This window comes from Cornus florida, unplaced genomic scaffold, assembly GCF_030987335.1.
Source record: "Cornus florida cultivar Cherokee Brave unplaced genomic scaffold, ASM3098733v1 CherokeeBrave_3.0.0_Hap2_Chr10, whole genome shotgun sequence".
Taxonomy (NCBI): Eukaryota; Viridiplantae; Streptophyta; class Magnoliopsida; order Cornales; family Cornaceae; genus Cornus; species Cornus florida.
Genome location: NW_026775580.1, coordinates 81,325,336 through 81,397,278, shown reverse-complemented (window position 1 = coordinate 81,397,278; position 71,943 = coordinate 81,325,336). Strand labels below are relative to the sequence as shown.

The 71,943-nt window shown below is 34.0% G+C and overlaps 1 protein-coding gene and 2 long non-coding RNA genes across 9 annotated transcripts in view; 1 reads left to right on the top strand and 2 right to left on the bottom strand.

The window, feature by feature from the left end:
* The window catches only part of LOC132279108 (glutamate receptor 2.8-like), a 2,171-nt gene extending 53 nt beyond the window's left edge, over positions 1–2,118 (top strand). The window contains exons 1-3 of the mRNA XM_059781035.1: positions 1–604; positions 753–1,156; positions 1,582–2,118. The exon at positions 1–604 is cut by the window's left edge and continues 53 nt beyond it. Of these exons, the coding sequence (XP_059637018.1) occupies positions 373–604; positions 753–1,156; positions 1,582–1,815 (870 nt within the window). The 5' untranslated portion in view covers positions 1–372 and the 3' untranslated portion in view covers positions 1,816–2,118. The remainder of the gene's footprint in view (positions 605–752; positions 1,157–1,581) is intronic.
* A 15,096-nt stretch (positions 2,119–17,214) lies between these two features.
* Positions 17,215–28,295, bottom strand: LOC132279094 (uncharacterized). Of its 5 annotated transcripts, none has more exons than XR_009471213.1 (6): positions 27,875–28,295; positions 26,937–27,028; positions 22,401–22,511; positions 22,238–22,290; positions 17,796–21,455; positions 17,215–17,709 (listed from the first exon to the last, which is right to left on the bottom strand). It is a non-coding gene; the product is annotated as an uncharacterized LOC132279094 (long non-coding RNA). The 5 variants fall into 5 exon arrangements; XR_009471214.1 differs by lacking the exon at positions 27,875–28,295 and adding an exon at positions 27,323–27,866; XR_009471217.1 differs by lacking the exons at positions 22,238–22,290; positions 22,401–22,511.
* A 5,705-nt stretch (positions 28,296–34,000) lies between these two features.
* Positions 34,001–39,472, bottom strand: LOC132279092 (uncharacterized). Of its 3 annotated transcripts, none has more exons than XR_009471212.1 (4): positions 37,885–39,472; positions 34,704–37,144; positions 34,418–34,581; positions 34,001–34,225 (listed from the first exon to the last, which is right to left on the bottom strand). It is a non-coding gene; the product is annotated as an uncharacterized LOC132279092 (long non-coding RNA). The 3 variants fall into 3 exon arrangements; XR_009471211.1 differs by having other exon boundaries at positions 34,001–34,581; positions 37,885–37,937; positions 38,048–39,472; XR_009471210.1 differs by having other exon boundaries at positions 34,001–34,581.
* Between the last annotated feature and the right edge of the window lie 32,471 nt (positions 39,473–71,943).

Sequence of the window (71,943 nt, the reverse complement as noted above, 5' to 3'; positions counted from 1 at the left end):
TATTACTCGGGTGAAAGCATTACTGGCAGGACTGTACCCATACTCAAAAGAAAGGGGAATTTGCTGACATATATGAATGGGACTAAATTTGACACCTTGTCTTCCACTAAATTAACAGTGTTTCAAACTTCTGATACTCAATCTGAATTTTACTATGAATCAAGAAGTAGGAGAGAAGTTTCAAGGTTAACCAAATGCGGTGGTATTCCTCAGCATGTTCCTGACAGGGTCAGTAACTTAATTTCATGTCTTTCTTCTTCCATTCCAAGGTTTTACCATAATCTGTTTCTGTAACTTTCTTTTTCTTTCTTAATTATTTTATTATTTTTCCTTTTATTTGTTTATTTAATACAGCCCCAATTTAGTGTTTTTATGGTTATGCCAATCCAAGATGTGATGACCACCAAAAACATGTGGATTTTCATGAAGCCATTTAGCTTGGAACTTTGGCTCACAATTTTCATGGCTTCCATTTTTGTTGGAATTTCAATCGGAATTTTGGAGCTTCGTGCAAGCCACAGTAATCCAGAATTCCAAGGTCCTCTTCGTCGGCAACTCAGCATCATGCTTTGGGTTCCAATTTCAATGGTTGTCTTTCCCGAAAGTAAAATCTTCACTACCCTTAATATGTCAGAAGCAATTTTCCTAGTATATCCCAAATTCAGATAAAACGTTTAAAAATATTTAGCAATATATATATATTCATATTACACTTTTATAATTATGGTTACTTTTGTGGTGATAACATACAGGGAGGATGGTGGTTAACAAGTGGTCTAAGTTTGTGTTGTTGGTATGGTTGGTTTTGTCATTCATTCTATTTCAGTGTTACACCGCAAAGTTAACATCAATGTTGATCTCAGTAGATGATGAGCCACAACATTTCTTCAATAAGCTTGAAAGGCCTTACATTGCTGGATATCGTAATGGTTCCTTTGTGAAAGATTTTCTGGTAGAAGAGTTGAAATTCAGTGAGTCCCGTCTCATGGCATATACAACCATTGATGAGTACCAGAAGGCCTTGTCTAAAGGAAGCCGCAACGGAGGTGTTGATGCCATCTTTGATGAGCTTCCCTATGTCAACTTCTTGCTCCTCAAATATGGTTCTAAATACACCAAGGTTGGACCCATAGCCAAGACAAGTGCATTTGGCTTTGTGAGTCTCTCTTTCCCGGCCCTATATCTATGTGTGTGCTTGTGATACACACACACACACACACAGTATTTGAATTCTAGCTTATTGATTTTATCACTGAAATTCAAGTGCATATATAGATCAAATATTTTGAAATTGAATCAAATTGGTGGAAATCTAATCCAAAAAGCCTTTTAACTTTAGTGTATCCAATAATTATTAACGTCTCAGCGCCAGTATTATTCCCTCATTTAGATTATGAGCATTACAAACAAAATGATATTCAAAATCAACCTTAAGTGATTTATTAACCAAAAATTACCAACATTTAAGTGTATCTAAAAATTACAAACAGTTTTACTTAAATTATTTATAGAATGAGTATAAATGATTTATTAATCTCTAGATATATTTGATTTTGTTGCTACACATCCTATTTATTGCAGAAAAAATCTGGATATGATGAACTTCCATCGATTTCTCCACAAAGTCCTAGCCTCAAAGCCCCTAGCTTCATAGGTCTTTTCATCATTACAGGGGTTGCTACTATATTTGGCTTAGTTTGCTCTGAAATATCTAGAAGATTCTCCGGGAGACTCTCGTCTAATAGGCTTGAATCTAGGGTCCTTTCCATAGTTGAAATGAGTGTCGCCGGAGATTCACCAATTGCTGAGAATTAAGAGCATCGTTCTAGCACATCTAACCAGAGCGTGTGGAATGTTTCTATAGCAGAAGAAGAAGAAGAAGAAGAAGAAGAAGAAGAAGAAGATGCGGTAGAAGAAATGGTGCACTTATCCTAGCATGGTGTCCACACTGAAGGTAAGCCGAGTAGCCTGTGTCAAGATCATAAAGATCGATATGACTTGCTTTGGCTGAATTCTCCAATTTTGCCAACTAAATTACTGTGTAGAAAGAACTTCCGATAATTTTGGCATTGTTTGGAGTGTGGTGTGTTTGCCAACTAATACCGTGTAGAAAGCACTCCCTGTAAAATTGAGTTTCTGTTTGTTTTACATAAAAATATTTGCATAGTTGTGATAAATCAGCATGTATGAAAAATAGTAGTAATGACCAACAAACCCCGCGAAGCACAAGTCTTTCAGTATGGGACAATAATTAAATTTTGTGTGAAAAAGACCTATATGACATTGAAAGATAATATTAAATTCTAACACATGAAATTATTGAAGTAGTATAGCAATGGGAGATAAAATAAAATAATAATAAAATTAAATTAAGCTAATTAGGTCATATGCAGCAAAAACCACATCAATAAGGAATTGTGATGTGATTCATGTTGAGACTATTGAGAGTACCATGAGGGAATCGGGAAGATTAAAATCAAGTATGGTGAATATATATATGTATATACATATATGATCCGTTGTGAATTGATTAATATTATGATCTTATATAAAGCAAAATGACAAAAAAATAAAAAAAGAAGAAGTATTAGAAGTGACACAAAGTGCGCCTTTTATGCAAACACTAGGATTAAATTTGCAAACTTCGCTTGCAAAAGTCGCACAAAATCTTCAGACTTTACTTTAGTTGTATTAAAGAGAACGGTTTTGATGTGCCAGTGCATCATGCACTGAGCACATCACAAATGTCTGTGTAATGCACATACTAAAAGAAACGATTGTGGCCGTGTATCAAACACACAAATTATATATTCCTTATTATGAGAGTCAACTCCAACACTATATAATATCGTCAAGACTCCTAACTGATAATATTTAAGTTGTATTTACTGACAAAGCTTATTAAAATTAACGGGTCAGTTGTCTAACGATATCAACCTCTTACTTCTCAAAGGAATGTCATGGTTCAAGTCTCACAAAAGATAAGTGTACGTGAGTACCAATTAAGAAAAACAAAAACAAAGCTCATCAAAGTCAAAAATTAAATTAATTAAATCTTAGACTAAACTCAAATAACTTACGCCCTTGAATTTAATTATGTCAAATGACGATTATCTATTGCTCCAGGAAACTTCCCTGCAATTGAGGCTATGGAAGAAAATTCTTATTACTCGACCATAAAAAATTAAGGAATTCGAAAAAACCTACTCTCCTCCCACTCAGAGTAGCTGTGCCTGTACGTATATATTTATATTCATTTAGATAGTACCATTACATGACTAAATTAATTAAACCGAGACTTTTGAGAAAATAAAAATTAATTAAACCGTGGGTCCTCTCAAGGGTCTTATACCCTTGAATTTATTCGTGTCATTGACGTTGGTAAATTGCTCTAGGAAGTTTCGCTGCAATTGAGGTAATGGAAGTCCTTGTCTAACCAAACAAAAAAATATATATATATGTATATTAAAATAACTTCCACTCACATTTCAAATCACTTTTTCATCTTTGACGCAATTAAAAAGATGTGATAGAATATTTTTACCTTTATTTATCCAAAAAACCTGAAATTATCGAAATGCCTTAATTTATTATGCAGAAAACACATCTTGAAGGTGGTGTGGCCCAAGAAGAAGAAAACACTTGTCCCAAATTTATAAAATATTAAAAAGAGATTAAAAATGAATCAAACCCACTAAAAATGGGTTGATCCATTGCTGCATCTAGGGTTCTTGTTTTCTTACCACTGTCGCAGTGTCACGCATGGTGTTTATGTTGGGAACAGAAGTTATTTTTATTTTTATTTTTGGCACTCACACACACATGTCTTTTGTGAAACTTAAACTCTTAACTTCCCTTTAGGAAGTAAAAGGTTGATATTGCTAAGTCACTGACCGTTGGTGGAACGAAAGTTTTTAAAACTTTATTAGCATTTTTGAAATAAAGATCTTGATTCATGTATAGCAATAAGTTTTATGCATGAAGAGTATGATGATCAATTCAATTTAGGGATAAAAAACTTATATCAAAGTTTGAGTAAACCTTAATCTCTCTAAAGTAAATATTCTCACTTATTGTAGATCCCTTTCCTAGATTCTTTCTTCTTGGATCTTTATCTTTTTTATAATGATCTTATCTTTAGAAATCACCCATAATCCTCCATGAATGACTTTGGAAAGCTAAACTTGTGAGAGATTCCATTAGATGAAAGCACGAACCCTAAAATCTTATAGAGAAAATAATTTTTTTGTCTTCTAAAACTTATTGCACATAGGCGTAACTAAAATATACATGGACCCCATGTATATATAGGCAAAATAAAAATAATAATTAAAGGCAATATATTTTTCTCAATCTTTCAAATTAACATAATATCTCAAATCTAATAGGATTCCAATATCAAGTTGGGCTATAAGTGAGAATCCTTTAGACTTATTATTTTCTTGGTTACAATGAATTAATAATTGGCCCAGTTCATGGACCCAATTCAATCAATTCATAAATTAATTTATATTCCACTAAAAGAAATTAATTGAACTCCAATTAAATAATAAATAACCTCTAAGTCAATGTTACACTTTGACCTTTTTATGCATAATTAGTTATCGGATAAATAAAGTCATCAATCTGAATTCTTAATTAATATATTTATTTTGATACCTTTGATTATTTCCGGCTTGATCACAATAAAATATTTGTTTGACAAAAATAATAATTTAAATAAATAAATATATAATAAATCATTTTGTCTAAAAATACACGAAATCATTCGAATTTACTTTGTAATCAACCATAATCAATACAAAATAAATACAAGTAGCAATGATACAAATATTGAAAATATAATTCTCTAAATATTAATTACATAATTACCCAAAGTGCCGGTTTATGGATTTCGAAAATTCCGCCGAACAAATCAAAACAATTACTAATTAATAAAAGAGTCTATATTTCTCTCATACTTAAGAGTCAAATGCCATGATAGTGATAGGGAGCAATTGCATACGACGGCTCTCGCAATATATCTCAACCTAACGCGGATCCAGTTTAAGTCTTAATTAACAATGAGTTCATCCATAATTACGGATTATAAATTATTTATGATTACTATTTATGTTCATGTATTGATCGCCATCACATACGTATATAAATATCTCTTGTAATCAAGTGGACACTATCAATTCCATAATGAATCGAAATATAATATATTGAATTCACCAATTGTATAAAGTATAAATATTTCAGATATGTTAGGAAAATATGTCAATTTAATCCAATTAAGAATTCGTTATGCCAGAGCATATAAATCCCAACAGCTCAACCTCCTCCAAAAAAAAAATAAATAAATAAATAAATAAATAAGGAAGAGGTGGCTTTGAGTGTGCTCTTATATTGTAATATAATAAAATGGAAAAATTATTACACACACCAAATTTCAAAGGAGGTGAAGCTAAAAAATACTAATCTGACTATATGTAAGTTGCCGGGAACTTGAGGGGAAGTCACTGTTTATTTACCATTTTATAATTAAGGATATGATAAACAAACCATTGGACACTTCTGACCCCTTCAAATGCTGCTGTCATTCACGACGACTTTAACAAATATGTTGTTTTGAGCACTCAATTAATCCAACAGTCTCAAAACTAGTGCTTAAAGTCACCAGCAACTAAATAAACTGCTTTGGAAGAAATATGGAAATGAACACCATCCCCAATGTCAGCTTTATCTTATTTCTTTTATTCTTCTTATTGCAGTTCCAGTTGGAGGTGAAGTTTCCAACTGCTGGAAGTGATAGTGATCACACAAATGGGATTGAAAATTTGAACCCTATGCTTCGTATGTCGCGTGCTCCTTATTTCAACTCCTGTGTGTTTGATAACTCAATTCCTATTGAAAAGGGCATCTCTTATTTCCAGGCCATCCATTCTGATTTCCATATAAGATTCAATGCAATTAAAAGGATTTGTGCAGCACTTCCAGGTAACTGTAATTTTTTTATCTTTTTTTTCTTTAAAGTTTTTTTCCCAGGAAATAAAAGTACTCCAATAAATTTATTGAAGTTAAAAAGAAAGAGAGAGGATGTTTTATTTGTTGAAATACAGTTTTATCTTTTATCAACATTATTATTTTTATTTTCAAAATTATTACTTCGTATTTCAACTTATGATGAAAATCAAATCGCGATCTCTACAGCAAGAGACAACTGATTATACAAATGAAATGTTTATAAGATTTTTGATTTATTAATTATTATTATTACCACCTTACGCTATTCTTAACTAAAGATCTAGTATTGTACTTTATTACAATATTATATGATAAATGTTTCTGTTGTTTATTTAATTTTTATGTTTTTTGCGTGCTTGTAATATACCATAATACCAACTAACTAAATTTGTGATTCAGTTGTCCAAAATTATTTTTGAATGCTATTCAAATTTTTTTTTTAACCCTTTTTTCAATTGTTAGAAGTTTCGTTTTTAACATATCAAAATGACTGGAATATTAAAGAGCCTCTAATAAAATTAGTAGTCAAATTTTTTTTTTTGGTTGAAAATATACAAATATATATATATATATATATATATATATATATATATATTAAAGTGGACAGGAAAAATGGTTAAAAAATCCAATTGTTTATTTAGTGGTGAATTAAAATTGATTTTATTCTAACTTTATTTGAAAATCTTAAAATCCCATGTTTATTGTATATTGCTTTACTTAATTATTTAACTTATTTTGAATTGTATTCATTTTTCCCCGGACCCGATTTTCGAAAAAAATAAGAAATTTATTAGAAGAAAACAAACTAAGCAAGGCTAAAGCTAGTCATTAAAAGACATAACATTTTAGAACAATCAATCAAAGAAACATTCCTAACCAAAAGACTGAAATTCTGTGAAAGAAGAAAGATTGAATCTTCATGTTCTTCTTTAATTATTTCTTAATCGAGTCACAAGAAAAAAAATACTAATTCCTTCTATTGACATATTTAATTAATTGGCAAAGGAGATACATTTGTTGAAGACGAGGTTCTACGTACGGGAACATCTCAGGTGTCAAGTCCAGTTGGGAAGCAAATATGTCCAAGATGCTCAGCTTTCACCAAGAATTTGACTGGGACACTGAAGCCAAACAAAAATGGATTCACCCAATTTGTTGAAGTACACAAACATCCTAATGGATTTCGCTTTGTGAGTCTATCATTCTAGCTCTTTATATATATATATATATATATATCCAAGGGCGGAGGGAGGGGTGGGCGAAGGTGGGCTTCAGCCCACCCCAAAAAAGAAATTTTTTTTTTTAACCATATTACTTTTAGCCCAGCCCAAAAAAAAAGAAAAATTAGTCTACCCAAAATTAACCCAATATAGAATTAGCCCACCCCAATCAGCAACCCTGCATCCGCCCTTGTATATATCAATGTGCATACGCATTTCTTGGGCGGAGAGAAAAGTTTCAACCGGTTTCATTTTATGTTTTCCATTACTTACATGGAAGTTTGGACGTAGCTTTTTTACAATAGTTTTTGAAGAGACTGAAATCTATATACATTTTGCTTTCAAAAGTAAGGAGAAACTAATAGGCCGGACAACACTACTTAGGTATTATGTGTAAGTGTAATAGTCAACTAAAAAATATTCATAATTATTAATTATAATCAAAATAATTTACTTCTTTGTCACGTCAATATTATGATCTAAGTACGAAAAAGAATATTTGATTCTTGTTTATTATTCATTCTTAAAACAGGCATTCTCGAGTAACTCTTCGTTAGTCTCTCTAATTTCGAGGACTATCTTGAATGTCATGGGAAGGAAAGACACTTCAGAAGTTGAAATTTCACGACTTGCTAAAGAAACTACTAAAACCGAGAAGACATGTGCCACTGGGTTTTCCATAGATGTGTTCCATAGATGTTTCAAGGTTAATGAAAATGGAGAACGTGTCGGAACTTACAATGACCTTGTTAAGAATATAATAGAAGTCTCAGTATGATATCTTCTTCTTTTCTTTTCTTTTCTTTTTTTCTTTTTTTACAGTTTCTCTCTCTGCGTATATAATATATTTCTAAACTAGATGCACTGTGTTGATTTATTTATATTTTTTAAAAAAATAAAAACTATTTTGAAGTACTTTGTACTATATTTTCTAAATTCGGGTTGCAATTTAATTATTAAATCTTGTTAGATTCAATTGTATTAGTCTATTTTTGGGATAAAACTGATTGAAATTTTTTATCGTTGAATTCTGTTCTAATTTTATTTAATGGGATTTAATAGGCATTGTTGATTTATAGATCCTTATGATGGTACAATATCATTAGATCATGTATGTTAACATAATATTATAAATAAATAATAAAGGAAAGAAAAATAAACTACATTTTTTAGGTGGGTCAAACTTTTAAGTGTTTGTTTTGGTAAAAAAAACTTATACTACGTTTATTAATATAGTGTGATGATATCATGTCTCGTTGTAAGGGGAAAGTTCATCAGAATAGGACAGGAAGGTAGTTCTATTCATCTATAAATGGCTCGTGGAACCTACCTTAATACCTATTTATAAGAATAACTCTTTGAAAAGTAGAACTTTTTAAGAATTATTTTGAATATTTAAAATATTTGAGAAGATTTTGTTTTACACCAAATACATATAAGAAAATCACTTTCCTCGTCATTAATAGTTTCATTTTGATTGGGGAATTTGAAATGAATGAATCTATGTTCAATTATGTAAGATATATAATTTGATTAATTTGAGAAGATTTCAATATATATATATATATATTTCAGAGAACTATAATGTGAATTTCAAATAAAAAAGTGTAAGAAATTATTTCAAATTCGTTTCAGTAGGGATGAATTAAGTAAAGTTATATGATGATAAAAAAATATTTCTACTATCTCTAACATAACATTACCTTAGACTTTTGGTTAACCGATTTCAGTAGCCAATTTCTTATGTAAACTCAAAACTTTTGATTTCAAATCCATTCGTTCATCTGAATCAATCCTTTAGACTCCACAAAATGCCTGGATGATGTTTTTCGATTTGTCCCAAACAGTTGGATGCTGCAGTGGGAGACATCACCATAAGGGCTGAACGGGCATCACGGACGAGCTTGAGCATCGGGCATTATGCTTTAGCGGGAGACATCACTAAACATGATAAACGCAAAGATGTGTGGCTTTTCCTCAAGCCCTTAAGTTGGGATCTTTGGCTGGCGAGTTTCATGGCTTTGTTTTTTGTTGGAGTTCTAATCGGAACTATAGAAATGCGTTCAAATGTCACCAATCCAGATTTTTCAGGTCCACTCCTTGAGCAACTGGGCATGATGATTTGGTATCCAATTTCAATGCTCGTCCTTCAAGAAAGTAAGTTGTCCTCTATCCTTACTAAACTTTGACTTCTATACTTAAATTTTTAATTGATTGCGTGGAGAGATGAGTCCTATTTGGTTCAATTATGAAAAACAGTTTTGCATACTTTAGCAGGGACTCTAACGGAAGTCCTGTCATCTATTAAATGAAATGTTGAGATCTATGTTTGAGTCCCACCACTTGCATTGATGCTTCTGTCCAATATTTATATAACACAGATTCTTAAATGGTAATATTTTGTTGGTTAAGAAAATATCATTAAATTTTTACAAATTTACAATGGATGTCATCAACTCAAGTGTCTTTTTTTTTTCTTTCTAAGATTCCAAATCTCCACAGTTGGATAATTCAACGCTATATATCTATTTTTGTTCACTTATTGCGTACAAGTAAAACCTGTAGTTGTCGCCAAAGACACTACTTTAGTGGTACTTCTTTACCCTTTCAAAGTAGATGGCAGATGATGCATTTAATTGTTGAAATTTTGCCTTTTATGTATTTCTAAAAAGATGGTTATTTTTCTGTTGATAACAGGGAGGATGGCGGTTAACAAGTGGTCCAAGTTTGTGTTTTGGGTATGGGTGGTTTTATCATTCATTGTATTTCAGTGTTACACTGCAAAGTTAATCTCAATGTTGACAGTAGATGATGAGCCACAACCTTTCTTCAATGAGCTGGAAAGGCCTTACATTGCTGGATACAGTAAAGATTTTCTAGTAGAACAGTTGAAATTCAGTGAGTCCCATCTCAAGGCATATTCAACCATCGATGAGTATCACAGGACAAATGGATTTGGCTTTGTGAGTCTTTCTTTCCCCCTATATTTGTGGTTTGGTGTATATATATATATATATACACACACACACAGTAATGCTACCTATCCTGATATTTTTTTGGAGAGACAATATTATGTGTTCATTTCATTTTATCATGCTGTAACGAATAGATATGTTTGATTTTGTTGCTACGCATGCAAATTATTGTAGAAAATTTCTGGATTTGATGAGCATCCATCAATTTCTTCACGCCTACAAGCCGTTTCTCGGGCTTCGGAATCATACAGCGATCTTGATCAGATTCCTGACGGGGTCAGTTTGATGTCTTTGTCTTCTTCGATTCAAAGGTTTTACTTTACAAAATTAAAATAATCCATTTTTGTAATTTTTTTTTTTCTTGCCTTTTTCCTTCCTTTGTTGACTTAATACAGGCCCAATTAAGAGTTTTTATGGTTGTGCAAATCAAAGATTTCAAGGCCAAAAACATGTGGATTTTCATGGAACCATTTAGCTTGGAGCTTTGGCTCACAATTTTGATGGCTTGCATTTTTGTTGGAATTTCAATCGGAATCTTGGAGCTTCGTGCAAATGACAGTAATCCAGAATTAGAAGGCTCACTTTGTCAGCAACTCAGCATCATGCTTTGGATTCCAATTTCAATGGTCGTCCTTCAGGAGAGTAGGATCTCTTCACTACCCTTAATATGAAACACCTCTATAAACTATATATGTATATTTCACCTGGGTAAGAATCACTCACATTCCTGCTTACTTTTATGAGAAAAAGTACATGTTTGCATGTGCGTATTGTGCTCGGATGGCTGTAATGTGCCTGGTGCAAGGTGCACTGGGCACACCAAATACCTCCTCCCATGTCACTACCCTTCAGTGTGTGTTTTTAATATCAAAATCTTCCAACATGACATAAGCCGCTTTTCACTTTGAGTCAGAATTAGGGAGAAACGGGACAGATGAACATAGTATTTTACTTGCTCAAAACCATTGATGAGTAGTATTTTGCTTTTGTTGTATTTCTGTTTCATGCTTAATCCACTTGAAGAAAGCAAAAAAATAAATATATGGTTATTTTTGTGGTGATGACAGGGAGGATGGTGGTTAACAAATGGTCTAAGTTTGTGTTGCTGGTATGGTTGGTTTTGTCATTCATTGTGTTTCAGTGTTACACGGCAAAGTTAACCACAATGTTGACAGTAGATGAACCACAACCTTCCTTAAATGAGCTGGAAAGGCCTCACATTGCTGGATACCATAAAGGTTCCTCTGTGAAAGATTTTCTAGTTAAAAATTTGAAATTCAGTGAATCCAATCTCAAGCCATATTCAACCATCGATGAGTATCAGGAGGCCTTGTCTAAAGGGAGCCATAATGGAGGTGTTGATGCCGTCTTTGATGAGCCGCCCAATGTCAAGCTCTTCCTCCACAAGTATGGTTCTAAATACACGGTGGTTGGACCCATAGACAAGACAAGTGAATCTGACGAAGTGAGTCTATCTTTCCTTTGTATTTGTGTGTTTGATTATTGTGATATATAAACACACACACCGTAATGCTATGTTAAATTTTGTTGCTACACATGCAATTTATTGCAGAAAAAATATGGATATGATGAACTGGCATCAATTTCTCCACAAAGTCCTAGCCTCAAAGCCCGAAGCTTCGGAGGCCTTTTCATCATTACAGGGGCTGCTACTATATTTGCCTTGGTATGTTCTGAAATTTCTCGAAGATTCTGCAGAAAAGTTCCATCTAGTAGGCTTGAATCAAGAGTCCATTCCTCAGTTGAAATGAGTGTCACCGGAGATTCTCCAGTAACTGACAATCAAGAGCACCCTCCTACAACTTCTAACCAAAGTGATTGGAATGTTTCTATTGAAGATGACGATGAAGAAGAAGAAGTTGAAGAAGTGGTGTACTCATCCTAGCATGGTGTTCACAATATTGCAGGTAAGCCAAAAAGCCAGCCTCAAGATTATAAGGTATGACTAGATTTTGCTGAATTTATTCTTCAAGTTTGCAAACTTAAATTTCCATATAAAAAGCATTTGGGATAATTTTGGCGGTTTAAAAATAAAATAAAATAAAATAAAAATGGCATTGTTTCCAGTGTGGTGTGTGTACGTATTGTACATACAAATATTTGGTTTTACTTTTAACGTGATTTTAGTATTTTACTCTCTATCCTTAATATTATATTGTTAAAAATATTAAAATATCTGATTGTGTCAAATTATAAGTTTACCCGCATTAAAAATATAAATCTATACTATATTTTTCTTTTATCTTCTTCTCTCTTCCTTTTCTCTCTCCTCTCCACCAATTCGAGAACCACGCCACCTCCACATACCACAAACGACCACGACAGATCGAAGAGCCCTGCAGCAAACAATTCGATTCAGCTGTGGTCGGACTAACCTCTAATGCCTGGAAGACATCTGATTCAGGTGTTGTGAATGCAAAAAGGGTCAGTTTTTATCCTTTTGATCTGCGAAGTGATATTAGAACTCTTGCTCGAACATTCAGGAAAGAATAAAAAAACTCTCGCTGGAATTGTGTATTCTGCTCATGTTGGTGAGATTGCTGTTGCATTTATACGTGGCGGGGTCCATATTTTTCTGTAGCGCGCAATCTTTGCACCTGTTGATAATTACCATATCAATGTTGGTTCTGAGACTCTTTTTCCTACATTCTCTTCTACAAGCTGCTGTTCAGCATCTGTTTGGCATTATATCGGCAAGGATTGTACTACATAATTTCAAAAAAATAGAGTTTTGTGGGTTAAAGGACAAAATAGTAGAGTAAAAATCAAGTTTTCCAAATCGATGGAATTTTATCAGACTCGTGGACATGAAAATCTACAGTATATATATATATATATATTTTTTTTTCTCAAATTGCCTCTGCCCCTCTCTCATATGTAGAGAGAGAAAAACTGAGACATTTTGGGCCTCTCCTTCTAAATACAGACTGTTTTGTTACCTTTGTGAGTAATTCAATTTTCAACACAATGCGTTCAGAAGTTCCATTGGGGGCAACAAGGACGCGTATGCGAGTGCCAGTCTTCTCGGACATTTTCGTGCTGAGTTCACCTTTGCAGCCGATATACCACCGACCTTGAGGACGGGGACAATGAGGCGAAACACGCAGTCCCCGGGCTATCCCGGCCACTTTTTGACGTCTTTGTCGGCTGAAGATGCTGCCGGAGTGGGCATTGTTTCTTCTGGTTCTGATCCGGACAGAGGATGATCATCTCCTACTGGCTCGGACTTGGTGGCCGTGTCGGTTACAGTGGCGGCGTCAGTTGTCTCCATTGGTTGATCAGATTCTGGGGCCTTGAATGACCCGTTCTCGGCGACCTCAGTAGTAAAAAAAAAATGGGGGTAATTTAGAACCCGCGGGCGACTCCCTCCTTGCTTTCTCCTCTTTCCGTTGTGTCAAAATGAGTCTTGCAGCACCGGATTCTTTCTTTCCGGATTAAGCTTGGTTCACCGGATTCTTTCTTTGAAGCTTGAGGAAAGAGAGCAATGGCTTTTCAAAAGGCTTGCATAAAGACCCGTCTCAATTTTCTCTGTGCATATGAGAGGGGCAATACCATAATTTCACAACAATAATAGAATGACAATTTGAAAAGAAAAAAAAAAAAAAACAAATAATATAGCGTAGATTTCCATGTCCACGTTAGACTTGGTTAAAATTTCATTAATTTGAAAATTTTAATTAATGGAATTATCCTAAGATAATCTGTATAGTATTCAAGTGAAAGTGCTCGAGTCGTCAAGTGAAAGTTATGAGATAAATCTACAGAAAAGATTTAATATTATATTAATAATTTAATAAGTGATACTGCCCTCTACATTATATGTATTTATAATGAAAGAAATATTCAAATAATAAGTACGTTCTAAAGCCTTTTAACATAAAAAAACTTAAAAATAAATTTTTTAAAAATAAGCTTAAAAATAAAATACAAAAATACAAAAATTATGAAAAAATAGAAAGAAAAAAAACATAATTAATAAAAACTACTAAATATAAAAATTGAGAGCATTTTAAGCCTGTCAAAAATTTCAAAATAATCAACATGCCTTCTGTATTAAATCCCTAAATAATGAAATTCCGCCGAAAAACGAGTACATCACAGCAAAATTGTGAGTATATATGCTCATTGGGTTGTTTCCAGTGGAAAAATAGTCCTTTCGGGTAAAAACCAAACACTCTAAAATGGTCCAAAAAACTCACAACACGCTCATTTGGCTTGGCAATCCAAATAGATCATATAGACTTTGACAATCAATTTTATACTTGATTCATCTATTTTCAAATCAATTGATGCATTTATTTTTTTTTTAACAAAAATGGTAGTGTCATTAGACTTGGAAAGTTTGTGATTGTGTCGGCCAACAAAAGTTAAGGTTTGTTTTGTTTGTAACTCTGAAAACAGGTCTCAAAAATTCAGAAAATATAAAACTATTTTTAGAAAATTATAAAAGACAATTTTTCAAAAACAAAAACCTTTTTTTATAACTGAACTTTTATAAAATAGTTTTAAAAAAATTGAACCAAGTATATTTTTTTTTAATAATTTTTTTATTTTGAGAAAACTGAAGAAAAAAAAAAAAAAAAAAAAAAAAAAATTGCACTCAAACTTATAAATCAAGTAGACTCTCTCATAAGAAGTTGAATCAAAGCCGAAGAAAAAGATTACTATAATTTAGTGACTGATATGTTGACAAGAGTAAGCACTTAATTTGCACACACGGCCGTCCATCTTGATTACTGTTTTAAATTGAAAAGCACTTTGCAGCTCTTCTAAATGCATTGATTTTTTTTTTTTTTTTTTTTTTTAAGTAAGAAAATGAAAATATTTTTTATTTCTCCTTTTTTTTTTTAATTTAACCAATTGAATTTATTTATTTTTTATTATTATTATTTTTTGGTCAACATAATTCTTTTTACATGTGGGTCTAATCTAAATTAGTATACACGCCCTCTGTCTCAAAAATAGTGTCGTTTTTAGGGTCATGTCAGGTTCAATTTGTGAGAGGCATGATTATCCAAGAGTGACACTTTTTATGAGATCTGGAGTAATTTATTTTACTTTTTTTAAGTTGACCAATTTAAGTTATTTAAAGGGTAGGTAGAAGAATTTGAATAAATTTACCAAAAAATTAATTTAGTCCCCCCATCTCTTTTTTTTTTATTTTGAGAAAAATTCTTGCTTTACATTTAAAGAACCTCTTCAAAAGGGATTTTCATTTTTCAGATTCTGAACCATGGAATCTAGGTAATATTGGAATCATGCAAGGCTTTTAAGATTATGAAGGTGCACTAGTTCTAGAATAATTTGAAGAGTTGCAATGGGTTGGTCAACTTGGAAATTGTTATTATTTTCATGATTATTCTCATTATCAACCAAGTTGCCAAGCGTGTGACAGTGATTAGGAGAATCAAATAAATTGCCAAGCAAATTTTTAGACTCAATTCTAACTAAATGATTAGTATGATCCCCGTACCAAAATTTGCACAAATTATGATCGACATAATGTGCAATCTCATCATAAATGTGTTTGAACACCTGACTTGGTGCGAAAAACTTCTTGTTGCGACTTCTATAATGCTTCTAAAGAATGATTTGAGTAAAAATAACATTTTAAAAATACTAAGATTTCGGTGATACAGACACAAAAAATTTATAATATTTACCAACGATTTTATTTTACAAGTCAATTGAGATTCATAAAACGCCAGATAATATTAAAAGTTAATTCTTAAAATATTTCTCGAAAGACAAATTCATAAAATGGATAGAAATTCATAAAATTGATTGACTCTTCTTTTTAACAAAACTAGTATTTCAATTTGCCCGAATTCTAAGAATCCACTAATTCAAGAATTATACGAGACAAACACATTTCTGAAAAATATAATTAATCCAAATATATAAAAACTTACACTAAAATCATAAAAAATATATATAAAAATAATATAAAAAATTATTTGTGATGACTAATAAAAATAATATAAAAATTATATTTATTTACGAATACGTATATAAAGTATCGGTCACGTATCCAAAATGTGCCCAACGATGATACCAAAAACTGTCCAATGATGACTCGACTCCTCCCCTCCCATTAAAGTTAAAGTGTATGTGCTTCATAGGTTTTAAAGTCAATTACGGCCAAAAAACTGTTCAAAACTTTCCTTCCAAACTTCAAATATAAAAGTTGTCATTCTTCCCAATCTAGAATTCTCGTCAACCGATCTTGACCATGGATCTCTTTCTTCTTTTCTTTCCCTCGAATTTTGCAAGTCTTTTCCAAGTCTCAATCCAAAGGCTATTGAATTTTGCAATATACCAATACAACCGCTTAAACTTCGTACAAAATTAAATTTCCACGCATTAATACACTATTTTAATCACGATTTTAATCACTTATCAATGCAGAGAAAAATTAAGTTTTCCTAAAGGAGAATTACTTTCCAATTCAATAGAGAACTGATTCTAGCAATGAAATAAAGACACTAAAAGTAGCAGCAACATTTTTGTCTGTTTGTGACGCGTGATAAAAAACTTAGTACTTTTCAAAAAAAGTTAGTACTTTTCAAAAATCTGACATTTTTAGATATTCCATAGAAGTGATCATCATTTTCGGGATAATATTAAAGTGATAAAATGTGAGCAAGTGGCATAACACTAAGAAGGTTAAAACTAAATTGGTTAAAACTATACGCGGTGGCCCAAAAACAAAAGAAAAGACCGAGGTAATTCAAAATTAAAACACATAAAAAGCCAACATGGACAATATCATCATATCCTGCCAAGCTGATTTTGTTACAACCCGTTGCTTTAATAAGTTATGTAACTTAATGGGAAAATCCTGAAACACATTGGATGAGAACAACTCTTGGGCTTGCCGTTGCTGGTATAATGAACTAGACGGCAATCTGCAGAAAATATATTCAGCCAACGATTCTTTCTCCTAGTGAAATTTATAATATACTAGAATAAAGGTAAAGAAATTAATATAAGTAAAAATAGGCTTGCATAGAAATAGGAGCAGAAGTGTGATTGTCAAGATGTGTCCAGAAATATTCAACCCCCCTCCTCCAAACTTCTTTCTATATCAACATCAGGCTAATTACTCTCTCCTTCCATGAATTTAAAATACATTTTTATCTAAAAAACACAGTTAAAAAAATAAAAATAAAAACTTCTTTTCTTTTGTAGTCTGTTTTTATGTAGAAAATGAGAAAGCAAAGTACCCGATTTAAAAACCATCATCAGAAGATCCTTCAAAATCATTATCGTACAATTCTTCAATTCTGGGAACAATCTCATATCGCGACATTTCCAATTGATCACAGCAGACTTGTGTATCATAACCTCTTTCGTCTATGGGAAAACTCTGGCCCATGGTCAGATGGAAAGCTATATACACAATTCTTTTAGCTAGAATGTTTCCTTGAGGATATTGAAAAAGTACTCTTTCGTCAAGGATCGACAACATAACAAAAATTTTACTGCATAACAATAATTTTTATATCAGCGTGATTGGAAACTGAAATCGAAATTTAAAGAATAAACTCACGTGATATAAAAAGCTTACTAATAAAGTCCAATGTTTTCCGTTGGTACATGCGCACGTACACTTAGCACCATGGAAGTTTGTTTATGGTCGATCTCCAATACTATTTTCATTGATTGCGATCTTTGAAGAATTTCTTCTATCCCATAATCCACTCCAAGATTTTCCTTAAATAACCCAGAAACATTTAACTTATACCAAGCATCAGGTGGGGTATCCAAAAACAGCAATATTAAAGTGACCAAACTCCATGGCTTCCTCACGGCTCAATCTTCCTTGATTTGGATCAAACGCTGCAGCTTCTTCTCGCATGATCCGCTCGCGATGCGGATCCAAGTGGATAGGACATTTGGCGGTAAATCGCCTGGCACGATCTCCTCACGATGAAGATCCATGTGATCGTCTCCTTCCTGATCATTTTGATGAGCAACATTGAACTGCAAAACTCTCTCCCCTCCTGGAGGTGGTCATGGAATAACCGAAGCTTCTCGACGATGCTCATCAATTCATCAAGCTTCGACTGCTGGCCATTCTCCAATGGATTTGAGCTCTCACCTCCTATCATCATTCCTGATCGGAGCAAAGTCATTAACTACAAGTTCCGGATCAGATCTGAGCTTTGCTAATGCGAACGTACTAGATCTAAACTCGAACCAGCTCCTTTTGCCGGATCTGAATCTCTCCTACCATAAACTTGTCAAATCTAGCCTCACTAAACAAATCACAATTGCGTAAATCCAACGTGAATCTCTCACCACCAGCCAGAATCGAAACTCTGCAAGATAAATCCCGATCTAGATTCAACTTTCAGAGATCAAGCTTTTTCTTCACGAACTAGTCTTGATTGAATCCATCTTAATCGATTCAATCTTGATAAATTCCCACGGACGGCGCCATTGAAGATGCAAGAAATTTCTCTCTATTTGGACAGAATATCCTTACACTTCAAGATTTTCCCCACCCTTTTCCCCTCTAATTTCCGTCTAATTTCCGTCTATTTATAGACTGTTACAATTTCTAGAAGCTACCTAACTTCTTGTGTTGGGCCGACACCCCGGGCCTCTCTAGTTATGGGCCTAATTACTTTCAGTGGACCTTTGGCACAGTTCTTCAATCTTGGACCTGTCTTGCAAGAGCTTGGTTCGGACCAGGATCAATTACCCGGCCTATTGCTATCGTGTGGACCGTATCCGACCCACGCCATTTTTGGCATCCTCAAAAGTGCTAGTCATGAATAATAGAAACAACCCGTCTTAGGTTTAAAGGATGTAAGCAAAAGTCACCCACCTCCACGGCTTTCTTGACTTGCGCTGCGGCAAACCCAGGAATTTTGAATCCTGATTAGAATGTGAGCGAAATAGAAATAGAAATAACTACCTAGTAGCACCACGATGCATGTAACGAGGATGCAAAAACAACTAAGCTGTGCCCAACAAGGAACGAATTTTGGTCCCCTGTACAGTCACATAATTAATAATAAATAGTCGAGAATAGAGGCAGGATAAAAAACATTAGAATTGAACAACCCAAGGTAATACTGTATAATATAATCAACAAATTTGCACTTAAACCATTAAAGCAGGCAGTGAGAGTGAGAGCAAATTTAGTTAAGGTGATACGGATTTAACTGGTGCTGATTTGTTTTTGTTTAATCAAAAGATCATGACAAGTAAACTAACACATTTGAGAAAAAATATTTGATGGAAATTATCCACGGCTTAGATTCATATTCAAGCATGCAACAGAACATAATTTCTCAAGGAAATCAAATAATCCAGTCCATAGCCATTCGAGATGGGCAAAGACCCTATCCATTCTTTTAGTCAGTTGAAGGCCAACAGTGATGCCAAATTTCTTCTACTTAATTCTATATATGTCCAATTTGGCCATCAACGCTTCCTTTCAGCACATATAAAATTTCTTAACAGACATGTTACATAAGCCTGTCATTTGATTATCACCATACTCAGAGACAATACCCAAGGAAAGATGGACAAGAAGAGAAACATAACTAATAAAAATGGAATAGCAAAATTAAATTTTTTATACTGATTCGAAGACACCATCATTCTACATGTTATTAACAAAACTGAATACAAATATGGACTCTGCTGACTTTGCACAAACCATCCTGTTATGTTATCTATCTATATGGCACGGGTGCCAAGCGCCAGGGTATGTCGCTTTAGAGTCTAAGCATGAGGACAGACTAAGATATGGATTAAAAATAAATTGTACAGATAACAAACAAAAATATAAGACTGGTGAAAGAACTAATAAATAAGAGTACTCATGGTCAACATAGAAGGCAAAAGATGTCATTTTGTTCATACTTCAAAAATTAATGGCATCCCATTTTAATTATTAATTCTCAAATGCCCAAGTCATGAAGTTAGTCTTATGGGTAAGAATCCACTTCACATTACCTCATCTCGAGTCAAGGGGCAGATCAATAAGCTAAGAGCAATCATATGTAATTGAATTCCAAGTTTCATATTTAACAAGTTGTTTCATTCCGTCAAGTTTACAAAACAATAAAAAGTGAACAGCAGTGACCAAGTGAATAACTAATCTGTCTCCACTACAAAGAGCCCCAATCAAATAAAGGATATTTCATGCTCCAACAGGCACAATTAAAAACATTGAAGTCTGAAAAAATAAAATGCAACTTGATATAACTTTTTTCAAAAAAACAAAGCCCAAATTTTGGTTAATCACAGAGTTAGTGACTTTGTTTCTTTGGAGACATTCCCAAAGAAAAAATGTCTCCATAGAAAAAGCCCTTCCAAATTGTGGCGTATGCTATTATCAACAGTGAGCACACGGTATTCTTTAGTGCTCACCGTGCGGCTGCATCAGAGTTAGTGACTTAATTGTTATAAAATTTTAATTATCAAGGTCACTTGCCAAACCAAAATAAATTGAAGCAAAAAGGAAAAATGGTGACAATTATTCAATGGTAATCATAAATTATAAAATTAACCAATATGTTTCAATTAATAAAGAAGCTGAAAAAATTCATTTTGAAAGACCAATCCCTAAAAAATAGTTGTTTGACCAACTGGGAACTCTTAAAGTTTGTGTGGTTTATTTCTAGGTAGACAATGCTCCATGAAGATTGCTCAAACGCGCAGATTAGTCATCCAACACGCTGAAAAAATAATTGAAAATCAATAAGAAAAAACAAGTGAACCTGATGCATTCCAACATATATTTTCCGGCGGCTGAACTTCCATGTCTAGCCAAAAAAACCTACATGATCAGTGCCTAAGGTCTGTGCGTTTAAGATAGCATCCAACCAAAAATTATTCATGGGCATTTGAATAATTATAAATGCATACATTTCATATTTAGCAATTACTCTTCAAATAACTTACACAATGGCATCAAAAATAAATATTTAGCCCTTAATAAATTGTGCATAATGCAGTTCAAGAGGTGTAACATTTTTAAAAAGAGGGACGCACATTCTCAATAAAGGGTCTCCGTATCATGATACCAAAAGATATAAGTAAAAGTTTAAGTGTGTTAAAAATAAATTAAAAGCAGTACATGAAACAATAAAACTGCCCAGTTTCAAGAGCTTGCCTGAATGGTACTGTGCGCAATATATCGTTGTCTACTTTTGTGAATGCGTTACACGATGCCAAGGTACTTGAGTGAGACCTCCAATCATCTCCTCTGCATACAAAAAAAAAAAAAATTGTTTATAAAAACCTGAAAAAGCAAATTCCAAATTATATGGAATAGAACAATGTTAACATGTTTAAGAAGTTAGCTGCAATAATCATTTAGATTTATACCAATGGAACCTCTTCAGACAAGCCAAATAGATATTTCATCAATCAACAAGTTGACATTTTAGCACAGTAAATTGAAAACATTTGAAGATTGGCATCAGCTGGAAGGTCACGATTATATATGAAACTTAGGTACATTCTGCAAGACCTTGAACTTAGGAATGCCTCAGCCTAGAAACTGCCCAATTGATTATTTTTTCGCATTGCAACAGGGTACAACTTTCCATTAAACCATAATCCTTTTTAGATTATATGAATAATATCCTTCTCATCTAGCCATTCAATGTTTATGAGCATAGCTAAGTCATATATTGATTCACAAATACATTTACGTGCCAATGTTTCAGATTCTCAACTTCGGGTCGTATTAGTCACCCCAGATATTTAATAACTTCAAAGTAAATATAAGTAAGTAAACAACCACAGAGGTAGCTCAAGGCTCAAACAAAATTACACAAATAAGAATAAAATTAACAAGAAAGAATTAAGTGTTAAGAATAAGTTTTTCAACCATATGGATATTGCTTTATTATGGATGTCTTCAGTAGTTTCTGGCTCAATATATACAATATGCGGGTACTTCTCATCCTTTAAAAGAAGAATAGACTACAAAAGAGAACAACAAAGAATATTCACTGACGCCTTTATAAGGAACAAACCAACCTTTGGAAGTTCATGTTGACAGCGGATTGATGATGTTCTCCACCCAACCACATCTTAAAAATCAGTAGAGTTAAAGCATTGAATTACATAGAGGGCAAAAGAAAATGAAGTGCTTGCACAATAAACCAAAGTTCAAAAGCTAAATTGAGTGGGAAAAGGATACGATCGTAATTTGCATTTGCATATGCTACTGTTGAAACAACCATCTGAAGGAGAAGGGGGGGTCTCCCATAATCATTGCCAGTAAGAATCCTTCCTTTTTTTCAAAGGAAAACTGTTGAAATATGCTTGAAAGTATTAATGAAAAATTTTAAATGAAAATTTGAATAGCCTAAAACAGAAGGATTCTCAAAGTGCTTCCTAATGCAGCGCCAGGATCTAAGGCATACAAATTTGGATACCGCAAAACAAGGACAGTCAATAATATTTTTTTGTTCATAATTCTCCAGAATCCATGCTATGATAGAAAAAAGCAATATGATTAAATTAAAATCTAACAACTAAAATACAAAATAAGGCATCTGTGATGCCACAAAAAAATTGAAAATTAATATAGAACTCAAATTAAAAAAGAAAAAGAAAATATCAGGGTTCCATTCGCTGACCAAGATGCAGCGAGACATGCTTTGCAGATTATATCCGAGTTAACAACTAATGATCATTATTTAGTTGCAATGTCCTCAGGTAATTTTGTTTTATTTTTAGTATTATTTTACTATCCGAATTGCAATGTAGTTTTGCTGGACTTCTTTTGACTATTTTTTTTTTTAAGTGGTGAGGTTCTTGTATATGGTAAGATATGATCTTCAAGCCCATCGTATTTCTTTCAGGATGGAAAGTTGTTTCTGCTGTTTCTCTAGGGCTGTACTTCATGCAGCAAGACTTTGCCTGGAGATTGGAAAAGGTCTTGCTTCTTCTTTTTCCTTGGGTTTACATGATATTACAGATTTGATCTTCAAGCCCATCGTATTTCTTTCAGGATGGAAAGTTGTTTCTGCTGTTTCTCTAGGGCTGCATGAAGTGCAGCAAGACTTTGCCTGGAGATTGGAAAAGGTCTTGCTTCTTCTTTTTCCTTGGGTTTACATGATATTACAGATTTGATGGTTGTAGTTATCTTGACGTTTTCAGTTAACATGGATATAGATTTGCCCTACACGATCTACAATGGACACGGCCAGGTCTGGGAGGTCACAAACCGTGCCTTCGGTGTTGAAACTTACAAACAGTAAATCCATGTTTCACACGCCTGCGCATCCATTTCAGTAATTTCTAGTCAGAGCCTTGTTATTTTTAACTTCCTCATTGTTAATTGTTTGTCGTTCCTCTTCCTAAACATAGAATGATATGCACTACTATTGACGAAGTTCACTGGAAAAGTGCAAAGGTAAGAATGTTGAATTTATGAATTTTTATACAAAATAATGATTAACAGGAGTCTAATATCTTCTTGTTTTACTATTTTAGGATCTTTCAAGTGTTTGTTTCTTTTGGACGGTCATATGCATAGTTTGGAAAACATGGCAAGATACCTGCGTGGAAGCTATGAAACCCTTCGACCCACCTTTAATAAAAAAATATAGGATCGTCCCATTTTTTATTTGATGTGGATGCGAAAGAGTTCTCTTACAAAGCAACGCATTTTTAAGACTATCGAGGAAGAAAACTATTTTGTACTGGATGAGTCTCCAAAAACGTTACTTGCTGATCCTATTGCTGAAGTCACATACGATGATGTTCCCTTTGATGCCTTGAAGGTGACTTCATGAAAACGACAAAACAGTAAGATGGGGTGCTGTGGGCCGAAGACAGTTCGGTCGTAGTTTTAAGTATTTTTCTGGAAGAAAACGCAATATCTGTACATCATATGATTCTGAAATTATGATCTCTCTTATGAGCGTACGGGTGCACATATGGTGAATCTGGATGAGAATTCTGATGTTAGAAGCATAGTATTTGATATTTGATAGCTTAAGGTTAGTCAAGCAGTTGGATGGAGGGCGAGAGGACAAACATAAGCTTTTGAATGGCCTTCCTGTTGGGAATCGCATTCGCCGTCCTGAACTTAATCTCCTAGATAGCGAGCTGTAAAAAATTTATGATTTCAGGCAAAAATGCTATTATGATACATCTTTAGATCATGTATTCCGCGAGTCAAGTAAAAGTGCAGATTATCTAGCTAAATGTGCAGTTGATCCTGGTATTGCTATTGATCATGAGCAGGTCCTTAAATTAGAAATGGATGAGGTTAAGAACGTCACTGGTTTATTAACAGGATTGGGACTTGTTGCTCACCAAGGGTTGGACAGCCGAACACTGCGATTGGGTCTCAGTGTTTATTAAAAAGTGACATATGTATGAGTGAAATGTCTTAGTGGTTTGATTGGGGGATGTATCAGATATACTAATAATGTAGTTTGAGTGTGTGCTTTGTTTTTTAAGTTTGTGTTTTTATGCTGTAGTTTGTTTTTATTTGTCGACTTGTGATTATGGATGAGGTTGAATGAAATTTGCATTACACTTGTATTACTAGTCAAAGACAATTAAAAACACAAACCAGTTTGAAGTCTAATGCCAATTTCATTCAACCTCATAAACACAAGTCAACAAATGAAAACAAACTACAGCAGAAAAACAATTAAAAACACAAACTCAAAAAACAAAGCACACACTCAAACTACATTACTAGTATACCTAATACCTGCCCCAATCAAACTACTAAGACATTTCACTCACACCTATGTCACTTTCTAACAAACACTGAGACCCAATCGCAGTCTTCGGCTATCCAACCCTTGGTGAGCAACAAGTCCCAATCCTGTTTAACTCTACCAGTGACGTTCTTAACCTCATCCATTCCCAATTTAAGGACCTGCTTATGATCAATATCAATACCAGGATCAACTGCACATTTAGCTAGATAATCTGCACTTTTACTTGACTCGCGGAATACATGATCTAAAGATGTATCATAATAGCATTTCCGCTTGAAATCATAAATTTTTTATAGCTCGCTATCTACGAAATTAAGTTCAGGACAGCGAATGCGATTCCTAACAGGAAGGCCATTCAAAAGCTTATGTTCGTCCTCTCGCACTCCATCCAACTGCTTGACTAACCTCAAGCTATCAAATATCAAATACTATGCTTCTAACATCAAAATTCTCATCCAGATTCACCATATGTGCACCCACCCGTACGCTCATAAGAGACCACAATTTCATAATCATATGATGTACAGATATTGCGTTTTCTTCCAGAAAAATACTTAAAACCACGACCGAACTGTCTTCGGCCCACAACACCCCATCTTGCTGTTTTGTCGTTTTCATGAAAAAAAAAAAAAATCATCTGAAGTCACCTTCAAGGCATCAAAGGGAACATCATCGTATGTGACTTCAGCAATAGGATCAGCGAGTAATGTTTTTGGAGACTCATCCAGTACAAAATAGTTTTCTTCCTCGATAATCTTAAAAATGCGTTGCTTTGTAAGAGAACTCTTTCGCATCCACCACATCAAATCAAATATGGGACGATACCTATATTTTTTATTAAAGATGGGTCGAAGGGTTTCATAACTTCCACGCAGGTATCTTCCTATGTTTTCCAAACTATGCATATGACCGTCCAAAAAAAACAAACACTTGAAAGATCCTAAAATAGTAAAAAAAGAAGATATTGACTCCTGTTAATCATTATTTTGCACAAAAATTCATAAATTCAACATTCTTACCTTTGCACTTTTTCAGTGAACTTCGTCAACAATAGTGCATATCATTCTATGTTTTATAAGAGGAATGGCAAACAACTAACAACTAACAAAGAGGATGTTAAAAAGTATACTAGACTATAATATGTATGTGTGTAAAGTAACAAGGCTATGTGACTAGAAATTACTGAAATGGATGCGCAGGCGTGTAAAACATCGATTTACTGCTTGTAAACTTCCAACACCGAAGGCACGGTTTGTGACCTCCCAAACCTGGCCGTGTCCATTGTAGATCGTGTAGGGAAAATCTATATCCATGTTAATTGAAAACATCAAGATAACTACAACCAACAAATCTGTAATATCATGTAAACCCAAGGAAAAAGAAGAAGCAAGACCTTTTCCAATCTCTAGGCAAAGTCTTGCTGCTGCATGAAGTACACAGCCCTAGAGAAACAACAGAAACAACTTTTCATCCTGAAAGAAATACAATGGGCTTGAAGATCATATCTTACCATATATAAGAACCTCACCACTTAAAAAAAATAGTCAAAAGAAGTCCAACAAAACTATGATGCAATTCAGATAGTAAAATAATACTAAATAAAACAAAATTACCTGAGGACATTGCAACTAAATAATGATCATTAGTTGTTAACTCGGATATAATCTGTAAATGAGATTAAAATCCAAACACTATTAATAAATTGAGAGAGACCCAAATGAGGATTAAAAGCATAAGATATACAAAACAAGAAAATTATATAAATGGTTTACTGAACTTTAAGTTGGGTAAGGTTGAACTTGTAACCCTAAGCTTCACAAACGTAGTTTAACATTTCAAAAATGTATCACATTGGAGCAACCTTACCTTTGAGCCAAGGGCTCCACTATGTTCATCCCACCTCATTTTAAAGCATTTAAAACCTAAGTTTGTTTCATTAACTACAAACAGAAGAATAATCAAATACAGCAAAAATGCAGTTTACTAACCCCAGTAGAGCAAGAGGGAGAAACGCTGGATTTTCTAAATCCAGAAGAAGTCAAGTGCTAATTGGAGCACCATAATGATATTTATGCCCAAACTGAAACCAGTAAAATAGTTGAGAAATAAAAAATATAAGTCAAAAAACGTGAAATAATTCTGATTCTGAAGAAGCAGATAGGGAATTTCATTGAAAATGCATAAAACTCAAACAGTATAATACCTACTTCTCACAACAACCTCAAACAAGAATCAGAAATAAAAGCTATACCAGATCTAATCTGATCAGTGTTCAAACATCAAACCCATTACACAAACAACAACTAATCATGCGAATCAAATATGAGAAATCAGAATTTCAAAATCATGTATAAAAATGGGGAAGACAACATACCTGATGTGTGAGAGAAACAAGATAGAGTAGATCTGATGGTGAGAGAAACAAGAAAAGAAGAGAGACAAAGATAGAGTAGATCTGAAGATCTGATGTGTGTTTGGGGGGAGAGAGAGATGATGCGTGTGGGTGGAGAAACTGAGAAAGTGTGTAGATTAATAAATAACATGAGGTTTATTTTTTAAAAGTAAAAAGAATGAAGCAACGTATTTTGAGATAGACGATTCCGGAACACTGAGGAATTGCATAATGGTTGTTCTAGTTTAATTCATTGCGAGTTCATACCATAAAGGCCTAAAAGTATCAAAAGAAACAAATACAGAGGCAAGTGAGGGTTAAAGATCTTCTGCTAAGAACATTTTTTTTTTTTTTGTATGGAGAAGCATTCAAAAGAAAAGGCATCCCTCGGAAGATGCACAAGGCCTAAGATCTATAACGTGATAAATTTTAGAAATATATACACAAATATTACAACAATCACTAGAATTAATGAAAACAAATCTATGAGAAAGTCTCATGAAAAGTTAACAAAACAATAGTACGTAAACATACTTATATTTTTTCGATACTACTGAAGCTTGTGAACGGCGAAACAGCAGGCGATAGAACCTGAAAGATGTGGGTTTTGATATTTTGATTATTGCAGACAGATAGAGAGAGAGAGAGCAAGTTCAAAGTTGGGAGCGAGAATAGAGATGGAGGCTTTGACTCAGGGACATGTTGGACTGTGAGAGACAGAGAGGTTATATCTCTATTGATAATCTCTGAACATGTACAAGTCGATATATATAGGAGATAAAATACAACGGGTGAATAGTACAGTAACGGCTATGTAATTGAGAAATTATTATATAAACCAAGCCCCCAACACATTTTGCTTAGTTGGTGGACTAGGCCAATCAATTGTAGACGGATTCTATTGAAATTGAACAAAACCCTAGCCTTGAACCCATTTCATTTGGAGAGATCGGGTTTTTTTGTTTTGTTTGATCTGGGTTTTGCAAAGGTGAGGGTCAGATCGATAGAGGTTAATGAGAGGGAGAGGGGATGAGAGAGGGAGATGATCAGGCCCGTCGGGCAACCCAAACAACAAAAGTGGACCTTACAACTTCAAAAGATTGAAATGTAGTCCAACAAAAGAGCCTAGGAAACAGGCCCAACCCACCACCTATTCGTAAAGGAAATAACAAGAAATAAAATCTTTTCAAGGTAGGAGTAGAGGTAAAATCATAAGTTTTTTTTTTTGGTTTTTTGACGTCGAGTATTGTGACGTCATCCGTAATAGTCAACTTTATTCCCCTTTTTATAAGTAATATTTAATTCTTAAAAAAAAAAAAAAAAAAATGGACAACTCTCCATGATCCTTTCACCTTCACCAAATTCAGAGAAGCACTCTTCTTTGGCCGTTAGAATTTAACATTCAAATAAGAGTTGAAAATCTTCTGCAAAAGAGACATTGTTTCTGTATGAGATGTAGAAAGGGAAGAAGGGGGAGGAGCTTACTAAATTTATACCAAGACAACCCCTCCGAGCTCTACCAGCTAAGAAATCTGCTATTTGATGTTCTCGAAGAGTAACATAATATTCTTCAAATTGGTTAGTAAATCTACGATTTCACTGCAAGATATAGAATAGTGTATTTTATCATGTAAAAAAGAAAATAAAAAATAAATTTAAAAAAACTATGTTTGTTACCTCCATATTTCTGCCCCTTACTGTATCACATCTTGGTTGTCACCCATCACAATTGCAACACGACAATCCAGTGCTCCATTTGGGTATTCCAAGTCTGTGAAGCACTTTGGATAAGAATGTTGCTTTGAAGTAAAGTTTGTGAGAGAATCAATTAAAATACGAAAATCAAAACAGTTTGAAATGAACTTATTTTTTTAGGATATGTAGAATATGAAAACAACATAATTAGGCTTCCTGTATCTTCTAATCATAGCCTTCGTCGGGCTAATTTTTTGTAACTTGCTTTATTTATAAAACTACCTTACCTTTCTAATATGGGGAAGTGCAGAAAACACCCCTGAAGTATACTTTTTGTAGCATTTTTACACCCTAATTGAAAAGGTGTGCAAAATTACCCCTCTGTGCAATAAACACCCCTAAATTGTTACTGTAATACCCATTTTGCCCTTTTAGTCTTCCGAAAATACCCATCCTTCTCTCTCTACTCTCTGCCGCCGGTTCCTCCTACCACCATCTTCTTCTCACACCATAATTCACCCCTCAACTCCACCCATCAATCTCACCATATACATATATATACACACACACACATATATATATCTATATATATACAAGGCGGCTGCGAATCAGAGAACCTTCGCCAACAACTCTGGCGACAACAACCCGATCCGTGTTGGAGGACCCACAAACCCTCTTCTCACCGACGGTGGTCTATCCACCGTCATATCGAAGCCCAATGGTGTCTGTGGCATCGATACCAACTCAGCCACCGTCATAATCTCTGAGGAAGAAGACGACTGCCGCGGCGTGAAGAGCACACGATTTGCAGTAACCGGCGCGTGTTGAAGGGCATGAAATTATGCCATCGCCGCCACTGCCGCAGATCGATTTATTGAGGATGATTTGGTAAACCCATGGCCGCCACCTGCAAATCAAGATTGGATTTGGTGGTCGTCGTTCGCACGTGACGACAAGCCGAAGAAGATGTCGGCGATGACGCAGAGCCTCGGAGAGCAGATTCGACGCAGACTACACAGCCGACAACGATGACGCAGATTCGACGGCGTTGAAGTCCGGCGACAAACGCCGGACTTCAACTCATAGCTCTTGCAGAGAACTTAAAATAGAACAAGCTCTCGAGTCTCGCCGGTGTTCATGGTCGCCGGAGTTGCTTCACCGATTGGGTCTTGTAGATATTGAAGCTCACCACCCATGGAAGGCTTTGTTATTTTACAATTTAGCTTCACCCCGAGTCCAACTCGGACGAGAATACCAAATCAGCTTTGACCCATCTCCACTTCATCTCTCTTTCCCCTCTCAACACAAAAATTGCAGTGGCGTCGAGGTCGTCGTCGTCATCGGTGGAGATGAAAGTCGTTAATAAGAGGAGAGAGAAACACGGAGATGTCGTGTCGGTGTGGCCGCCGTTGGGTTGTCGAGGTCGTCGTCGTTATCGGCAAAGGTGGTTGTCGTCGACGGCGACTGGAGCCGCTGCCGGATTTGCCTATATATTTGCAGAGTGTAACTTCCGGCGGCCGGCACCACCTTCGCCGAAAGTCCCCGGCCATTATGATTGATTTATATCTTGAATGTGTTCTTCATTTTCTTGTGGAGGTTTGATGAATACTTAAATCCGCCAAGCAAGTTGATTTCATGGCAAAGAAGGGAGTGTCCGTGGTGATGCCAGTTAGGTGCCATTCATACCCCCTACACTCATGGTTATCAAAATCGTGATCTCCGATCACAGTATTACTTGATCCTACGGTTCAAAGTTATCAAAACTGATCGTGAAAACTGAAGCCCAAGAAACCGAACAGGGTTTGCAGAGTCCTTTTTGGTCTTTTTACAATTTTTTGTATATTTATATGTTTTATAAAATTATTGATTAAGGGCACTTTAGTCAAGTTCAGTTTTAAATTTCTCAGAGGGACTTGATTGCACCAAATTGAAACTTGAGGGGTGTTTTTTGCACGGGAGGGGTGTGATATGCACTATAAGCATACTTGAGGGGTGTTTTTTGCACTTTACCCAATTATGATCGACATAATGTGCAATCTCATCATAAATGTGTTTGAACACTTAACTTGGTTCGAAAAACTTCTTGTTGCGACTTTTATAATGTGCTTCTAAAGAATGATTTAAGTAAAAATAACATTTTAAAAATACTAAGATTTCGGTGATACAGACACAAAAAATCAATAATATTTACCAACGATTTTATTTTACAAGTCAATTGAGATTCATAAAAAGCCAGATAAATATTGAAAGTTAATTCATTAAAATATTTCTCGAAAGATAAATTCACAAAATTGATAGAAATTCATAAAATTGATTGACTCTTCTTTTTAACAAAACTAGTATTTTAATTTGCCCGAATTCTAAGAATTCACTAAATCAAGAATTATACAAAACAAACGCATTTCTGAAAAATATAATTAATCCAAACATATAAAAACTTACACTAAAACCATAAAAAAAGAAAATATACCAAATTTGGCTTTCCTAATTTGCGATGACTTATAAAATAATATAAAAAATTATTTTTATTTATGAATACGTATATTAAGTGTCAGTTACGTTTCTAAAATGTACCCTACGATGATACCAAAAAGTGTCCAACGATACGATTTCTCCCTTCCCATTGAAGTGTATGTGCTTCATAGCTTTCAAAGTCTTTTATACGTGTCGGCCAAAAAACTGTTCAAAACTTTCCTTCCAAACTTCAAATAATAAATATGAAAGTTGCCATTCTTCCCAATCTATTCTCGTCAACCGATCTTGACCCATGGATCTCTTTCTTCTTTTCTTTTCCTCGAAATCCAACGCACGATCAAATCTTTTCCAAGTCTCAATCCAAAGGCTATTGAATTTTGCAATCGACCAATACAACCGCTTAAACTTTGTACAAAAATAAATTTCCACGCATTAATACACTATTTTAATCACGTATCAATGGCGTAAAAAAATTAAGTTTTCCTAGAGCAGAATTACTTTCCAAAGCAATAGAGAACTGATTCTAGCAATGAGATAAAGACACTTGTTTGTGAAAAAACTGACATTTTTAGATATTCCATAAAAGTGAACCTCATTTTTGGGATAAAATGAATATTAAAGTGATAAAATGTGAGCAAGTGGCATAATGAAGTGGCTTATGGAGCAATTTCAAGTAGAGACTAAATCCTCTCTAGATGTCGCATGATGGAGTGGCTTATGGAGCAATTTCAAAACCGTTCCCCAGTGATCTCTTATTACTACTCCACAACCAGCTTCTTTGGTCCCACCAATATTTTTCTTAAATAACCCAGAAACATTTAACTTATACCAACTTTCAGGTGGGGGTATCCAAAAACAGCTGATTACTTCATGTTTTGATAAAGTCTCCGGACAACTCTCCAAAACATAAATTTGCTGCTTAAACAAATAATTATAAATCCCTTCTTCGTACATTCTAGGACTAGAGTGAAGTTTTCTATCGAGATACATCTGAACTTGTTGTAAGAGTATGTTGGTTACAAATGACCCTTCTTGCCTATTTATAGGTATACACCCAACAATCTAGAACTCCCTACAAGAATATCTAAAACTCTACAAAACTCCGTACAATACTCCATCCTTCTCTACACTATCCCGGAAGACTCTAGAACTCTATTATACTCAAGTCTTCTGATGCCATTTAGACGCCTCCACAATGCTTGGGTGTCTCATGCGTGTCGTAACCTCCATGATAGTGGACAGAAAGTGTGGAGAGGACATTGTTCAGGTGCCCTGTTTCTTAAGTTCTGCCACTTGCAGTTGAGTGAAGCGAGCGCACTCCAGAAAGAGTGTCAAAGCTATTTATATCTAGCAAACGTTAAATAACATTACAAGGCCGAGTAGAACCAACTAATCGCCATTTGTTGTTCTACTGTACTTTTTGCAACTCACAACTTTCAACCAATTGATCTGTATATATATACAAATATATTTTTTATGGCACCTTATTCGGTAACAATCGCAAGGCTATCTCCCCATACTGATATGTATGCATACATCCATAATTACACGATAAATCAACCTTTTTATGTTGCCCTATGGGACACCTCACCATTGAATTGAATTGCAATCCTCGTGCTATCATCTCCATTTCTCATATTTTTGAGATGGAAATCATAAATCATGTTTCACTTGGGGATTATCATTAATTAACTAAAAAGAAAGTTGAAATTTTTCTTGATACTCAATTCATTGAGATATTAACTATCAATATAATTTTACATATTCATACAATATCAGTTTAATCTATACTACAAAAGACGAATTCATGGGAATCATTAAACACCTCACCACCCCCCTCCCACCTGTTCTTCTTACATGTTATCCATTCTTCTGCATTATTTTGCACTCTTGTAGAGGTAATTGTAATTGTCTCAATTATAATCTAAAACCGGAGAAAGTATCAGATTATTATTATTATTTTGGTGGTGTGGGGTGCGGTGTGGAGAGGACATTGACAGTACACATGTTACTTCAATTTCCTGCGTATTTCAGCATGGACTGATTCAGTAGCAAATTGCAATTAACCGTTTATTCAAATGCCTGAGTTTGTTTAACATCATTTCAAAAAATTCTACATTTTGGTAAGCCGTTTAAAAAATAAAAAATAAAAAAAACATTTATTAACATTGAGCTAATACAAAGAACTCTATAACGTTAAGTTATAGAGCTTGCTTTGCAAAGATACCGTAGTAAAGAACTTGAGGGATTTGTTAACAATGGAGTAAAACCTGGATAATTTAAGCGCAAGTAGATTAGAGACTCGAGCGTATGAGAAAGTGCCTATCATCCAAGTCATACATGACATCAACAACAAATTTGAGAAAGTAATGAAAATAATAGTAATTATGGTGGTGTCCCAGTAAAAGAACAACAGGAGAAAAAAGAAAGAGGGGGGCACTTACTACAAATATGGGAAAGTAATGAAAATAATAGTAATAATAGAGACAATTCTATACTGCTAAAAGAAATCCAATTGCGAAAACAAATTACTCATATTATCTGTAGAAATAGATGACAGATTGATAGCACCAAAGCAATGTTTAGTTCTATAAAGTTATTTATTTTTCACAGTACAATTCTATTCTGCTAATAAATGGTACATGACAAATTGAATATAAAGTACCGTTGAATCCAATTTTCTTCTTGTAGGCAACAGCAGCTTCCATAAAAACCCTGTAAGTGGATAACCAGTTAATCAAATGTAAATTAAATTAAAGTAAAGAGAAAATAAAGAACAATATTGAATATGTTAGACAACAAATCACATGAAAATAGGAAACCTTGCTATACGGTTATCTGCTTTCAAAAACAAATTTTGAAAATTAAACAGTAATAATAAAGAGACAAGACAGTTCTCAATAATACCTGGGGAAATTTAAAATTTATTCTGTAATTCAGGGATTACGAGAAGTAGCTGATGAGCCTACCATATGATCAAGCTCTCTTTCCATATCTGTGTTTAAAAGGGTCTGATAACCCTCCCGACCACCCCAGAAAACGTAATTTTCGCCCCCTAGATAATGCGTAACCTGTAGCATGGGCAAAATAGCAGACTTAGCATTTCATTGAATTATTGACGTTAGAAGTGCTAGTTATGAATAAAAGACACAACACATCTTAGGTTTAAAGGATGTAAGCAAAAGTCACCCACCTCCATGGCTTTCTTGACTTGTGCTGTGGCAAACCCGAGAATTTTGAATCCTGATTAGAATGTGAGCACAGTTATCATATTCAAGTAGCAAAATAGAAATAGAAATAACTACCTAGTAGCACCACGATGCATGTAACGAGGATGCAAAAACAACTGATAAGGTAATACTGTATAATATAATCAACATCTTCACTTAAACCATTAAAATAAAGAAAAATAAATTTGCACTTAAACCCATTAAAGTAGGCAGTGAGAGCAGTAAATTTAGTTAAGGTGATACAGATTTAACTGGTGTTGATTTGTTTTTGTTTAATCAAAAGATCATGACAAGTAAACTAACACATTTGAAAAAAAATATTTGATGAAGGAAGAAATTATCCACAGCTTAGATTCATATTCAAGAATGCAACAGAACATAATTTCTCAAGGAAATCAAATAATCCAGTCCATAGCCATTCGAGATGGGCAAAGACCCTATCCATTCTTTAGTCAGTTGACGGCCAACAGTGATGTGATTAAAGCAAAGGATGCCAAATTTCTTCTACTTAATTCTATATATGTCCAATTTGGCCATCAACGCTTCCTTTCAGCGCATATAAAATTTCTTAACAGACATGTCACATAAGCCTGTCATTTGCCAATTAAATCAGTCTGATTCACCAAACTCAGAGAGAATACCCAAGAAAAGATGGACAAGAAGAGAAACTTAACTAATAAAAATGGAATAGCAAAAATTATATTTTTAATACTGATTCGAAGACAACATCATTCTACTTGTTATTAACAAAACTGAATACAAATATGGACTCTGCTGACTTGCACAAACCATCCTGTTATGTTATCTATATGGGCATGCACAAACCATCCTGTTATGTTATCTATATGGGCATGGGTGCGAAGCGCCAGGGTATGTCGCTTTAGAGTCTAAACATGAGGACAAACTAAGATGTGGATTAAAATTAAATTGTACAGATAACAAACAAGAATATAAGACTGGTGAAAGAACAAATAAATAAGAGTACACATGGTCAACATAGAAGGCAAAAGATGTCATTTTGTTTATACTTCAAAAATTAATGGCATCCCATTTGAATTATTAATTCTCAAATGCCCAAGTCGAAGTTATTCTTATGGGTAAGAATCCACTTCACATTACAAGGGGCAGATCAATAAGCTAAGAGCAATCATATGTAATTGAATTCGAAGTATTATATTAACAAATTGTTTCATTCCGTCAAGTTTACAAAACAATAGAAAATGAACAGCAGTGACCAAGTGAATAACTAATCTGTCTCCACTACAAAGAGCCCCAATCAATAAATGATATTTCATGCTCCAACAGGCACAATTAAAAACATTGAAGTCTGAAAAAACAAAATGCAACTTGATATAACTCTTTTCAAAAAAAACAAAGCCCAAATTTTGGTTAATCACAGTGTTAGTGACTTTGTTTCTTTGGAGACATTCCCATAGAAAAAATGTCTCCATAGAAAAAGCCCTTCCAAATAGTGGTTTATGCTATTATCAACAGTGAGCACACGGTATTCTTTAGTGCTCACCGCGCGGCTGCATCAGAGTTAGTGACTTAATTGTTATAAAATTTTAATTTTCAAGGTCACTTGCTTAAACAAAATAAATTGAAGCAAAAAGGAAAAATGGTGACAATTATTCAATGGTAATCATAAATTATAAAATTAACCAATATGTTTCAATTAATAAAGGGTTCTGCTGACAAATTTCATTTTGAAAGACCAATCCCCTAAAAAATAGTTGTTTGACCAACTGGGAACTCTTAAAGTTTGTGTGGTTTATTTCGAGGTAGACAATGCTCCATGAAGATTGCTCAAACGCACAGATTAGTCATCCAACACGCTGAAAAAATAATTGAAAATCAATAACAAAAAACAAGTGAACCTGATGCGTTCCAACATATAATTTCGGGAGGCTGAACTTCCATGTCTAGCCAAAAAAAATAGCTAAAGCAACCTACATCATCAGTGCCTAAGGTCTGTGCGTTTAAGATAGAATCCAAGCAAAAATTATTTATGGGCATTTGAATAATTATAAATGCATACATTTCATATTTCGCAATTCCTCTTCAAATAACTTACACATTGGCATCAAAAATAAATATTTAGCCCTTAATAAATTGTGCATAATGCAGTTCAAGAGGTGTAACATTTTTAAAAAATAACATTTTTAAAAAGAGGGATGCACATTCTCAAATAAAGGGTCTCCGTATCATGATACCAAAAGATATAAGAAAGTAAAAGTTTAAGTGTGTTAAAAATAAATTACAAGCAGTACATGAAACAATAAAACTGCCCAGTTTCAAGAGCTTGCCTGAATGGTACTGTTCGCAATATATCGTTGTCTACTTTTGTGAACGCTAACATCAACAAGATGCCAAGGTACTTGAGTGAGACGTCCAATCATCTCCTCTGCATACCAAAAAAAAAAGTGTTTATAAAAACCTGAAAAAGCAAAATTGTATTCCAAATTATATGGAATAGAGCAATGTTAACATGTATAAGAAGTTAGCTGCAATAATCATTTAGATTTATACCAACGGAACCTCTTCAGACAAGCCAAATCGGTATTTCATCAATCAACAAGTTGACATTTTAGCACAGTAAATTGAAAACATTTGAAGATTGGCATCAGCTGGAGGTCACGATTATAAATGAAACTGAGGTAAATTGTGCAAGACCTTGAACTAATTAGGAAAGCCTCAGCCTAGAAATTGCCAATTGATTATTTTTTTCGCATTGCAACAGGGTACAACTTTCCATTAAACTATAATCTTTTTAGATTATAATGAATAGCCATTCAATGTTTATGAGCATAGCTAAGTCATATATTGATTCACAAATACATTTACCTGCCAATGTATCAGATTCTCAACTTCGGGTCGTATTAGTCACCTATTTAATAACTTCAAAGTAAATATAAGCACTCATAAGTAAACAACCGCAGAGGTAGCTCAAGAAAGAATTAAGTGTTAAGAATAAGTTTTTCAACCATGGATATTGCTTTATTATGGATGTCTTCAGTAGTTTCTGGCTCAATATATACAATATGCGGGTACTTCTCATCCTTTACAAGAAGATTAGACTACAAAAGAGAACAACAAAGAATATTCACTGACACAGAGAAATGCATGAATAAGAAACAAACCAACCTTTGGAAGTTCATGTTGACGGCGGATTGATGATGTTCTCCACCCAACCACATCTTAAAAATCAGTAGAGTTAAGCATTGAATTACATAAGAGGGTAAAAGAAAATGTAGTGCTTGCACAATAAACCAAAGTTCAAAAGCTAAATTGAGTGGAAAAAGGATACGATCGTAATTTGCATTTGCATATGCTACACGACGCATAAAATATGCCAAAAAAGCTAACACGAATTTTAGGTCATCAGAGTCATTAACCATCTGAAGGAGAAGAGGGGGTCTCCCATAATCAATGCCAGTAAGGAACGGATGCTTCCCAGCTTCCCAGATCTCCCAACAATCCAGTGGAAGTAAAAACAAGGTAAAGGAAAACTGTTGAAATATGCTTGAAAGTATTAATGAAAAATTTAAAATGAAAATTTGAATAGCCTAAAACAGAAGGATTCTCAAAGTATAACTTCCTAATGCAGCACCAGGATCTAAGGCATACAAATTTGGAATAATACACAAACTGAAATACATGGATACCGCAAAACCACAACTTAGTCTGTCGTAAGGACAGTCAATAATATTTTTTTCCCTTATGTTCATAGTTCTCCAGAATCCATGCTATGATAGAAAAAAGCAATATGATTAAATTAAAATCTAACAACTAAAATACAAAATAAGGCATCACAGATGCCACAAAAAAATTGAAAATTAATATAGAACTCAAATTAAAAAAATATCAGGGTTCCCATTCGCTGACCGAGCTGCAGTGAGACATGTTTTGTAGGTTACATCCGAGTTAACAACTAATGATCATTATTTAGTTGCAATGTCCTCAGGTAATTTTGTTTTATTTAGTATTATTTTACCATCTGAATTGCATCGTAGTTTTGCTGGACTTCTTTTGACTATTTTTATTTTTTTTTAAAGTGGTGAGGTTCTTGTATATGGTAAGATATGATCTTCAAGCCCATTGTATTTCTTTCAGGATGGAAAGTTGTTTCTGCTGTTTCTCTAGGGCTGTACTTCATGCAGCAGCAAGACTTTGCCTGGAGATTGGAAAAGGTCTTGCTTCTTCTTTTTCCTTGAGTTTACATGATATTACAGATTTGTTAGTTGTAGTTATCTTGACGTTTTCAGTTAACATGGACATAGATTTGCCCCACACGATCTACAATGGACACGGCCAGGTTTGGGAGGTCACAAACCGTGCCTTCGGTGTTGAAGTTTACAAGCAGTAAATAGATGTCTTACACACATCCATTTCAATAATATCTAGTCACAAAGCCTTGTTAGTTTACACACATATATATTACAGATTCTAGTATACTTTTTAACGTCCTCCTTGATAGTTGTTTGTCGTTCCTCCTCCTCCTATAAAACATAGAATGATATGCACTACTGTTGATGAAGTTCACTGGAAAAGTGCAAAGTTAAGAATGTTGAATATATGAATTTTTGTACAAAATAATGATTAACAGGAGTCTAATATCTTCTTGTTTTACTATTTTAGGATCTTTAAGTGTTTGTTTCTTTTGGATGGTCATATGCATAGTTTGGAAAACATGGGAAGATACCTGCGTGGAAGCTATGAAACCCTTCGACCAACCATTTTTGATTTGATGTGCTGGATGTGAAAGAGTTCTCTTACAAAGCAACGCATTTTTGAGATTATCAAGGAAGAAAACTATTTTGTACTATTTTGTATTGGATGAGTATCCAAAAACGTTACTCACTGAACCTATTGCTGAAATCGCATACGATGATATTCCCTTTGATGACTTGAAAGTGACTTCAGATGATTTTTTTTTCCATGAAAACGACAATACAACAAGATGGGGTGCTGTGGGCCGAAGACAGTTCGGTCGTGATTTTAAGTATTTTTCTGGAAGAAAACGCAATATCTGTACTTCATATGATTCTGAAATTGTGGTCTCTCTTATAAGCGTATGGGTGGGTGCACATATGGTGAATCTGGATGAGAATTCTGATGTTAGAAGCATAGTCTTTGATATTGATAGCTTGAGGTTAGTCAAGCAGTTGGATGGGGTGCGAGAGCACGAACATAAGCTTTTGAATGGCCTTCCTGTTAGGAATCGCATTCGCCGTCCTAAACTTAATCTCCTAGATAGCGAGCTACAAAAAATTTATGATTTCAGGCAAAAACGCTATTATGATACATCTTTAGATCACGTATTCGGCGAGTCAAGTAAAAGTACAGATTATCTAGCTAAATGTGCGGTTGATCCTGATATTGCTATTGATCATGAGCACGTCCTTAAATTGGGAATGGATAAGGTTAAGAACGTTTCTGGTAGTGTTAAACAGGATTGGGACTTGTTGCTCACCAAGGGTTGGACAGTCAAAGACTGCGATTGGGTGTCAATGTTTATTAGAGAGTGACATATGTATAAGTGAAATGTCTTACTGGTTTGATTGGGGAAGGTATGAGGTATACTAGTAATGTAGTTTGAGTGTGTGCTTTGTTTTTTGAGTTTGTGTTTTTAATTGTTTTTCTGCTGTAGTTTGTTTTCATTCGTTGACTTGTGTTTATGAATGAGGTTGAATGAAATTGGCTCAAACCAATAAGACATTTCACTTATACATATGTCACTCTCTAATAAACATTGACACCCAATCGCAGTCTTTGACTGTCCAACCCTTGGTGAGCAACAAGTCCCAATCCTGTTTAACACTACCAGAAACGTTCTTAACCTTATCCATTCCCAATTTAAGGACGTGCTCATGATCAATAGCAATATCAGGATCAACCGCACATTTAGCTAGATAATCTGTACTTTTACTTGACTCGCCGAATACGTGATCTAAAGATGTATCATAATAGCGTTTTTGCCTGAAATCATAAATTTTTTGTAGCTCGCTATCTAGGAGATTAAGTTTAGGACGGCGAATGCGATTCCTAACAGGAAGGCCATTCAAAAGCTTATGTTCGTGCTCTCGCACCCCATCCAACTGCTTGACTAACCTCAAGCTATCAATATCAAAGACTATGCTTCTAACATCAGAATTCTCATCCAGATTCACCATATGTGCACCCACCCGTACGCTTATAAGAGAGACCACAATTTCAGAATCATATGAAGTACAGATATTGCGTTTTCTTCCAGAAAAATACTTAAAATCACGACCGAACTGTCTTCGGCCCACAGCACCCCATCTTGTTGTATTGTCGTTTTCATGGAAAAAAAAATCATCTGAAGTCACTTTCAAGTCAAAGGGAACATCATCGTATGCGATTTCAGCAATAGGTTCAGCGAGTAACGTTTTTGGATACTCATCCAATACAAAATAGTACAAAATAGTTTTCTTCCTCGATAATCTCAAAAATGCGTTGCTTTGTAAGAGAACTCTTTCACATCCACCACATCAAATCAAAAATGGAAAGATACCTATATTTTTTATTAAAGATGGGTCGAAGGGTTTCATAGCTTCCACGCAGGTATCTTCCCATGTTTTCCAAACTATGCATATGACCATCCAAAAGAAACAAACACTTAAAGATTAGTAAAACAAGAAGATATTAGACTCCTGTTAATCATTATTTTGTACAAAAATTCATATATTCAACATTTTAACTTTGCACTTTTCCAGTGAACTTCATCAACAGTAGTGCATATCATTCTATGTTTTATAGGAGGAGGAGGAACAGCAAACAACTATCAAGGAGGACGTTAAAAGGTATACTAGAATCTGTAATATATATGTGTGTAAACTAACAAGGCTCTGTGACTAGATATTATTGAAATGGATGTGTGTAAGACATCTATTTACTGCTTGTAAACTTCAACACCGAAGGCACGGTTTGTGACCTCCCAAACCTGGCCGTGTCCATTGTAGATCGGGTGGGGCAAATCTATAACTATGCTAACTGAAAACGTCAAGATAACTACAACCAACAAATCTATAATATCATGTAAACCCAAGGAAAAAGAAGAAGCATGACCTTTTCCAATCTCCAGGCAAATTCTTGTTGCTGCATGAAGTATAGTCCTAGAGAAACAGCAGAAACAACTTTCCATCCTGAAAGAAAAACAATGAACTTGAAGATCATATCTTACCATATACAAGAACCTCACAACTTAAAAAACCTCACAACTTAAAAAAAAAAAAAAAAAAAATTAGTCAACAGAAGTCCAGCAAAACTACGATGCAATTCAGCTAGTAAAATTATACTAAATAAAACAAAATTACCTAAGCACATTACAACTAAATAATGGTCATTAGTTGTTAACTCGGATATAATCTACAAAACATGTCTCGCTGCAGCTCGGATATAATAGGAAGGCCGAAAGCTTCCGTTCATCCTCTCGCACCCGACCCTTAAGCTATCAATATCAAGATGTTTCTAACATCCCAATTTTCCTCCAGAGCCAAATGCCCACCCACCCTTACCTTAGTAGACCTACAAAGGTCAAGTAGGGCAGTAGCCTTTATGAGTTTCCTAAATCCTACATTAAACTCATACAGCTGGAAACACAATTATGTTTCACTGCCCTAAACTCTCGATCCACGCAAATCACAGCTGTAAACCACCTAAAAGTCTCCTTTTCAAATCACAGCTGTAAACCACCTAAAAGTCTCCTTTTCAAATCTCTATGGCATGGACCTCTGCAGCATCTCGAATCACCTACAAAAAAAAAAAAATTTAAAATCCTCAAAACCCAAATAATATCTTGCCCAAAAAAAAAACCTGAAGGAATTTTTAATGATATGTAAACTATAAGAATAATAATAATAAAATAAAAACTCAAAATGAAAGCACAAAGTGGTCATTTCAGTGAAAGCACAATATGCATTATGCAGGGTTCAAAGGCATGTATATTATACATTCCACCGAGTTGCACAACTCTACTGCCAATTCTACTGAATGCAAAACCAGAATATTAATCTATTCTAATTAATTATGATCACCAAAAATTGTTAATCAGCAAATAATAAAATAAACCTCTATTAGCTTGAGGCTGAAGTACCGCACAAAGAGGTCGAATGTGTTATTTATGATACTTTATTTTGGGCAAATTAAAGAACCTTAATACAATTGATTGACTATCATTAAAATAAAAAAAGTTCTATAATGAAATGTTTTGCATGTATTTATTTTGAAAAGTTGAAGCAAAGGTGCATACACATTCACTCCTACAATATTTACACCCCTTTGAAGGAGAGAGAGAGAGACTGAGGGAGGGAAAACAAAGAAAGGAAGTGATGGATGGTTGAGGGACAAGAAAGGATTTCAAAGTAGAATATGTGTCTGGTTGTGTGGAGATCTGTCATCATTCCAATGAATACAAATTAGTGGTAGTAATGACATCAATCCAATGTTCTTAACTACAATGAGGGTAAATTTGTCATTAACCATTAACTATTTAATCGGTTGATGGATGTCTCACTACTATTCACGGAGTATACTTGTATTTATGGTTCATTAAAAACATTGTTTACTTTTTTCAATTGGTGGTTGTAAAAATTTAAATGACAGCACAATGAAGTGGGTCAGATTTACTCATACAGATTTACTTTTTTCAATAGGGGTTTCTTTCCATCCTGCTTTATAACCTCCTCATTAATGCTCTAAAAAATCCTTTCGTATGTGCAAATGCATTAACCAAACTAAATTTAATTATAAATCTGAAACCATTTAAAACAATAATCATGCAAACTTTGAACATATGTTATCAAAAAAATTCCACAACAATCACTGAACGCAATGAATGTAAACAGTGAAATATGTAGTTATGAATTTTGTCAAATATTTCTTAAGGTTAATCAATAGGGTCCTATTTTTATTCAAATGTCATTATATAAAAGTAATAATGGTATGTCAAGAATTCAGTGGCAAAAAAATGGTATGCTAGATTTTCCAAACTTCGTTTTTCAAGGGGTCTCCTGCAATTATCTTTTTCATTACCAGTTCAAAACATTATTATCATGTTTCAAACACAAACCAACTCATTACAGAAATCCACGCATTACCTCCGTCCGCCTCTCTTCCCAATCCCTGTCCCGATCCGTCCGTCGCTGTAGCTACCTTTGTTGAATCTCCGGCTCATGCTCTATCTTCAGAGCTCTCATTTTTTCCTTTTTTTTCCAAGATCACTCATTTCAGTTTAGCTTCTCCATTGCAAGAAGCAAACCTATTTTAGAAGCACAAAATTGAAAAACTTAGCCTTAGATATGTACAAGCATTTTTACTCACATCATACCAAAAACAAAAAAGAAAAAAATAAAATATTTAAAATCTGAATAAAATAATATATCAACAAAGATTTAATAGTAATAAGAAAAATAAGAGGAGATAGTTACCTGATGCTTGAGGGGACATGTCAATCTAAGTCCTAACCTATAGCAAATCACCGTATTGAAATGGACTCTAAAGCGCAGAAGATCTTTAGGGTTAGGGTTAGGGTTTTAGAGTTAGGGTGAGGAAAGCAAACCAACAAATTAAAATGAAAAAAATGTGAGGAGTCAAGAAATGGAGGAGATGAGTGAGTGAGAGAGAGAGAGTTCGTTAACTGATGGAAGAGGAATGTGAACAAATAGAAGAGAGTTTGATAGTAATAGTAGTATTAATGGTTCATAGATCGTAAATGCAGTTATCAGACGGGTGGTGGAAATCGAATTAAATCACTACTCTACCAGCTATTTTTTCCAACGGACTAATTAGTACTACTTTGTCCAACGGACTAATTAGTACTGCAGACACAGTCAAGGGGAGATTTTTTTGAAAAAATTTCACCTTAGTCCTACTTTTTTACCCTAAAGACAAAGAAGTCCTAAAAAATTTTTATAGGTAAAACAAGTCCTTCTTTACATAAATATTTCCAATCAAGTTTCAAACTAAATATAATTTCTGTTACCCCCCTCTCAACCCCCTTTCACCCTTAAGCAATCGTCCGGCGCAGGTGGACAATCGTCCATGATTGTGTATTATTTGTTTCATCCTCATTCTTAGTACTGAGAAAAGTATCAAACAATTCCCAACCAAATTTCATGGAAAACATTATCCCCCATCACATCTTTTACTCTCTTTTCTATCTTCTCATCTTTCAATTCTCATCCATTTCACTTCTCGCATCAGCTTACACATTACCTGATATTTACTTCATCAACTGTGGGTCAGACTCAAACGCCACAATAAACAACCGGAACTTCGTTGGAGATGCCACCACCGCCTCCTTCGGCTTCTCTGCCGGCCAGAGTAGTCCTGTCAAAGCCTCCAATTCATCTATACAGACCGAGACTCTTACTCTCTATCAATCAGCAAGAGTCTTCACAAACCCATCATCTCCATATGAGCTCGACATACGGCAAAATGGCACTTACATTGTACGCTTTCCTTTCTATCCTTTTTCTATCCCCAAAACCTAATTTATTCGATGCCCAATTCGATGTTTTGGCTTCTGGGTTTTCTATTCTATCGAATTTCACCGTAAAAAATAGTTGTAATTCACCTTTAATTGAGGAATTCTTGCTCACCATCAATGTTGGGAAATTCAAAATTTACTTCAGACCTTCCCAAAATTCATCATTCGCATGTGAATGCTATAGAAGTGTTCATTGCCCCTGAAGACTTCATACCTGAATCCTGATGGTGCCAGTCTTGTCACTCCTTCAACAACTAACACTTCTAATTACAATGGTTTGCTCTCTCGAGCTTTACATACAATACATAGGATTAATCCACAAAGAATACACAATCATGGACGCGAAAGCTTCTTATATTGGGAAAATTCCGCCTGCGCATTGCTAGGTAGAAAGGGGTTGATTGGAAATATTTATGTAAAGTAGGACTTATTTGTCCTATAAATGTTTTTTTAGGACTTCTTTGTCTTTAGAGTTGAAAAGTAAGATTAAAGTGAAATTTTTCCATTTTTTTTTTTTTTTTGGCTTCTCGCAAATGTGTGCAATTACCATCTTACCCTATACCATTCTTCAAAAATAAAAAACCTCTGTAATTTAATGGTATTTTTTCATCTTTATAAAAAAAAAACTAATTGTCTTTCAAATTCTTCTACAATTCAAACTTCCCTTTCAATTCAATTTCCTAATGCTATCAAATTCTAATTCTATAAACAACTAATTTTTCATTCGTGCTGTAAGTATACTAATTTTTATCGCTAATGTCTTACGTTTTCAATCTCAGGTTAGTTCTTGTATGCTTGTTTGCTTATTTTTTATGATTTTGGCAATTGAGATTAATTCAGATCAATCCTCTATATATATGCATATGTATGTATGTATTTGTTGGGTTTGGGACAATAATTAAGATCAACTTTTTACTTTTATTTCATTGAGTTCAACTTGCATTATTCTATTTTAAAATCATATTCTTATAGAGATTTTTTTATTTGTTGTTCAGGTCTTTGACCAAAAATCTCTATAACGGGGCCTGATGGTCGGATCTATGTTGTTTAAAAAACATGTGAACCGCAACCAGAAGACTGAGCCTTGTTGACTGGGAAGCTGACTCGACAAAGCTGAATGTGGACTCCTGCTCTTTTCTTCCACTCTTTGTGTAGTAAGGGTACTTTCCACATTAGATATGAAAAAATAATTGAATATAAATCAATGAATATATATAGAGTTTAGTCTCTGGAATACAATTTAGTATAATCTTCATTTTGCTCAAGACTCTATACATTGATTGCAAACTTGAGTGAAAATTTGTGTTCGTGCAGTTGACTTGAACAAAATTTACATAACAATTAAATAAGCTACGAAAAAACTTGTACTTTATATAAATTAGAAGCTAAACACTTTTGACATCAGCACAAATTCAGACATTTAGAATAATCATCACAAATAAAAAATTATATAAATTCCCCAACACATATATACTAGTTTCTTAAATAGAAACAATAACAAAAGAAAGAATAGATAAATTCTAAATACAATTGCTTCATACTTTCTTAGTTAGTGAATTAATTATTGCAGCAATTTTATATGTAATAGAAATTTCATTTTTGACTTGTGCGCATTTATTTTTCACCTACACCTACACCTACAACTACGTCTTACCTACCTTTTTAAAGCATCCGTAGCGGGCTCTTTAAAGCCTGTTTTGGTGAGCAAAATGAGCTACAACGGGCTGGCAGAAAATGGGCGGGCCCACATTCGCTTGTGAAATACCGCGAGCCCGAATCTGATTGGGGTTTAATTTTTTGTCTTTTACCTTTAGCAAAACAATGACGTTTTGCCTGAAGCCTTTTATTTTATTTTTTTTAACTTCAGGCTGCAAACAGTGCCTCAGCCTAGTTTTTTTTATAAAAAAAAAAAAAAAAACCCAAAAATAGTTTATTTTGAACTCATTTAAAAATAATAATAATAATAAAAAATTTATTAAACAAAAAATATATTATTTAGGTACTGTTTGTCCCCAAAAAAAATTATTTTGGCCAAAAATAAATTTAAAAACCTTTTTTTTTTGTTTTTTCTCTTAAAATTTGATTTCTTTAAAAAAAAATTTTGCTTTAAATTTTAAATTGCTGCCATAAACATTGCATTTGGCCGTTAAGGTACTGTTTGGCTGACACAAACAGTGCCTTAACGGCTATAATTTTTTTAAAAAATTCAATTTTGTAAAACTTTAAAAAAATATATAATTAAAATTAAAATTTCATTTTCTTATTCCTATAGGATTTTGTAATATTTATTTTTTTATTCCAATTCATTATTTTTAATCTTTTTTTTTATATATAATCATTATTTTTAATCTTAAAAAACCATTACATAATAAAAATTGTAATACACGAAATGTCATAACATCTTTAAAGTAAACAAAATGCTATATAAATTAAGCATCTTCATCACCATAGCGGTCCACAAATTTTTCATCAAATCATTCCTCAACCGCGTATTTGTCTCTCTATTGTGAATCTAAAGTTGGCGAGGGAATATGTGTGCCGCTAAAATCGATGGGCATCAATTTAAAGTCGGAATCGGGATTGCATCCTCCGATGGCGGAGTCTATCTTCCAACATTTGTGTGACACTTATCTTCAATGATCATATTGCGAAGGATGATGTACGTTTTCATTATGAGGCGCAAGTCATCTTTCTCCCAATAACGCACTGGTCCTTGCGTTATTGCCCTTTTGATCTGCAATCCTCCAAAAGCCCGTTCCATATCTTTCCTGCATGCCTTTTGTCGCTAAGCAAACAAATTTTCTTTTTCAATGGTTGGGTGTGGGATGGTCTGCATCAAAGTTGCCCACTTAGGGTATATACTATCAGACAAGTAATACCCCATTTCTATAGTGATGCCCATTCACTATATAATTAATCGGAAGTAATTGGCCATTGACAATACCGTTGAATATCCAAGAATGATCCAACATATTTATATCATTGTGTGAACCCGACATTCCAAAGAATGCATGCCAGATCCACAAATCTTGTGAGGCAACTGCTTCCAATATGACAGTATTCTTACTAGAGCGTCCTCTAGGTGTGTTGTGCCACTCCACTAGGCAATTCTTCAACTCTCAGTGCATACAGTTGATAGACCAAGCATACCCGGGAATCCTCTCTACTCCCCTTCTTTAAGCAGCCGTGCTATGTCGGATTCGTTGAATGGGCGCATGTACTCCTCTACATACATATCAACAATAGCATTACAAAATGCCTTCAAATATTTAATTGCAGTGTTTTTGCCGATTTTAACATACTTATCATAATGATCGGCTGCACAACCATATGCGAGTATACGAACAACAGTTGTCATCTTCTGTATAGAAGACAACCTTAGACGACCAGTCGCATCCTTTTTTTTTAGAAGAAGTAGTCATCATAAGCTTTGACATCATTAATGATACAAAGAAAAAAAATTTGTCGCATCCTGAATCGCCTATGAAAGTACTCCGGTAGATATGTGCAATTCTCGTCGAAGTAGTCTTTCATTAGCGGATAATGGCTTCCCTTTCAATCACGATGAATGTACCGCTTCTTATCTCTGGCCTCACTAAATTTATAATCTCATAGAATTCGTCTTGATCCCATTGAATCAACGCGGCAATAGAATCATCTTCTGAAGAGCATGACGAAGAAGATGAAGAATTAGAGTCTGCTAAAGGAAAAGCTTGTGATGATGAAGCCATTGGAATTTCAAAATTGAAAAAGATGGATAATGATATTTTACTACAATGGAGAGAGATGAATGTAGTAATAATTTTCAGATGAGCAAATGAGTATTTATTATATAAGATGAAAAATATAGCTGTTAAGAATATAGCCATTCAGGAAAAGTTAAAATAAAAAAAAAAATTTAAAATTAAAATTATTTATTTATATAATTTTTTTTTTTGGAGACAGAAAATTCGGAAAGCCCAATGGAGCGTATGTTTCTTGAGAGCGAAAGTTGTTGACGTGGCTCTTTAAATTGCTAATATGGCTCTTGAAAAAGCTGAAGTAGCATTTTTGGAGAGTCAAAATTCAAAGATGCTGGTGCAGAAGACTTTAATAGGCTTAAAATACTAATGCCTCACCCATCACACTTTATTTTGCAGGCATGACATTTTTGGTTCTTGTTTTGCTAAATGACCGCTCACGCAGACCACCCTAACACCAATTAGTGTTAACTTACATACTTAAAATAGACACCACCCCTTCAAAAGTTAGCATTAAATTTTTCTTCTTTTTTATTCAGTCATTTTTTGTTCAATATTGTGATAGGTCTTTTTTATTTTATTTTTATTTTATCTAAGTGGTAATGTTTTCTTCAATTTACTGATTATTTTCTTTCCATTTTATTTTATTTTTTCTTTTCTTGATGATCTAAAAAACATATTTTCTTTCCATTAAAATTTTTTTTTTCTTTTCTTGATGATCTAAAAAGAAACTTCATAAGAAGGAGTGAGAGTAGGAATGGCAACGGGACGGAGCAGGGCGGGGTGGGGATCTCATTCCCCATCCCCATCCCCAACGAAATTTTCAATCCCCACCCCCATTCCCGTTTAAAATTTTGCCACCACCCCCATACCCACCCTCGCCCCGACACCCTATCCCTGCCCTACCCACAGCCCCATAATTTTTCTTAGTTTCAAAATTTTTGCACAACCAAGTTATAACAAAGCCAAAAGTATTTTTTTGGAGCAGGAAAACAACATAAATTGACATCATTTGATTTGGTATTTCTAACTAGCTGATATTGATATATAAAATTCTTATTCTTGCTGCTGAAAAATAAAAAATTAGGCCAAACCCAAATCATAAAAGATAAAACTCATTAATTGTTCCGATCATCAAGTCAAATTAAAAAATGAAATCAATTCAATTCAAATCCAAATTAAAAAATGAATCAATTGAATTCGAATACAATTGGAACAGAGGAGTGGAAAAATGAAGAGGCAATTAATATTTATAATAGAATAGAGAAACCTTGCAATTTCAAAGAGATGACACCGTCCTCGACAGATACAATGTCGACGTTTCCACCATCGGCGATCAAATAAGGGCGAACATCGTCTAGAATGATGTGGACGTTGTCAGTTGTGAGATCAAATTTTTTGGCGGAGTAGAGTCCACCGGTGGCGGAGGAGGAGGCAACTTTAACGGTGGTGATGGATCTGTATTTGCATCTTTGTTTAAAAGAAACCAACAAAGCAACCAGCCAATCATTATGTGTATATATATATGTATTTATTTTGCGCAAGAACAAGACGTTATAGATAAGGAGATAGAGAGAAATCTAGAGAGAGTCTTTTGTTGAGTGAGAGAGAAAGTTGAAGGGAAAAAAAAATAATCCCAACCCACAAAATAGAGATAATGAAACAAAGCAGTTAGGGTTAGACAACCAAAATGTTCTTATATATGCTAATATAATTTAGTAATAAATTATTATATATAAAGGTATATTAGTAATTTCAAACTTACTCGAGGCGGGCGAGTTTACTCCATCCCCGACCCTGGCGGGAATTCATAATTTACTCCCATCCCCATCCCCATTTAGCTAAAAGGATCTCTGTCCTAGCTATGAACGAGGCAGGGCCCCGGCGGGGATGGGAATTTGCCATCCCTAAGGGTGTGCTTGGTAAGGTTGATTTGGAGGGAAAAAAGATGATAGGGAGAGATAGGGAGGGATAGATATCCCTCCCTATCCCTTATAAGCTTTTTCTCCCAATTTGAGAAGATAGGGAGAGAAAGGATAGTGTAGTAAGTTATAAATTTTTAATACCAAAAAATACCCTCTATAAATCAATATAAAGAAAAGTTATTCCATTTATGTCCTAATTTTGTTTTCATCCATTGTTTTTATTTTTTTATTTTTTACTTTTGTTTTTATCCATTGCATTGAACTTTTACAAACAAACATTCCAAATATCCTATGTAGGATTTTGGAAATGGATAATATGTGAAGTGGTTATGAAAGGGTAGGATAGTAATTTGGTCACTATACTTTCTTTTATTTTTTCTCCTCTATCTTATCCAAATAAGAATAACTATCATTTTTTTACCTTTTTTTTCTTATTTATCTAAACACGAATTAAAATTATTATTATTTTTTCTTTTCTTTTATTTTCTTTTATCTCCTTAATTAAAACTATCTTTTTTTTTTTTTTTTTTTTTTTTTTTTTTTTTCTCCCCTGTTTATCCAAGCACGACTTAAGTGAGAGGCAGAAATTTCAATGATTCTGAATAAAGGCTGCAAGCATGATGTCACTGTTATCAAGTACTCCTACTAAATGACATACACAAGCAGTTGAACAACTTCCCACTTTTTATTCATGGTGGATCTATATATTGACCGGCTTACTAACTCTGTGAAGAAACGGCGTTTGTTTGGTTTCTCTCTCCACAGTCCAACTTTAACAGCTTTTCTCTCTCATGTTTGGGTCTGAGCAGTTGCTTCCTCATCATATTCTCGAATTCCCAAAAAAAAAAAACAAAAACAAAAAAAATCACATTCTCGAATTATTCAAACAATTTTAAGACAACAAATAATCCGTACAATTTTTTTGTTACCGATTGTATATCCTTCGATTAAGTTTTCTAATTTATTACTTACTCAAAAACTAAAGTAAGTTTTCTAATTTAATTTTTATTTTAAAATCTATACTAAGTTTAATTTTTTATGCAATGATTTATTTTCAAGTTTTCAACTCTTTATATATTTTTTATTATAAAAATATTTACACTCACTTTACTTTATTGCTTTAAGAATTTAAATCCTCAACGTCTATTCTAAGAAGTTCAGAATATGTCTATTTTGGTCAAAGATTTCTTTTCTTTTACACAGTGAATCAAGTTATTTTAAAATAAAATTAAATTATCAATAAAAAATCAATCGAATTTCATATTGAGGTTAATTCAGATCTATCTTCTTTTTCTTTTATGAGTTCAACATACATTATGTTATGGGGTTCTAAAATCATATTGATAAGGGTGCAAAAACTATTATTTTGTGTACTCAATATCTATGTAATATTAATATTTTTATTAGTTAAATATTAATATATGTACATTTTATATTTTGTTTGTAATAATTAAAGAAGGAGATGAAAGCAAGCAAAAATACAAGAGCATATATATAGTTTCAGTTAACATTGAGCAAGTCCAGGAAAGATGGGAAGATTGTCCTGCAAGAGGTTCGGAATTCAAACCTTGCATGCAACAAATAAATCAATATTTTTGGATCATGCCACGTCACCAAGTCTTCTGACTTCATGACCCGCATGTGATATGCATCTGTAAGAATTGGAAAGAATCCGAAGCATGCGACTGGAGAAAGGACTCTAGGGAGAAACAAATTGCTAATTTTGTATATGGGTATGGGTATGGGTATTATGCTTAAAGAATTACAGAATGCAATGTTAAATTGGTTAATTAAACTACCCTAATGAATAATCTTAAGAATAATAGTAAAAATATAATATCATTTTGTAAGATATCTATACACAAAAGAATTCTTATGTTATAATTTTTTTAATAATATCTTTTTAATTTTTATAATATAATTTAATTCAATAAATATATAAAAATAATTCTCTAATCAATAGACTTCTATAAATTCTATATAACCTACTAATAAAATCCTACACTAAATTTTATACCCAAAATTATTCATATATTTAATTTTATATAATATTATTTATTCTAATAAATATATAAAAACAAATTTTATTCAAATACTTTTGTTCATGTGCATCGCACGTATGTTTTACTAGTATATATGCAAGTGACTATTTATTGAAATTGAAAGACACCAATAATGATTAATATAGTGTAAAACATCTATATTAAATACATGTATAACGGAATATTAATTAATTATAGTTAGACTATTATTTTTTGCAAACATTCTCCCACTTAATCTAATAATATTTCAGAAGGAAATCTATGTACTTATAAGAAACACCTTTATCATTCAATTAAGAGTCCCTTCGAGTCTACTAATATGGGATCAACGGCGTCATTATGTCACCAATGATATAAGGCACCAATAGTCACTGACATATTCAATATCAATCCAATATTCATGCCAATTATTGATCATACTTTTCAAGATTTTCTGATTTTCTGTAGTGTGTAGCAGTCAATTGTCTGGGCAAGGTATTATTCTTCATTATTTTTCATACAATGTAACCTTTACACTTAGTTTTTTTTTCTTACATTGTACTTCTTTTTCCTTAGGAGTAGTGCTCATCTATGAAGCACCGATATGGCTATCATAGGCCGCGTACCAGCGTCGAACACGTGTACGACATGGATACGCGTGTCAGAGGCTTAAACACGTGTTCGACACTCCCAAATCGTGTCCTGTATTTTTTAATTAAACGGACACAGCCGGACACCGATTGGACACGCTTGAAGACACGCCTGAAGACACGTCGGAGACTTTTCTTTCTTTTTAAAATAGAGAGGAAGAAGGTAAAGAAGCAGTTAAAGAGAAAACAAGATAAAGAGAAAGCCGGTCGGAGAAGATCAGAATCTATCATTGACCAGGGTATCATATATATATATAACTAAATTGAGTTATAGGTTTACATATACATATACCCAAATCATATGAATATATCCATTCATAAAGATTTGAAAAATGAAGATGGAGGAGATAATAGAGAATCCTGCAGAAAAGAGAAAGAAGTGTTGAGACATGCCGTGAATGATGGTGATGTGGAAAAAAGAAGGGGATATCAGATAAGTACCAATCTTATCTCTACATGTTTGGCTACAAGGATTATGTTATTCCATAGTTGGATATAAAGAGTTACTATACATTAAAAAAGGATATAATTGGAAATTAATTTTTATTTCGTGTGCATTTTAATGGAATATGTGGCTGTGTACTTATGTGGGAAATTAATGATTATATAAAATTATTTATGATGTGTTTGTTTAATTGTTTAACTTGATTTATTTGTTTTAAATTGAAATTATATGTTTATGTAGTATTTGTCAATTGTTTGAATTGATTTGTTTCTTTTAAATGGAAGTTCTATGTTTAAATTGATTTAATTGTTTAATTGAAATTAAATGTTTATTTTTATGTCAAGGAGTTGGGCTTGGATAATAGTAATGGACCAACGGTTTTGAGTCATATGGTTTACTTGGATAGGGGATTAAATGAGTACAATTAATACCCATGGATGGTTCTACATATATATTTGGTTATATACGTGTATAAGGGTTGGTTTAATTATTAATTATTAATGATTAAATTAGTGTCATTTTCCATTATATGTATAATGTGGTTTTAGGGTTTTATATTTTAAAAAAATCGTCGACTTTTACATATAGTTAGTTTATTTGTTCTTTTCTTTTCTTTTGCGGTTGCATCTCCTCAGTTAATTAGAATTAGGTTTTCCTACACACCTATAAGTATATCGTATTAAGTCTACCTAAGGTTTAAAAAAAAAAACACGGACTCTATTCACGTATACAGAGGGTTCATGTATACAGATAGGGTGAAGAGAAAACTAGTGAAGAAAATTAGGGTTTGGCTACGGACAAAGGTTGAACTAAGGAAAGGTGATTGACGCTTACTTGTGGGTTTGGACTAGAGCAGTAGAAAGTTGACGGTAGTTGAAAGTCGTCGGAAAAATCAGAGACGACGGTGTAAGGTTTCAATTCGAAACCTAGAGGCAAGTTTTATTCTTGTTCTTTTCCTTTAACCTGTGTTCTGTGCATGCCTAGGTAGTCTCCAAGAACTAAACGGATATTAAAAATGATTTAGTATGCATGTTAATTTAGCTTTTAAACTATAATATATGCATTGATTAATTGAATTTGATTTACTGGATAACTTATTGCAATTTCTGTTTTAAATCTTGTAACGATGCATACTAAGATATATGGTTTTTTTGGATGATTTGAGAATTAGTCGGACCGCTAGGAACTTAAACTAATGTTTTCAGAGGGTTTTTAACATCATCGGAGACGAAGACGATGATAGGAAGCAAGGACAGAGCCGGCTCCAAAGGAGAAAGAGTCGGCTCCTTTTTATTTTTAGCCTGCGGCTCTCTGTGAAAGAGAGAGCCGGCTCTATGGAATTAGGGAGCCAGCTCTCAAGGTCAAAGAGTTGGCTCCCAAGGTGGGGGGAGCCCATTCCCTTGTGTGGGAGCTTGCTCTCTCATTTTTTAGAGCAAGCTCTCTTGCATAGTAACTTACGGGAATTTTTTTTAAAGCACAATTTTGATTTTTTTTTTAAATTTTAGGTCTGTTTTGGGTTGGTAAATGGGATTCTAAATTATTTTCATGACATGTTAGGATCCCGTGAAGAATAATTCTTATCTATATGCTAATGGATTTAATAGTAGGAAGGTTTAAACAATCTTGCATGTTGTTAACGGATAAAGGATATAATTCCTTAAATTTATTTTAGCAATTTAACGGACTGTGACATGATTTTTAAATCTGTGTTGGATGCATAATAGGGTCATATACTTATTAAATTTTATTATACTTATCGGGAATTAATTGATGTTTACATATTTTAATCTGTATTATCAATTATTGGATTTTGTGGAGTATTATCAAATAAGCATGTTAATTTATATATTTCTGTCATGCATATTTTGGATCTGTTGATATTTACATTGATTCTCTGTATTATCAATTGTTGGATATATGGATTGTATGCACCGGTATGGGACGGTGACATATTAGGGACGGATTAGTTTCAAAATACTAAATCCTATCTATTCTGGAATAAGCGAATGGATTATAAAAATAAATCCTACTTATATTTAAGTCAGATCAGCTGCATAAAGTTGAGTGACTTACTGGATTACTTGTTATTTATATTTAAGTCAGATCAGCTGCATAAAGTTCAGTGATTTACTGGATTACTTGTTATTTATATTTAAGTCAGAGCAGCTGCATAAAGTTGAGTGACTTACTGGATTACTTGCCACTTATATTTTATGTCAGATCAATGAATAATTGAATGACGTACTCTAGTTTTGGACGGAATTTAAATATATGATTATGGTACCACGATATAAGCTTAAGTTTCAGAGTTGATGGTTAGGGAACGTATATGCATCGAGATGCATAGCTGGCTATGATGGTTGAGGTGTACCCTGTTAGGTCTAGATACTCATGTCCACCTCTGGTGCTTTTTGTATGTTACCTTCTATTTAGGTTGAAATCCCCTTTGTAGTCCAGTGAGAGTCTCTTAGTGTGGATATATATATGTATGGACTAAATAGATATTATTGAGATATCTAATATGTATTTGCGTATCGGATCTCTGTTTGGATTGTAGTTAGAATAGAACTTGTTCGTGAGCCTAACCCACAATTATTTTTCAGGTATCAGATGGTTCCAGTCTTAGAGTTTGTTCGGGTTGAGCAAAGACGGTCATTCACTCTTCCGACGATGTAGGACTTCTATTTTATTTAGTTTTGGATTTCCCTATTATTTCAGTTCATCTTCAGTTGGATTGTTTATTAGGGGTCCACTAAATGGATTCCCGAGTTGTATTAGTAATAGAGGATTGAATGTACCAGAATGTTTTCTTATTTATTAAAAATTTATTATGAGGTTTTCGTAAATGGATTATCGTTTTAGTTTTCTTTCAGCAATTTTATTTATTCCTTTTCATCATACTTGTATTCTGTGTTTGTTTATTGCCGATTCGTTTTGATATCCTCGTGTATTCGAGCGTGGGCCTGGCCAACTCGTATCCGAAAATCTGGAGGTAACACATTACATATATATCTATATATATATATATATTAGTAAGGATTTTGTTATCATTTATGGATATAAAGAGTTGCTATATATTATATATATTTATTTTTATTGGATCTTTATGGAACCTATTTTAAATGTATTATATTTATTAATATAAAATATTAAGTAAAAATTAATTCATTTATATATATTAAAATTATATTATTATTTTATTGCCTTATCTAGCCGTGTCGGTGTTCTATTTTTTTTTTTTAAATTTGCCATATCGCTGTATTCGTATCGTGTCGTACCTGTGTCTCATGTCGGTGTCCGTGCTTTATAGGTGCTCATAGTATCCAATTATTGTACTTGTATCACTTGTGTAAGAATTTCACTTATAAAAGAAGATTCCTTAGGAGTAGTGCTGTTAGAATCCAATTCTTATATTTGTGTCACTTGTGTAAGAATTTCACTTATGAAATAAAATGGACGTTTGTACTTTAGTATTCTCTCCATTGTTATTTTATAAGTTTATTTGAGATTGATGAACGCTTGTGCAATTAGTGTTACTCCCTTTATCCAATTCCAACCCCCTCTTAATTGAGGTACTGAAGAACCTAAGTGTGATACCCCTCGGATCCGAGACATGGGTTGATCAGGCCCAGGCCCAAACCCGAGGGAATATCAAACAATTAATATTTTATAATGAACACGGAATACAAAATAAATTAAGAAATGAAATTAAAGCTGGAAGGAACTAAAAATAGAATCCGCAAAATATTATAATTATTAAAATCTATCAAACCTAAACTCCAAAACTCCATCAATTTACAACTTGGGAATCCATCTCTAGTGGACCCCTATTAAACATCCAAACGGAAGATAGAACAACTGTAATAAACGTCCAGAAATAAAACTATAAAGAGAGCCCTACATCGTCGGAAGAGTGAATAGAGACCTCTGCTTAGCACGAACACGTCTAAGCCTGGAACTGTCGTGTACCTGAAAAAATAGAAGTGGGTCAGGCCCACGCGCAAGTTCTATACTACTACAATCCAAACAGAGACCCGATACGCATGTACATCCTAAACAATTCAACAATAGCTGATAGTCCGTTAATATATATACAGTCACACTAAAGGACTCTCACTGGACTACAGGGCGGTCTCAACCTGAATAGAGGTAACATGCTAAAACGCACATGAAGTGGGCATATGTACATATACCTAAACAGGGTACACCTCCAACCATCGTAGCCAACTACACATCCCGATGCATATACGCTCCCTAACCATCGGTCCTGAGGCTCAAGCTCATACCGAGGCACCATAACAGTACATATATAAAATCCATCCAAAATCTCTGGTATTGCCGCTCAACAAGTAGTTGCTATGACAATACAAATCCACGGGACTTAACTTTTAGTTAATCCCATCCTTATTCCAAATAGGTGGGTAATGGTATTGTTTTAAAAACCAAACCCATCCCTAGTATGCCACCGTCCCATACCAGTACCTACTTTCCAATCCTCCAGTAGTCAATAATACCAATAAATCAAGTATATATCAACTAAATTCCAACATCCAACATTCAATGTTAGCAGTGATAAAATAAGCATTGATAAACAGGGTCACAACAACAACATATACATGCCCAATTTAAGTTGTTCCCTTTAGTCTGATATAAAGACAGAATTAATTAAAACTTCCATTTAACACCTTACAAATGACATACAGATATGTAGGGTATGTATCACAAAATCCTAACCTCCACAGTTGATACGAACTATGACAATGTAAGCATCAAAACAATATTCACAGTATGTATGTAGACATGCTCAAATTATAGTGTTCCACAAAACCGATCTAGTGTTAAACTCAAATCCTCCTAGTATTTAAGTTCCAACAGTTGCTATTACAGAAGTTAAGATAGCTATCATCTAGACCCATCCTTCCAATAATTTATACTAGCAGTGGTAAGGAAAAACGTGAACCACAGAACCACAATGCATCCACAAACATGCTTAGTCTAGGTTGAACAAACATACAGCACTACTGTAACTACCAGTTTCATAGCAAAACAGATATCATTTTAGTTTGGTTTAATCTTCATTAATCGTGGAATCATTTAAGAGTGCAAAGAGTATGAAGCCTAAGGGAAAGAGTAAGGATAGAATCTTGTCTCAGAAACTTTTGTTCAAAGTTTCAACGTCGTCTTCTTAAAAAATCCCGGCGAGTTCCAAAACCTGGTTACTGTTCACGTATACGAAACACTATTCCCGAACTCAAAATCTGATCTCCACCGTTCAGATTGTGCGACACTGAGTCATGAACCTATCCTCCAAATTTCAGCTTGATCGGACCACGGACGAAGCAGAATCGGATGTTTGATGAAATCTGGGCAGAATGGAAAAAAACCTGTGCGACTTCCAAAACTCGGTTACTGTTCATGGGTACGAAACACTATTCCCGAACTCAAAATCTGATCGTCACCATTTAGATTGTGCGACACTAAGTCATGAACCTATCCTCCAAATTTCAGCTCGATCGGACCATGGACTAAACGGGATCGGATGTTTGATGAAATCTGGGCAGAATGGAAAAAACCTGTGCGACCCAGTTATTGTTCACGAGTACGAATCACTGTTCGCGAGGTCAAACTCTGATCTCCACCGTTCAGATTGTGCATCACTGAGTCGTGAACCTTTCCTCCAAAATCAGCTCGATCGAACCACGGACGAAGCGGGATCGGAGCTTTGATCAAACCTTGGCAGAATGTGAAAAACTTCATTTTTCCTTCTCCACTTCCACAAAACGTATGCTTTATTTAAAAAAACCCTACACAGACGTCTACCTTATACTTATAGAGTTTTCCTAAACCCTAGGTTCATTTAAGTCCAACTCACAATTCTAACCGGCCCATCCAATTAACGTAGAAACCTACGACGGCTATAATATAAAACCCTAATTTATACTGTAATTAAAACCCTAGTTAGATATATTTACCTAATTACCCTATTCACCATTAAATACTTAACAAATAATCTAATTGAACAAAATAATAATTAGTAAACCCAATTAAACCAAATAAGACACACATAAAATAAGACACACATAGAATAATTAAACCAATTACACTTAAACCATTAATGCCAATTAAATAATTAAAACACTAACAAGTAATTCCAATCAAATAACTAAACCAATTACACTTAAACCATTAATGCCAATTAAATAATTAAAACACTAACAAGTAATTCCAATCAAATAACTAAAAATAAATATCATTTAAATAAATTAAATCACCACAAAAGAAAACAATTAAGCACCTAATAAAAAAAAAAATAATGACACATAATCAAATAAAATACACTTAAATAATAAATTAAATACCATTAAATTAAATACCATTAAATACCAGGAATTTCCTTTTTAAAATTAGGGGTATTACATTCTTCCCCCCTAACAAAAGGAATTCCGTTCTCGGAATTCACTCTTACCTTCTTCCAATATTTCAGGAAACCGTGAGCGAATGACATCCTCTCGTTCCCAAGTGGACTCAGACTCATTGTGATGACTCCACTGAACACGAACCAAAGGAATAATCTTATTACGAAGAATCTGATCTCGTCGGTCGACAATACGACACGGTGGCTCTAAATAAGTTGCATCCGGCTGCAACGCAATCTCCCCAACATCGATATGCTGATACCGATCCTCATCTTGAAGAAATTTCCACAACATGGAAACATGAAACACGTTGTGGACGCGATCCAAAGTATCCGGAAGTGCCAACCGATAAGCAACAGCTCCAATGCGATCCGTAATCATGAATGGACCAACAAATCGCGGTGACAACTTCCCTTTCTTCTCAAAGCGCATAACACCCTTCATAGGAGACACTTTGAGTAGAACCTGATCCCCAACCTGAAACTCCAAAGCCCGAGTACGACGATCAACATAGCTCTTCTGCCTACTTTGGGCAGTACGCATGCGATCTCGAATAAGAGCAATCTTTTCAGAGGTATCTTTGATGAACTCAGGACCTAAGAATCGATTCTCTCCAACCTCCATCCAACAAACAGGTGACCGACATGGTCGACCGTACAATGCCTCAAATGGTGCCATACCAATAGTCTTCTGGAAACTATTGTTATAAGCAAACTCCACAAGTGGCAAATATTCCTCCCAGTGGCCCTTGAAATCCAGAACACACGACCGAAGCATATCTTCCATAATCCGATTCACTCTCTCAGTCTGTCCGTCAGTCTGAGGATGATAAGCAGTACTAAGGTGTAATTCCGTACCTAAAGCCTGCTGAAAACTCTTCCAAAATCCAGATACAAAGCTCGAATCCCTGTCCGATATAATAGACAATGGAATGCCATGTAGCTTCACAATCTCTGAAATGTAAAGCCTCGCCAACTACTCCGAAGTGTAGTCAGTGCAAATAGGCAAGAAATGAGCTGACTTGGTCAACCTATCCACAATGACCCATATGGAATTATGCCCCTTTAAAGAATTTGGCAACCCTTCCACAAAATCCATAGATATGCTCTCCCATTTCCACTCCGAAATTGGTAGTGGCTGTAGAGCTCCTGGCGGCCTCTGATGATCAATCTTAACCATCTGATAAGTACTACATTGAGAAACAAAAAGAGCAATGTCCCTCTTCATAAGACCACACGTGTCTGTGTGTACCGACTCCAATTGTCCTTTATGTCTATTTCATCTGGCTGATTAAGCCCTTAGAGTTGTCTATCCTTCAAAACAGGATTCACAAGTTTGGATTAGGCTCATCTGCCTCACTAGGTAATAAACCTTCCTTGACCAATCTTTGAATCTCATTTTGATTGATTACAACCCAATAATAGACACTAAAAATACAATGAGTCAGGAATAACAATTTTTTCTTTTAACATTCAATCTAGAAGATGCAACATTAGTTTCTACATCTTGCAAATCTTAAGAGTTTGTGATTATAGTACATTAACCATCTTTTAATGCACCAGAAGCAATCGCATATCTATTCAATTTTATAAAACCAGTTTTACTAAATAACTATCCAGTTTTTATAAACCACAAGTGAAACAAGAATTAGATAGTGTCTTACTTCTGTGCATAAAGATAATTCTCTAATATTAATATCCTCATACTCTCTAATTTCAGATATAATACTCCCACTAACTTAGCTACAACCTTGACATCAGGTCAAGTACAAATATATTCCATATCATCGAGGTTTCTGGATTCCTGAAATCCTTGCAACGAATTACAAACATGTTTAGTGGCTCCAGAATTTATCCATCAGGAATTAATAGATACAACCACATAATATGGCTCAATGATTAAATATATATTTTCCTATGCCACATCATTGCTTAGACAGTTCGTCCTTGAGTGTCATTGTTAGCGGCAAAAGAAACAATTTCCTTCGCCCTCAACATACACTGCCTTATTCCCTTTAACCTTTTGGATACCTATGTTTTGTGTTAGCCTAGTCCCATTATTATCCTTCTTCTTTGCTTTGCCCGTCCACTTGGGCCTAGAAGAAGATGGTATAGACTAGGTTAGATTGATAGGAACGCCCATACTCTTGATTATCCCTTCATCTGTTACCAATTCTATAAGAATATCAGCGAGTGTGAACTCAAATTGATTCCTTATTTGGTTCACTCTAACAGAGTCGAACGAGTTTGGTAACAAGGTAATAATCATGTCAACTTGAAACTTACCACCCAAGTCAGCCCTATTGATCTCCAGCTAATTTTTAAATAATAAACAATCATTTTCCAAAATTTGATTTCATACTGGAGTTCCTTAGGCTATCTTGATGGTATTCAAGTCTGACATAATACTTTGGCATACTCTCTATCTAATCTCACCAAAACATCTTATTGATATTTAATATGATGCTTAAAGAAAATAAAATAATGTAAATGTTAACTTTGGAGCGTATTCGAGGTAAACTCTAGAATGTTGCACCAAGTCATATCATTTGCCTTATTTCACTTATTCAAAGCATTAATGTTCTCTTTGGTATCTTAAAGTAAAATGATTAGGTTTAGAAGTAGTAAATACATTTGTACCCTTACGTTGTGAATAAAATATCTAAGTTCCCTTCCCAGTCAATATTAATGAGGTCCAGTTGCATTGAATATGTAAGCAAGCAGATAAAATGGATCAGACATAATTAATCTGAATATAAATGCATTCATACAATATTCAAAGTGAATTATTAATACTATCATGCATATTTAAAATTAAAATGAGTTTGTCAACCACATAGTATAATAAATCTCAATTGAATAAGAGATCATTATCATTATTGGTGAACAATCCCTTTCAATTAATGCGGGTCCCTCAACTTTGTAGCATAATAAATCAACCAATCAATATGTCAATAACTTATCCTGTTGGAGGAGTTCATTATTACTATTGTTGAGATTCATTTACTATTAAGCGAGCACTTCCATTAAAATAGTATGTGGGTCCCTTAACCACTGCATGAAAAATCGGATAACCAATACGCCAATAACTTATTCGGTTGGCGAAGTTCATAATTGCTATTGGCGGGCAAATCCCATCATCTCCATATCTCTTAAGACAATGCCTTGTCTATCTATATGAAATGATTCCCGATTATGTTTAGCCTTTCTAAAATCATCTAGTGTAGACCACTCCGTTGGGGAGCTAACACTATTGATTTTAGAATGAGTGTATAGCGTTATTAAAGCTTTAATGAAAAATAAAATATTAAATATCTTGTCATTATAATCTAGACTCTTTAAATCATGTTTAGGGCCTTATTTTTAAAGATCTAATTACAATGAACATTTAATATTATTATTTTCATGAGATAACCATTCTTGTAATATTAAGACTCTTCAAATCATGCGTGGGGCCTTATTTTTGAAAATCTAATTACAATGGTGTTAATAACGAAGGCCATGAGGCAATGTATAAAAATCCCTGCTCCCACTCAATTTTTAATCATTCATAATTAGGGTTTTCATTTTATTGATTTACATGATATAATGCATGCAAAACGTTTTGATTTTAATCCAATTAAATTTAGAAAATATTTAAACTTTAAATGATTCACTAATTTAATTTGAGGCACACTTTAAAATTAATTTACAAAAATGATTTTTCGTTTCCCAATAAGTGCCCTCAAATTAATTAGTATTTAAATCCAATTAATTTTCATAATTTAATTAATATAAATCAGTCATTTAATTAAATATCATGGATCCAATGCATGAATAACAATTAATAAATAATTATCTATTTCATGCATCACATACATCAATAAATGACAGATAAAGCAAAAAAAATGGCCAATGGATTTAGCTTTTAACATTAAAAACTAAATAATTATTAAGTGTTATACTTATTGCACCCTATTAAACACCCACTATCTTTAAATAATGGAGAATAATATTAAAATCTACTTTGGAGCAATAATTCACTCCTTAATGAGCGATAACAACACAAAATAATCATTAAAATAAGTCTGGAGGTCATCTGTAAGGATCTGTGCGCATGAAGAAGACAAAATCCGGTCATACGCAGTCTCACGCACCACCACGCGCGGTTCACGCGCTCTCCACACGCCTCACGCGCTTGGGAAAGATTGTGGCGCGTGGCACGCGCTGCCACGCGCCAAGTGGAACTGATTTGGCTATGTCCGGCGCGTGTTCCTCACGGACACGCGCCGGAATGTTTGACTTTTCTGGCGCATGTAACCCATGCGCCAGCATCCCATTCTTCACCTGCCACTTCTGGCGCGTGATCCTCACGCGCCAGATTCATTCTTGGTGCGCTGAACCAGATTCCAGCCTCCTTTAATACTTCTTTTCGCCGCCGGTGATGCTCTGGCCACCGGAAAAACGCCGAAAAATCCAGAAAAATTAATAAAAATTTACAGAAATTAAATTTAAGCCAAAACAATTCCAGAAAAATTCTGAAAAAAAATTCCTAAAGCCTAATTTAACCCTCTTGGACTTTCTTGAAGTTTCATAGCATCCTTTGACAAAGATTACATGGCTTTAAAAATATTTACAATTTGAAATACAATGGAAAAAATTAAATTACATCATTGAACTTTCAAACGGCTAAATCAAAGCCTTAACTACATTCATCTAAAGATAAAATTACATTCCAATAACCTATAAGCTTCATCCATGGCCCAAACATTCATCATCATTCATTCACAATTATACATATATCATCATATATCAATATATTAAATCATACATCAACATACATCAATATATATATAATTTGGATCCATGATGATGATTTTGATAAAAACATGATCTCTAGTAATGAATCAAACCATGCTCTGATACCACTGTTGGAAAACGTGCGAGTTTTAAAAACTTTTTGACGAATTTTCATTCACAGATCTTGATTTATCACATAGAGACAAGTTTTATGCAAAAATAAAATATGATGTATCATTCAATTAACATATTGAATACTTAAATCAAAGGTCTGAGAAAACCTTTAAATCTTTCCTCTAAAGTGAATGTTCTCACTTATTGTAGATCCCTTAGCTAGACGCCTTCACCTTGGATCTCCATCTTCTTGGTAATTGTTTTGCCTTTAGGAATCACTCATAAGCCTCCATGAATGACCTTGGAAAACTAGGCTTGTGGGAGCCTCCATTAGATGAGAACATAAACCCTAATTTTCTAGAGAGAGAAAATAGATTCATTTTTTCTTCTTCTAAAAATCACACCAAAAATATACATAGACCATGTATATTTATAGGCAACATAAAGAAAAAGAAAAGAAAATAACAAATTATTCTCAATCTATAATTCATATGTCTCAAATCTAATATGATTCCAATATCAAGTTGGGCTATGAGTGAGAATTCATTGGGCCTATTATTTTATTGGCCACAATGAATTAATAATTGGTCCAGTCCATGGACCCAATTCAATTAATTCATAAATTAATTTCTACTCCACTAAAAGAAATTAATTGAACTCCAATTAAATAATAAATAACCTCTAAGTCAATATTGTACTTTGACCCCTCTATGCATAATTAGTTATCGGATAAATAAAGCCATCAATCCAACTACTTAATTAATATATTTATTTTGGTACCTTTGATTATTTCTGACTCGATCACAATAAAACATTTGTTTGACAAAAATAATAATTTAAATAAATAAATATATAAAAAATCATTTTGTCTAAAAACACACGAAGGCCTTCGAATTTACTTTGTGATCAACCATAATCAATACAAAATAAATACAAGTAGCAATGATGCAAATATTGAAAATATAACCTTCTAACTATTAATTACATAACTACCCAAAGTGTCGGTCTAAGGATTCTGAATAATCCGTCGAACAAATCAAAGTAATTATTAATTAATAAAAGAGTCTATACTTTTCTCATGCTTAAGAGTCAAATACCATGACGGTGATAGGGAGTAATTACATACGACGGCTCTCGCAATATATCTCAACCTAACGCGGATCTAGTTCAAGTCTTAATTAATTATGATTCCCTATAATTACCGACTATAAACAACTTATGATTACTATTTATATTCATGTATTGATCGCCATCACATACATATATAAATATCTCTTGTAATCAAGAAGACACTATCAATTCTATAATGAATCGAAACATAATACATTGAATTCACTAATTGTACAAAGAATAAATATTTCAGAAACGTCAGGAACATATGTCACTTTAATCTAAACAGGAATTTGCTATGCCAGGGCATATAAATCCCAACAGCCAGAACAATAAAAACCTAAATTCATAACATTGAGATATATGTTAAAGCTTCCTAGTTTTAGATCACTAAACATTGCCTAATTGACACGACTCACATTCTAAAGTAGACACTAACCCAAGAGATGAAAGGGCACACTTCAAGTACCTCAAGGATGGATGACCTAACCGATAATGCCACTATTGGGCAGTGGCAGAGACCGGTGAATGGAGAACAGTACCACTAGTAGGAGACTCACAATAAGTAATATAGACCATATTTCGCAATGCCGCCACCAATTGTCATCTTCGTTTTGAGATCCTAAAAGACACAACAGGAGGGATAAAAGGTTTTAGAACAGTTGAGTGTCTGAGTGAGCTTGATCACAGATAATAAATTGAAAGGAAACTCAGGAACCAAATGCACAGAAGATAACAAAATGGAGGAAGTGAGGCAAGTGGTACCCTGTCCAGTAATGGGACGAGTCCAACCATCAGCTAAAGTAAAAAAAGTAGGAGAAGTAAGCTTCTGAAAATCAAAAAATAAAGATTCTATCACCCGTCAGATAGGTAGATGCACCAGAGTCAAGAACCCAAGGAAAAGATGAAGATTGTAAGTTCGAAAAACACGCAATGTTATTGTTACTGATTGGGCGAAGGTAACAACACCATCAATAGTTCCGGCTTGTGCTGAGTTAACTAATGAATTAAACTCGGCTCTAGATAGTGTGACACTATTAGTATTACACACAAAAAAAAAAAAAAAAAAAAAAAAAAAAATGAAAAAAAAAATTACAAACAACCAAAGGAAGAAACGTACTGCATTTTGTGTTTTTTTTTTTTTAGTAACACCAAAGAAGAGAAGGAGAAAAGAAAAGAAAAGAAAAAGAAGAAGAAGAAGAATACCAGGAGCAGAGGAGAAAGAAAAAAACAGAACAGCAGCTAAAAACAAACAATTTTAAAAAATACTGGCTGACCTGCGAAGAAACAAGTCACAGAGATGGAGTTCTCACCAGGAAGGGAGGGAGGGAGGGAAAGGGAAAAAAATGGAGCTGAAACAGGTCTACCAGATCCCAAAATGGGTCGAATCCCAAATGGTACGGGTTTGCTGAACCGGGTCGAGTCAGAACCCGATCTCTGCAAAACCGGTTTTAGTAAACCAAGTTTTGGGACAGCATAACCGTGTTTTGGATATGCTAACCTAGTTTGGGATAGTTGCACGCCCGTAGCCAAACAACACTATTTTTCTTCACAGTCAGCGCCAGCGAGGACCACGACTCACCACAAATCTACCGCCGACAACAAAATCAAGCACTCAAGGTTTGTAATGGAGAATCAAGACCACTACACGGCGAAGCCCCAACCAAAAATCAATCAATAACTAAGGAACGACGGTGAAGCCTCTGCAATTCTCTCGGCTACAGCAAAGTACCACACATTCAGTCTCAAACGAAGCCGCCGACCACAAAATCAGTCACAAACGGCGACTACACAACCGACAACAACTGGCGAGAGCAACCAGAGGGGTAGTCAATGGGCTACACAGTTCAATCAACAACTCTGCAACTCTGTTTCTCTCGACGGACAGTGACGGACGGCACGGATCCAGACTAGTCACTCGAAACTAGTACACACTAGCCACCGATTATGCAACTCGTGGCAACGGCACTAATCGGACCGCTGCTCATACCATGTTCAAACTGAGAGAGACGGCTGAAATCTGGGTATCATATATCCATTAACCCCGCTTCGTTTGGATACAGAGTAGAGAAAATAAAAGAAAAGAAAGGATTAGAAGAGAAAAAAAAATAAAGAAAATGATAGTTGTAATTTATATTCATGTTTAAATGGATAAGATATGTTTGGACAGAGGAAAAAAAAAACCATAATATTCTTATTTGGATAAAAAAAAAATGAGAGAAAAGGATAATAATCAAATTATTGTATTACACTATTGTAAATTGGTCAAGAATGTTACTAACATTCTAATAATCCAATTGTAGATCCTAAAGTTTCATTAGACAGTGGATTTAATTTAGATTAAGGGGTGTAAATCCATATCCACAAACAAAAGATTCAAAATAAAGATAAGTTGAAAATGTAAGCACCACCTTTGCAAGCATTTTTGCAACACGTTTTCTCTTTCTTTTCCTCCAAATTTTGTTTCTCTTGGACTTCAATATTTTTTTTTTATAAGACAAATACTCCTCATGATTCAAATAAGAAGACAGGATAATAAATAAGCAGTGTTCCCATACACCCTTGTATAATATCTCTAGAAAAGGAGATAAAAACTGCTCAAAACTAACTAAAGAAAAAACCCCTCAATGAAAAAGATCCTCATTCTCAGCTGTAAGCTTAATGGGATTTCACCCTTGTGCGGCATGCTTTTCAATCACCCTAGCACATTCATGGAGCCCTCGTGAAAGCCCCCCATGAGCAAGTGATTTTTTCTTGGATTTCTGCATTTTATTAGCTAATCTAACTGGTCCAAATAAAGATATCAAATGGAACCAAATGCCAAGATGTATTGCAACACAAATAAACACAGTTCCTGCTTAGTTAACACATTACATATACACTTCTAAGCATGACATCCAGTAAATTAACCTTATGTTATATGCACATGCTACAATCAAATACATTAAGAAATAACACTGTTGAAACATCATCAAATTTAATGTCAAGAGGATTGTGGTCTACCATCTTGCAAGCTCGTAAAAAATAAAAAATAAAAAAATAAAAAATAAAAAAGAAGAAGAAGAAAAAGAAAAAAGAGAGAGAGACATTAAAGCTAGCAACAACCAACCCACCTACAGCAAACACTAACAACATCAACCATTAGTTAAATCATAAAGTTTACATACCAAAAGCTCCATAACAACACAAATAAGAATAAAAATAAAAAATACATAACTAAACTTAGACATAATACGAAACTCTACTAATTGTTCCAAAACATTACCAACTTAAAAGACATTGTCAAAAGTCAGTATAACCGAAACCATTATCAATGTCAAGAATCATTGGACATTAGTTCTTCCAGGAGTGTCTTGCGAAGCACAGGTGGGCAACCAAGAAATTGTGTCATCCTATCAGGATGGTTATGCTTAGTCAGAAAAATGAAGGCCTTAACAATTGCATGCCCCTCTAGTCCAATTTCCGCCAAAATCTTAAAGATTCCTTCTTCATATTTTCCCTTTTGGTTGCACTTCTCATAAATATGGTTGAAATTCTCATAAAGATTGTTAAATATTTTATGACGATCATTTCCCTCTTTAAGAGCTCCAGCCACACCTCTCACTATTTCAATTATTTTATTATCTCCATCAATAGTCGAATAATTCCTTTTTTTTTTTTCCTTTTGAAGAAGTGGAATGGGAAGGTGCACTTGAAGGTGTTCAGGAGACATCATATCATATTCATATTTTCAAACTTATGATCCATAAAAAATGTATTATCCAAACTTACTTCATTCCGTGACACCATGTGATCAATACCATCAATGCTCTCCATCAGATCATCATTAGGTATTGACTCCCTTTCATTACTCTTCTCTTTTCCTTTTGTTGCCCAATCATTAATTATCTCCTTAGCAGTTGCTGCATTAGACCCAGCTGCCTTATCCTTGCCAAATAAATCCAGCAACTTATCATAGCTGGAAATTGGAGTAGTCTTCCATTTCTCAGTGGCTGGATTTGACTATTGGTGAAATATAAAAAAAAAATACATTATCATTATTTCAAGCTGAAACAAAGGCATAATAAGTGCATCTCTTAAAAGAATAAATAAATAAATAATCTCAATTTAAAAACTAACCTCAATTAAAGAAGCCAAAACTTCAGGTTCAGCATACCACATTTTTGTTGCTTCACTCCTGCAAACCCACTCAAACCAGTTTTGAATAAGTCAAAACACTCGTTAAATATTTTCTTGATTGTTTTCAATTGATTCTTTACTTTATCTTTGTTGATATCGATACCTAGTCTTTCTTTCAATTCGTGAACAATCTCACTATAAGCTTTTGCTGTAAATGTGCCATCAATCATATTCCCCTTCACAAATTGATTATGCAATGCATCTACAAAAATATCATCCATTTGTGCAGTCCAAACACATCTATCCCTCTTCGACCCACCACTTATGTTTGATTGATTACTCATTCTTATATTTACATAAAAAACAAGTACAATACAAAAAAATGAACAAAAAGATAAATCATTCAATTAAAGGTAAACAAAAACCGTATGCAAGGTAGGAGTTTATAACAAGCTATAATTAGCATTCTACATCTCGAAATCAAGCACTCTAACATAAAAGAAGTTACAGAAAAATTAAACAAAAGCAAATAAGTTTTAAGTTATTGCAACTAAATAAACATTTCAAGTATCACATATAATTAGCTACATAGTCATGCCACATATAGGAAGCTATTGAATCTCTCAAGTATTCCCCTAAACTACGATCTTCACTTCTCTCCATTGGACCACGCTCTTCATTTGGAGTTTCATATAAGATCTCCCTATCTACTTCATTAATAAGGCTTTCATTCGGATCCATGCCCATTAAATAGTTGTGTATGATGCAACAAGTTAAAATAATATCAACTTGAGTTTTAACATCATATGTTGGTTTAGTACTGCTTCCTATGATAGGAAATCATTTCTTTAAAACACCAAAAATTCTTCAATAACATTGTGCAGTGATGCATGTCAAAGTTTGAATAACTCTCTAGGATTCTCTGGTCGGCGTGAGGCATATTCTTTTAAATGGTAGCGTACACCTCTATAAGGCGTGATAAGTCCAGCCTTTAATGGGTACCCGGGGTCAGCAAGATAAAATTTGCCTATTAAGAATAATAGTAATTAATATTGACTTCATATAAAAAAAAAAAATCTTAAATATTTTAGTTAATGTTAACAAAAATTACCTTCAGGAAGTATTAATTTATCTATTTTTCTTTTTAGTGCACTAGTCATAACTTTTGAGTCTGAAGCGGTATCCTCCCATCCAGGTAAAATATAGATAAATTTCATGTCAAATGAACAAGCTGCTAACACATTTACTGTTGGATAATTCTTCCTACCGCGATATCTGGGTGCATCTTCATTTAGATACTTTCACACGAACATGTATTCCATCAATTGCCCCCAATGCAATTCTGAGATAAAATCATTATATAAAAAATTTCATG